General features: G+C 51.0%; 6 protein-coding genes across 7 annotated transcripts; 4 read left to right on the top strand and 2 right to left on the bottom strand.

Moving 5' to 3' along the window:
• The first annotated feature begins 11,413 nt into the window (after nt 1-11,413).
• Ube2s (ubiquitin conjugating enzyme E2 S) lies at nt 11,414-16,174 on the top strand. Its single transcript, XM_059252557.1, has 4 exons — nt 11,414-11,624; nt 12,243-12,390; nt 13,333-13,523; nt 15,707-16,174. Exons 1-4 carry the CDS (start codon nt 11,622-11,624, stop codon nt 16,022-16,024), a joined length of 660 nt encoding a protein of 219 aa, XP_059108540.1. The 5' UTR covers nt 11,414-11,621; the 3' UTR covers nt 16,025-16,174.
• Nucleotides 16,175-27,948: 11,774 nt separating this feature from the next.
• Rpl28 (ribosomal protein L28) lies at nt 27,949-29,474 on the bottom strand. 2 transcript variants are annotated; one of them, XM_059252537.1, is made up of 5 exons: nt 29,372-29,474; nt 28,966-29,054; nt 28,743-28,866; nt 28,302-28,420; nt 27,949-28,087 (listed from the first exon to the last, which is right to left on the bottom strand). In XM_059252537.1, exons 1-5 carry the CDS (start codon nt 29,445-29,447, stop codon nt 27,998-28,000), a joined length of 498 nt encoding a protein of 165 aa, XP_059108520.1. In that variant the 5' UTR covers nt 29,448-29,474; the 3' UTR covers nt 27,949-27,997. The 2 variants fall into 2 exon arrangements, with proteins under 2 accessions (XP_059108520.1, XP_059108521.1); XM_059252538.1 differs by lacking the exon at nt 29,372-29,474 and adding an exon at nt 29,315-29,339.
• A 2,403-nt stretch (nt 29,475-31,877) lies between these two features.
• Tmem238 (transmembrane protein 238) lies at nt 31,878-32,408 on the top strand. The gene has a single exon (XM_059252575.1). The coding sequence runs from the start codon at nt 31,878-31,880 to the stop codon at nt 32,406-32,408; it is 531 nt and encodes a 176-aa protein (XP_059108558.1).
• A 5,452-nt stretch (nt 32,409-37,860) lies between these two features.
• Tmem190 (transmembrane protein 190) lies at nt 37,861-39,601 on the bottom strand. Its single transcript, XM_059252562.1, has 5 exons — nt 39,463-39,601; nt 39,336-39,371; nt 38,420-38,545; nt 38,241-38,325; nt 37,861-38,129 (listed from the first exon to the last, which is right to left on the bottom strand). The coding sequence occupies exons 1-5, from the start codon at nt 39,518-39,520 to the stop codon at nt 37,904-37,906; spliced, it is 531 nt and encodes a 176-aa protein (XP_059108545.1). The 5' UTR covers nt 39,521-39,601; the 3' UTR covers nt 37,861-37,903.
• Nucleotides 39,602-39,635: 34 nt separating this feature from the next.
• On the top strand, nt 39,636-49,227 carry Il11 (interleukin 11). Its single transcript, XM_059252563.1, has 5 exons — nt 39,636-39,730; nt 46,400-46,572; nt 46,689-46,775; nt 46,866-47,027; nt 48,706-49,227. The coding sequence occupies exons 2-5, from the start codon at nt 46,570-46,572 to the stop codon at nt 48,874-48,876; spliced, it is 423 nt and encodes a 140-aa protein (XP_059108546.1). The 5' UTR covers nt 39,636-39,730; nt 46,400-46,569; the 3' UTR covers nt 48,877-49,227.
• Nucleotides 49,228-51,047: 1,820 nt separating this feature from the next.
• Garin5b (golgi associated RAB2 interactor family member 5B) lies at nt 51,048-57,495 on the top strand (the record flags this gene model as incomplete). Its single annotated transcript, XM_059252571.1, is given in 12 exon segments — nt 51,048-51,431; nt 51,642-51,796; nt 51,894-52,152; nt 54,465-54,489; nt 54,684-54,748; nt 55,821-55,924; nt 56,009-56,061; nt 56,155-56,231; nt 56,452-57,043; nt 57,046-57,243; nt 57,246-57,319; nt 57,322-57,495. Coding segments are annotated over 12 exon segments (1,926 nt in total), but the record flags the coding sequence as incomplete, so codon positions are not given.
• Nucleotides 57,496-57,500: the final 5 nt, after the last annotated feature.

The raw sequence follows: 57,500 nt of genomic DNA, 5'->3' as shown, positions 1-57,500 counted from the left end.
CATACACATAAAATAAAAATAAGTATTTCTTTTCTTATTTTAAGCCCATACACAAGTCAAACCAAATATCCAGAGACTAGAGTTCAGAGCAATCTTCTTTTTGTTTGTTTGTTTGTTTTTCCGAGACAGAGTTTTCTCTGTGTAGCTTTGCGCCTTTCCTGGAACTCACTCTGTAGTCCAGGCTGGCCTCGAACTAACAGAGATCCTCCTGTCTCTACCTCCCGAGCATTGGGATTAAAGACATGTGCCACCACCGCCCGGCCAGAGCAATCTTCTTTTCAGTGAGTTCCAGGCTAGACTTGTTTATTTCTGGTTATCAATAAATCAATCTGTGGTGTCGAATGCCTTTAATCCCAGCACTCGGGAGGCAGAGGCAGGTAGATCTCTGTGAGTTCCAGGACAGGCCCTGGGCCACATAGTGAAACCTTGTCTCGAAAAGCCAAAAAGAAAAAAAAATCTCTCTTCTCTTTTTTAGATAAGATGTCTTGCCTGGAGACACTTTAACATTATGTTGATATTTTGGTCTTCTGTAGACTTCCACCTGCTCCTTGAGCCTCAACTTCCTTGCCCAAATCACTGTTTTTGAAACGTGTGTGTGTGTGTGTGTGTGTGTGTGTGTGTGAGAGAGAGAGAGAGAGAGAGAGAGAGAGAGAGAGAGAGAGAGAAAGTTTCTCTGTGTAGCTCTGGCTGTCTTAGAACTCTCTGTGTAGACCAGGCTAGCCTTGAACTCAGAGATCCACCCACTTCTGCCTCCTGAGTGCTGGGACTAAAGGTGTACACCACCATGCCTGGCTAAGATTTTTATTTTTAATTATTATGTGCAGATGTACGTGTCTGAGTATGAGCTGTGCAACCTGAGTGCAGTACTTCCATAGGCCAGAAGAGGGCATAAGATCCCCAGGAGCTGGAGTTAACAGGTTGTGAGCAGCTCAGAGGGCTGGGTCCTCAAAGAGCCGTACGTGCTCTTAACTGCTGAGCCATCTCTAAATAATGCTTTTGAGGAACATTCTTTTGCCTTACCTTATCACTTGATGAATTCAATTCTTATTGCTTTAGTTTTGGGATTTGAGACAGGGTCTTTTTCTTTTAAGGTTCATTTCTTGATGAATTTTATGTATTCGAGTGTTTTGTCTGCATGTATGCCTGCACACCAGAAGAGGGCATCAGATTCCATTACAGATGGTTGTGAGCCACAGTTTGGTGGCTGGGAATTGAACTCAGTACCGAATTCCCCCCCAAGTGCTTGCCTTGAGGAGATTTCTATCAGGGTCCAGAATAGATGCTACAAACAGCTAAGGATACTAATCTGAGGGATAGTCAATGAATCTAAGCACACTGAGTTCTTTAGTCCATTCACTTTATTCTTCTAAGTCAATTCTATCTGCACAGCTTCTTTTCTGTTCTCATACTTAGCTCCTCTCAGTCCCTCCTGCTCTCAGTCCCTCCTGCTGTTCTCTCATCTCTATCTAGTTCTTTCCATCTCCGTCCTCATCTTTGTTCTTCTCCATCAATTCTCCCCAGTGCTCTCAGGGAACCAGTATATATACCCAAGCAGTAATTCTTTGGCAAAGCAGTTCAGAGGCTTGACGTTTTCAGGGTCAGAGAGAGAGGTGATAAGGACCCACACATAAAGCAATAAATGTCAGCTTCCAATTACAACCCCAAAGGGGAGTGACTAAAGGGGAGTTCTCTGGTAGGGGCAACTAAACACTAAGATCAATTAGGGAATCCAGGAATAGCACCTGGCTGAGGAGGAATGAAAACTTAATTTGCACAAGAAAGAATCTTGGCACCTGTCACCAGCCTGGCCTTGTAGGCAGTCTCCTTGGGTCAGTGGGAAGTAACTGCCTTAACTCAGTAACTAGCAAATGGCTAAAACATCATCCCAGGAATGTGAGCAGTAAATCTCTTAAATTAGGGTTTTGTGTAAATAACCTGGGGTGAAGGTAAAGGGTTGAGGATTTAATTGTTAGTGGTTCTTTTCTGTATCTGTGGGTGAGATGAGCTAATGTTTTATTTCTCTGCATTTGTCCTTGGAAAAAGGTATCTTAGCTGAAATACTTTTGTCTGGAGAATGGCCCTGGCCAGATGTATGTTAATGAAAAAATAAACACAGCTGGAGACAGTTATCCAATTACCCTAGATGTATAGGGAAAGTTGAGCCCAAGATTGAGATGCAATCTGAGATTACATGTACACTAACATGGAGATGCACGGTAAATGGGGAGACTCGTAGCTGTTATTGCACAAGAAGTTTACAACAAGAGACAGCCAGTTCATTCAAAAGGCAGTAATTCCATAACGCCTTGCGTGATGGTTTCCTCTAACAGAACCCTTAGTTCTGATAGGTTGACCTTCTGAACTCTAGTTGTCACTGCTGTACACCCTCATGGACTTTTGCTACCAGAGGCTCTCAATAACTCAGAACATCTGGAAGATGACTACTGGGTCATCTCTCCAGCCCATGCATGGTCTTTTTCTTTTAAAGATGTGTGCATGTGTGCACACTTGCACAGCTGACAGAGTGCTTGCTTACCGTGGACGAATCTCCTGCACCAGTAAATGCGGTGATACATGCTTGTAATTCCAGCATTGTGCACACCAGACAACCAGAAGAGGATGTTTGAGCCCCACAGGGCGGGAGTTAGAGGCATGACTTGCATGTTGGGATCTGAACTGTAGTCCTCACGATTGTACAAGTGCTTTTAACTGCTGAGCCGTCTCTCCAGTTCTAAGACAGGGTCTTGCAAGTAGCCCAGGATGTCCTCCTGCCTCAGGTGCTGGGATTATGGTAGTACATGTGAACAAGTCCAACACTGAAGTAATTTTTTTCCTTTTCCTTCTTTCTTTTCTTCTTCTTCTTCTTCTTCTTCTTCTTCTTCTTCTTCTTCTTCTCCTCCTCCTCCTCCTCCTCCTCCTCCTCCTCCTCCTCCTTCTTCTTCTTTATGACAAGGATTCTCTGTGTAACAGCCCTGACTGTCTTAGAACTTGCTCAATAGACCAGACTGTCCTCAAACTCAGGGATCCACCTGCCTCTGCCTCCCGAGTGATGAGATTAAAGGTGTGTGCCGCCTCACCCAACTTCACAAGCGGTTTTATGTGGTGATGAAGACTGAACCCAGAGCTTCACAGATGACTGGCAATGCTCCACCCACTGAGCTCCATGCCCAGCTTGGGTTGAAGAGCTTTTGTTGGACAGAGCCGACTTTAACCCAGAAGGCCTGTGTGAAGTCCATGTGTGAGAATGGACTTGCTCCTACCCTGTTGACACTAGGCATTCCATTGTAAACCCCATGTGTGTGTATGCGTGTGCACACCTTGTACATGTATGTGCATGCGTGTGCACACCTTGTACATGTATGTGCATGCGTGTGCACACCTTGTACATGTATGTGCATGCGTGTGCACACCTTGTACATGTATGTGCATGCGTGTGCACACCTTGTATATGTACATGCATGTGTGTGGAGGCCAGAGGTCAACCTAGGGTGCCTTTCTTCAGGCACTATCACCTTGTTTTTTGAAACAGATGCCTCATTGGACCTGGAGCTCACCAATTACACAAGGCTGTCTGGCCAGCATGCACAAGGGCTCTCTGCCCGTCTTTGCCTCCCCAGTACTGGTATCAAAAGTGAGTGCTCGCTGGTCGGTGGTGGTGTACGCCTTAGGCAGGCAGATCTCTGTGAGTTCAAGGTCAACCTAGTGTACAGAGTGAGTCCCAGGACAGTCAAGGCTACACAGAGAAACCCTGTCTCAAGGAGAAAAAAAAAAAAAAGTGAGTGCCTCCTTTTCCCTTTTCTGGCTTTTTACGTGCTGGGGAAGTGAACTCCGTTTCTCGTACTTACATGGTAAATTTTTTAGTGAGTGAGCCATATCCCCCGTCCCTGGGGTTAATTTTGATGTGTGCCAGCAACAGTGGTATACAGCCCTGAAATAGAGCCTCAATGTGTGGTAGTGGTTCTCGCCTTTAATCCCAGCAATCGGGAGGCAGAGGCAGAAGGATCTCTGAGTTCCAGGCCAGCCTGGTCTACAGAGTGAGTTCCAGGGCAGTCAGGGCTACACAGAAAAACCCTGTCTCAAAAAAAAAGTTACCAGTGCAAAGCGTCTGCCGTCTGCTCTGGGTCTGCCGCTAGAGGGAGCACCTGGTCCACTGACAGACATTTACGAATCAGTGGGGTCCTTCCCACCCAGGGGTGCAGGCACAGTTGAGGTGGAAAGACAGTAAGTGACTGCTTAGAAAGATTCAGGCTGCCAAGAATCCACACACAGCACAAAAGGATGCTCAGCCTCCCAGGGAGCTAGGAAACATAAGGGGACACAGTGTTACTTGTCCAGGATTGCTACATACTTTGAAGACTGATAATATCCAGGCATGCTCCTCCCATACCAGCTCTTTCCTATGCTATCAGAAGTCTTCCTCTAGCCGGGCGGTGGTGGCACAGGTCATCAATCCCAGCACTCGGGAGGCAGAGGCAGGTGGATCTCTGTGAGTTCGAGGCCAGCCTGGTCTACAGAGTGAGTTCCAGGACAGCCAGGGCTACACAGAGAAACCCTGTCTCGAAAACAACCCCCTCCTCAAAAGAAGGGGGGGGACTTCCTCTGTGTTCTTGTTTTGCTTTGTTTTGTTGTTTTTCATTTTGGTTTTTCAAGACGAGGTTTCTCTACGTACCACCCTGCCTGTCCTGGAAACTCGCTCTGTAGACCAGGCTGGCCTTGAACTCACAGAACTCTGCCTGCCTCTGCCTCCGGAGTGCTGAGACTAAGGGTGTGCGCCATAACAAACAGCTCCTCTGTGCTCTTACACAGTTTCCTCCCTTGTTTCTTTTAACTCTCAATTCAAGTGTTCTTTTTAAAATTCGTGTGTGCCTGAGCAAATGTATGAGTGCTAAGTGTGTGCTGGTACCTGAGGAGGCCAGAAGAGGGTATTGGATCCCCTGGAACCGGAGTTTCAGGCAGCTGTGGGCTGCCTGGTGCGCTGAGGGACTAAACCTGTGGCCTCTGCAAGAACAGTGCTTCTACTCCCTGAGCTGTCTCTAGCCCCAGCTGTCACCTTCTCGATGACATCTACCCTGTTTAAGTCTACAGCATCTTCCCAGCATTCCCAGATCTCCTGGGGGGCTCCGGTTTCGACAGCAATTGATACCTCTGCATTAATTACTTTTCTCGTTTTTTGTGACAAAAATACCAGACAGAAGCAAGGGGCGTGTGCTCGCGAGATGTATGTTCATATATTTGTGTTCCGGTGTTTGAGTGCAGGCGTATGTGTACCATGTCCGACTAGTGTATCAGTCCTCACTGACACGTTGTTTGAGGCAGGGTCTCCTGTTTGCTCCTGCATACGCCAGGCCAGCTGACCTCTCAGCTTCTGGGGAATCTCCTGTTTCTGCCTGGGATTACAGATGAGTGCTACTGTACCTGGTTTTTACATGGATCCTGGGAATTTAAGATCACCTCACTCTTGCATGGCAAACTTTTTCCTTCATGCTGTTTGGTTTCTTTGTATTGTTTTTTAAGACAGGGTTTCTCTGTGTAGCCCTGGCTGTCCTGGAACTCACCCTGTAGATCAGGCTGGTCTCAAACTCAGGGATCCTCCTGCCTCTGCCTCCTGAGTGCTGGGATTAAAGGCATGTGCCCCACTGCCCTGCTTGGTTTGGTTTTTTTTTTTTTTTTTTTTTTTTTTTTTTTTTTTTTGACACAGTCTCATGTAGCCCAGGCTGGTAGACTAGACTGTAGGCTGGCCATCTCCCACTCAGCCATCCCTCCAGCCCCTCAATGGCAGAGTCTAGGCAGGTGCTCTGCTACTGAGTCACACTCAAGCCCCTATCTGTTCACTTTGGATGATCCTTTGAACAGGACATATTTTTGGTTTTGATAAAACCCAATTTTTTGTTTTTCTTTTGCTGTGTTTTTGGTGTCATGTTTAAGAAACCGATGCCTAGCTGGGCGGTGGTGGCGCACGCCTTTAAACCCAGCACTCGGGAGGCAGAGGCAGGCAGATCTCTGTGAGTTCGAGGCCGGCCTGGGCTACCAAGTGAGTTCCAGGAAAGGCGCAAAGCTACACAGAGAAACCCTGTCTCGGAAAAAAAAAAAAAAAAAAAAAAGAAGAAGAAAAGAAACCGATGCCTAATCCAAAGTCATGTATTTGGGTGTTGTTTGCTTCTTGGTGATGCTGGAGGCAAACCCAGAGCCTCGTGCAGGTTAGATATGATGGTTAACCCTGTCCACTTGATGTCTGCAGCTCATCGTCAGACCAGCAGGAAACCTTAAGACAAGAATCTGTAAAATCAGGGGGCAGGACTGTGACCACCCCAGAGACAAGGGGACCTGGGAGAATGGAACTGATTAATGAGGCAGACTAAAATCTCACAGCCAACTTTATTCAGATCCTCAGACAATTTACGCTGGTCCTCAACCTTCCTGATGCTGCGACCCTTTAATACAGTTCACATTGTGGTCACCCCCAACCATAAAATTATTTTTGCTGCCATTTCATAACTATCATTTTGCTACTGTTAGAATCGTAATGTAAATATCTGTGTTTTCCAATGGTCTTAGTCGACCCCTGTGAAAGGGTCGTTCGGTACCTCACAGCCGCCAGGGAGTCTCGACCCATAGGTTGAGAACCACTGGTTCATACCCTGGGGGTTAAGAAAGGTCCCATGAGTAAAGTTCTCACGACTTCAGGCTGTATCCGATCACAAGACAAGCCACATGTGGCAAAAACGTGTTTTCCATGGACACATATAGAGGGTAGTCTAAATACTTAAACAACAGCTGCAAGCAATAAGGAGCAATCTGACGTAAACTCAGTTCCATCTGCTATACCTGGCTGGAGCACACACACACATTCCAAGAACAATTCCACGTTTTGAAGAAACTGAGGTCACAAGACTCCTGTCTTATTTTCTTGGAGTGGTCTCATGAACACTCAGAATTCTCCTCACACCAATCCATTCTTGGAGTGTATTCCAACACTGGACAAAGGGCTTGGTGGTTAAGAGTACTTGCTCTTACAGAGGACCTGAGTTCAGTTCCCAGCACCCACGTGGTGGTTCACAACCACCTATAATTCCAGTTCCAGGGGCTCTGACACTTCTAAATCCCACCGCACCCCCACACCCCTCACCCCCCATTCCCCACCCCCCATTCCCCACCCCCCACCGCTGCCCCCCAGGGGTACCAGTTATGCAAGCAGTGCACATACATTCAGGCAAAACACTCGTACCCATAATAAATGAATTAAACAAAAAGAATTGGTGAAAGGAAATAGAGTTCCCAACAACTGTGGCCAGAACTACTTGGGGAAGGGCCGGTCTGAGTTTCTGCTTTCCCTCTAGCAGAACTACAATTTTACAAGACTCAGGAAGCATGCTTATGCAGGGTTAGCTGTGAGCCAGGTTGTCAGCGCTGTGGAATCTGCCTAGGAGATGGTTCCTGCTCCTCTGGGGTCAAAGTTCAGCCTGTTCTCACCCAGCACCTGGTTCCTGGAGCTGTGCCATGTTGTCACAAGTAGACTGAGAAATACTTCGGAGATTAGTAAGAGCCACCTCTGGGTTAATTAAGGGTGAGGGAAGACATGACCTAATGTGGGCAGTACTATCCCACAGGCTAGAGGATGGATAAAAGGAATGAGGCCAGAGTGTGGTGGCACACACCTTTAATCTCAGCATTCAGGAAGTAGAGGTGGGAATCTGTGAGTTCAAGGCCGGCTATCGCTACACAGTGAAATCCTCTCTCTCTTTTTTGTTTTTTTGAGACAGGGTTTCTCTGTAGCTTTGCGCCCTTCCTGGAACTCGCTCTGTAGACCAGGCTGGTCTCAAACTCAGAGTTTCACCTGTCTCTGCCTCCCGAGTGCTGGGATTAAAGGCGTGCGCCACCACTGCCCGGCGAAATCCTCTCTCCTGACAGGTGTGGGGGTGAGGAAGGTGTACCTCTCTGTGTGATCCTGGTTCTCATGATTTCAGCTTCTTCACTCCACAACACCTCGTCATGACGGACTGAAACCTCAGAAACCATGGGCTAAAATAAGTACTTTTCTCCATCTTTTTTTTTTCCCCCTTCAGACATGGTTTCCCTGTGTAGCCCTGGCTGTCCTAGAACTTGTTCTGTAGACCAGGCTGGCCTCAAGTCACAGAGATCCACCTACTTCTGCCTTCCCGAGTGCTGGGATTAAAGGTGTGTACCACCAACGTCTGGATATTTTTCTCAAATATTTGTTTAAAAAAAAGGGGGGGGGTTTGGGAATTTAGCTCAGTTGGTAGAGCACTTGCTTAGCAAGCGCAAGGTCCTGGGTCCCGTCCTCAAAATGTTTAACACAGTAGGCTGGCACTCTACCACTAGACTATAATTAATTCCAATCCCCCATTGTTTTTCTCACAAGTTTTATAATTTTTGTTCTCACAGTCAAGTCTGATTCATTTCAATTTTTATGTATGCTATGAAAAATAGCTGAAGAATGGAATAAGAAAATGTGGCACATATACACAATGGAGTACTACTCAGCAGAGAAAAACAATGACAGCATGAACTTTGTAGGCAAATGGATGGAACTAGAAAATATCATCCTGAGTGAGGTAACCCAGACTCAGAAGGACAAACATGGTATGTACTCACTCATAAGTGGATACTAGATATAAAGCAAAGGACAGTCAGACTGCAATCCACAGAACCAGGGAGGTTACCTACCAGGGAGGACCCTAGGATGACTGTGGCTTATAAGTTTTGGTTTCGCTCAATCATTGGGCATGCTGTAGTGAAACATTTCACTGTTAGGATAAGAATTTGTACTGTATCAAGCTGATGATAAAAAAAAATAATAAAAAAAAAAAAATAGCACTTTTTCAAAGTTTATTTTTCACTGTACAAGATTTCATCTTATTTCGTATTGCTCATCTCCCCGCCCCATATTACCCTGACCTGTCTTTCCTTTTTAAATGTTTTTGACTGCAATCTACAGCAAGAATTGCTTTTGTTGAGCCAACCCAGTACACACCGACACTCACGAGTCTGGGCTCCAAAATGACATCCCAGGAAAAGCTACACTGTTATGCAAGCCCATCACCCTGATTATCCTTCCCTTATGGCCCTCCCTTCCCTCCTTGGGGTTTTCTTTTTATTGTTACTTTTAGATAGACGCTCACATAGTCTGGGCTAGTTTTGACCTTGTTATGTATGTAGCTGATCATGGCTTTGAACTTTTTTTTTTTTTTTTTTTCTTGAGACAGGGTTTCTCTGGGTGCTTTGTGCCTGTCCTGGATCTCGCTCTGTAGCCCAGGCTGGCCTTGAACTCACAGAGATCCGCCTGGCTCTGCCTCCCGAGTGCTGGGATTAAAGGCGTGCGCCACCACCACCCAGCTGGCTTTTAACTTCTGATCGTCCTGCTTCCACCTCCCCCAAAAGCCGGGATTGCAGACATGTACTTCCACACAGTTTTAATGTATTGTTGGGGCTCTGCAAGCACTCTACCCGCTGGGCTGTATCTCCAGCCCCGAAGATTTCTTCGGTTACCCTCTTCCTCTTTGTCGGTGTGTGTATGGCTGGTGGGGGTTGCCGTGATTTGAAACATTGTGATTCCTGTCCTTCCAAATCGCAAGGCTAAGAACACTAAGTGCTGTGGACCCCTCTGTCTTCCTGCCTGGCACCCCGATAGGAAAGACAGGAAAGAAGCCTCTAGGCTGGCACCAGCTAGGTTTCAGAGACCAGGGCTAGTCTCACTCAGTACCTGTGACTCCTCACCCTACCCCATACCCTCAACTTCTCAACCCAAGGGCTGGGCTTTACTTTCCTTCCCAAGCTTTGGTTCACGCACTGTCTCGGTCTGCTTGCCCCTTCTAAAGGGACTCTAGCGGGCCTGAGTGTGACAAACAAGGCTCTAGCAGGCCTTGCTCTTCTCCCCCATTCCCTCTGCCTTGCTAAAGACCTTTAGGTTACATTCCTGAAGCTAGTCCCAAAGGTCTATTCCCTTATTTGGTCTCTGCCTCCTCCTGAGGCTGACTACCAAGGTCCAGCAGTCAAAGGCCCCCTTTTGACTTCCCCAATCAACATGCCTAATTAAACACCTCTAACACGAGGTTTCCCCTTCTACCTTTATAAACCACCATTTGCCTATGGGCCATGTCTGTCTCCTCTCAGTCCAGAGGCAGTCCTTTGTCCCCGAGGGGATAAATACGCCTTAACCCTCTCCCTTGTTCCCTGTCCTTTATCTCTTATTTCCTGCTCTTCATCCCTCTGGGGCAAATAAATCTCCTTTGTGCTGAGAACTTGGTGTCTTGTACCAAATATCAGTCCCTTCACCTTCCCTTCTTTTCCTCTCTCGCCCACCCCCATCCCCCAAATGTTCAGTCTGGACCCTTCCAAATACCTCCGCTGTTCTCTCCACATATCACAATAAGGCCTTCCCCTCTGCCACACCTAGGCGCAATCGCGCCCTCATTTTCAGCACCCTGCTCCCCTGAACAGAGGGGCACGTGGAAGCCAGGTTCAGTTTCCGGTTCTCCTCCTTGCCAGGCATCCCCCAAGGCCTGCCCTGACGCGTCAGCAACGGTTTCGGGTAGTGCAATGGTCTGACCCACCCGGAGGGGAACAGCCACAAAGCCACACCCTAAGACCACGGGGCTTCCCTGACACCCCAAGGGGTCCCGGGCTTTACCAGCCACCAAAGAAACTACGAGTGGCGAAGGCCACTACCCACACACCGGAGGGCCAGGGAGTGCAAGCCTTCAGGGCCACCCCACCACATTCTGAGGGCTTCCTAACACACAACGTGGGCCACAGCACAAAATGGCGCCGCGTAGACAAACACAGGCGGACTTCCGGAGCCTGCCCCTCCACGGCATCGGGGCCTGGACGCCCGCCTACGCGCGTGCTCATTTGCGTACGCAAAGAAATTGAGGGATTTCATTGGCCAGGGGTGAGGTCCATCACGCTAAACTGGCTTCCCACTCCTCCCCACCCTACAAGCCCAGATCACGACCGCCACTCTCTATTGGTCACTGACCCTTCCGTCACTTGTTTAACTCCACCCCCCCAAGTCCCGCCTTCCTTCGCCCCGCCCCGTCCACGGGTCGACCGTTAGTCGCGGGCACGACTTCCTCGAGGCCGGAGCGTGCGCGCGCACGCCGGGCCTATCGGCGTCTCGTTCAAACGACCCAATCAGCGGCCGCGTCGCCTCCGGGGGCGCCCCTTGACGCTCTGCTCGGGGTTTGCAGCCTCTTGGGTCTCCCCGATCTCATCCTCAGCCGGCGTGAGCCATCACTGGATAGACTGACCCACAAACGCGGTTGGAACTTCTGCCCCCATTCGGGGAAGAGCGGGGAGGAGCGCGTCGACCGTCCATCAACGTGCGCGCTGACGTCCGCGGCCGGAGCGCGCCGCCGAGGGGCGGGGCCTGCGGGTGGCTATAAAAGCGCCGTGCTGCGCGCGCGGCCGGCTCAGTGCGGCCGGGCAGGCGTAACGTTGTGGGCGTTTTTGTAGCGGTTGTCGGAGTCGGTGGGGAGCGGAGCGGGGCCTCGAGGGGCCTCGCTAGGGCCACAGCGGCCGGCAGTTGGGCCCCCCGCCCCGGCCGGCGATCCGAGGAGTGCAGGAAGGGGGCCGGGGGGACCCGCCCCCGGTCGGCCGGAGTCATGGTGAGCGACGCGGGGCGGCCCGAGGGGCTGTTGGGGACTTTGGCAGAGAAGGCGGCTGCGTCCTGAGCGTTCCTAGCCAGCTCCCGAGTGCCTTGGTGGCACGGCTGCACGTCCGGAGCCAGGAGTCGGCCCAGAGGCCTTCCTACGGGCGCTGCAGGAGAGCAGGCGGGCCTTGGGGCCTTGGGGAGTGCAGTGGGCCCCTTTTCGGCCCGCCCATGGATGTTCTCAGGAGCGAGACATCCGCCGCCATTTCGCCTAGGGCTTTTTTTTTTTTTTTTTTGCGGGGGGAGGGTGTCTGTGTTCAAGGCTAAGCAGGGAAGAGGGAACAGGCTAGGCCTCAGGCCCACCTAGTACTACTAGTGGACCCCATGCGCGTCTTAATGAGCGGGTCTTCGGGAGGTTTTGAAAACGTGAAGCCGTTTCCGAGACTGTCTTTCGCGTATCTATGGTCCGACTAGCCTGGGGGCAGGCAACAGCCAGAAGCATCCTGGGTGAGGGTCTAGTTGATCGGCGATGATTGACAGCCCGGAACCAGCAAGGGCACGATTCTGGTGTCCACCGAATTTCTAATCCCAGATTATTTCGGGCTGCTCATTCTCCTTTTCCATCCTTGCCCAGAACTCCAACGTAGAGAATCTGCCTCCGCACATCATCCGCCTAGTGTACAAGGAGGTGACAACACTCACAGCGGACCCACCTGATGGCATTAAAGTCTTCCCCAATGAGGAGGATCTCACAGACCTGCAGGTCACCATCGAGGGCCCCGGTGAGTGTGGGCATGGGCACGAAAGGGAGGGGCCACTTTTGTCTCTGTCGTGTGACTGTGAAACAGACGGGATTCAAGCAATCTCAGGTGCTGGTGACAAAGTGTGGGTAGGTCAGCATCACTGTGCCTGTGAGTACTCTATCTAGGACATCACAAATATGTCAAGAAGTTCCTGGTCACTGAGCATGTAATAGAGCTCTTGCCTAGGCTTGGGCTAAGACTGTCGTGCGTGACTTTCCAGGGACCTGAGGATGCATAGAAATTAAATGGAAACAAAAAGTGCACCAGGTAATCCAGATGATCTGAAACACTTTTAAGCTGTCAAGTGTCTGGACTCTGGGCGCATTGCAGAGCAAACAAGACAGCATTATGAGGGAAATGGGTAGTAATAAACTGATTTAGATTTTCTTTTCAGACCTCATTTGTCATCTGAATTTCTACAAAGTCAGCTAGGGTGTTTGAAGATTCCATGAAGTGTCAGGTCTATAGTGCTGGGGGTGTGGAGTCTGCCTGGGCTACTCCACACCTACTTAGTAAGTGGGTAGAACATCTATGATTATGATTTTCAATCAAGGCAAGTAGGTAGTAGATGAAAACATGTCTCATGAGGATTGGAAAAGGCCTGGGAAATGGTGTGCAAGAAAAGTTGGTGGGTGGGTTCCTTTGTCTTGAAGAGTTGGCATGTGCCTAAGACAGTCCCTTGGAAAAGAAAATGGATATCCAGGAAACCAGGGGTGTGGGCTGTAGAGCAGGGCATATAATATAGTCAAAGTATAAAGACATGTTGGCTGTAGTACCTGGGAAACTTGTTTGTTGCCCTAAATTTCCCCAGTCTGGTGAAGGGATTGACAGGCTATCTCCCTCAGCCAGATCCAGAAAACTTTGATGTTGAGGTGTTGAAGGATGCTAGGATATCCTAACCTAGTTCCCTTCCTCTTCCAGAGGGGACCCCCTATGCTGGAGGTCTGTTCCGTATGAAGCTCCTACTGGGCAAGGACTTCCCTGCCTCCCCACCGAAGGGCTACTTCCTGACTAAGATCTTCCACCCAAATGTGGGTGCCAATGGTGAGATCTGTGTCAACGTACTCAAGAGGGACTGGACGGCTGAGCTGGGCATCCGACATGTGCTGCTGGTGAGTTTTTAAAAGTCAGCTGTGAAGTAGTAGGCACAGTCAAGTAAAAATCAAGTTCCCAGCCTTTCTGAAAACTAGTCCTGTGGCACCAAGTACTGTTCTGCGGTGTCAAGGGTGGGTACCTACCTCACCACGTTCAACAACTGTAGGTTGGTACAATTAGTGTTTGCTTACTAGCCCAAACTGCCCTTGGACTTGTCATCCTCCAGCCATAGTTTTTAATCTTTTGACCCAAACATGTGGGTAAATGAGACAAACTCCCCCCCAAAAGCTAGATTTACAAGATTGTGCCACGCTATTCAGCTAAGTAGAGTGGGTTTTGTTGTGTAGTTTTTTGGGGGGTGGGGGGGTTGGCTTTTCCAGGGTGTGTGTGTGTGTGTGTGTGTGTGTGTGTGTGTGTGTGTGTGTGTTTAACAGTGACTGCAACCATCACTACTGTCTATAATTCAAATTTGTTTTCCTGTACTAGTGTTTTTTTTTAGCTGGGGGTGATTACACTGCCTGGGACATTTTGTAATGTCAGGAGATATGCTTGGTTGTAAGTGCCACTGCTGGCATGTGAGTGGAGGCAGGGTACACTATTAAGCATCTGCTATGTATAGGACTGTACCACAGTTCTCCCAAGGCAGTTGAGGTGGAGATAATGGTCAGGTCTAGGCCAGTGCTCCAAGGTCTCTAAAGGCCACTTTAATAGTTAGGTCACCTGGTGCCTCCTTTGCCCCTCCCACAGACTTGATTTTTTTTTCTCTCTCTCTAATGAGCCTCTTGGGCTGATGGTAGTGAAGGTAGAGAATTGGGGTTTCCTTCAGGGCACCTGGAGAGGATTAAGTTCCAAGGTAAACAACCCCAAAACCTTTCCTGCTTTGCCTTCCTCTGGATGTCAGTTAAGCTTGGTTCTGTCCCACAGTTCTGGGACTACTGTCTGGCTATGGGGTCTGCTTTTTTAGGCCTCTATTGAGGATAGCCAGGCCTCCAATTTGGAGGTGCAGTGGTGAAATCTGACGGGGAGATCCTGCATCCCTTTTCAACATCTGCTAACTTAGATGTGTCACAGAAGCTCTTAGAAGTACCTGTTAACCATCAACTAGCTCAGGATTAACTTTTATTCATCATTCATCTGAACTAACATTTAGAATGAACTGGATTAAATACAATCCCCACCACCACCTGAGACAGGGTTTCTCTGTGTAGTTAGTTTTGGTACCTGTCCTGGATCTAGCTCTGTAGACCAGGCTGGCCTTGAACTCACAGAGATTTCCCTGGCTCTGCCTCCCAAGTGCTGGGATTAAAGGCGTGCACCACCACACCCTGCTAGACACAAAATTCTTTTTTTTTTTTTTTTTTTTTTTTTTTTTTTTTTTTTTTTTTTTTTTTTTTGGTTTTTCGAGACAGGGTTTCTCTGTGTAGCTTTGCGCCTTTCCTGGAACTCACTTGGTAGCCCAGGCTGGCCTCGAACTCACGGAGATCCACCTGGCTCTGCCTCCCGAGTGCTGGGATTAAAGGCGTGCGCCACCACCGCCCGGCGACACAAAATTCTTTTTTTTTTTTTTTTTTTTTTTTTTTTTAAAGATTTATTTTTATTTATTATGTATACAGTGTTCTGTCTGCATATACACCTGCAGGCCAGAAGAGGGCGCCAGATTTCATTACGGATGGTAGTGAGCCACCATGTGGTTGCTGGGAATTGAACTCAGGACCTCTGGAAGAACAGGCAGTGCTCTTAACCGCTGAGCCATCTCTCCAGCCCGACACAAAATTCTTAAGCCCTATGGTTAGTCTAGTGTTTTTCCCTCTTGGATGTGATCTGTTCTATGACTCTGAACTTGGCATTCCTGGTAAAGCCAGTGACCACTTTAGGTTTCTGTACCCCTACATAGTAGTGTGGAAGACAGCGAAAAAATGTGAGTTCTCCAATCCTGAGTGCCCTTAGTCCCCTGATTACTAACTCTGAACTCATGATCACCTGTGTAGGGCAAGATCAAAGCTACATTAGCTACAGAGAATGGCTGGGACTGATAAATGAGGCTGCGTAACAGGAAAACGGCCTTTAATGGTGACATAATTGAGAAGAATGCTAATAGGCTTGTTCAGATCTCGGGGATGATTTGGGATTGAAGGGAAGATACAGTGTGGAGGCCATGAATCTGGATAAGTCCCCCTGACCCTAGGCCCTTTCCCCACAGACCATCAAGTGCCTGCTGATCCACCCTAACCCAGAGTCTGCACTCAACGAGGAAGCAGGCCGCCTGCTTTTGGAGAACTATGAAGAGTATGCTGCCCGGGCCCGTCTGCTCACAGAGATCCATGGGGGTGCAGGTGGCACCAGCAGTGGGAGGGGTGAGGCTACCCGGGACCTGGCAAGTGGGGCTACAGCCTCCACTGACCCTATGGCCCCAGGAGGAGCTGAGGGTCCCATGGCCAAGAAACATGCAGGCGAGCGAGATAAGAAGCTGGCAGCCAAGAAAAAGTTGGACAAGAAACGGGCACTGAGGCGACTGTAGTGGGCTCTTCTTCCTTCCTTCCTTCTGTTCTGTCCCCTCCCACTCTGTCTCTAAGTTATTTAAATTATGGCTGGGGTGGGGGAGGGGTGGGGGGCACCAGAACCTGGATTTGGTTTTCTAAATAAAAGTTGGAAAAGCAATTTCTGTGCATGAAGGTGTCTAGAACCTCTTTCCTTCCATACTGTGGTTTGGAGCAGCTGCATTCTTATTCTGCCCCAATCCTTGCAGAGCCACCAAAGCTGGAGCCCTGGGTCCATCTCGCTCCAATTAGAGTTGGAGTCACCTTTACCCTGTGCAGTGGGATTTAGAGTCTAAACGAGCAGAAACCTGAGTCGAATAGTCCTCCTTAACCCTTGAATGGTTTTTTGTGTAGCAGTGCCCCTTAGGCAGGGTGACTGTCCTGAATAGGTTTATTTATTGTCTATTCCCTCTACAGCAGTGGTTGTCAACCTTCCTAACGCCACGACCCTTGCCCAGCCATAGAATTCTTTTCATTGCTGCTTTATAACATTTGTTAGGAATCACAATGAAGATAAAGGTGAGTTGTTACCCACAGGTTGAGAACCACTGCTGTAGACATCTGATCTAGTCCTGGATTGGGGCAAAGTTAACATTTCCTGTGTCACATTTCATCCCAGCTCTGGACTTAAATTTTTTTTCCCCCTTTCTGTGTATTAATCTGCACCCACCAGCTGATGACCGAACCCAGGGCCTTTACCACTGGGCTGAATCCCCAGCCCCATCCATGTGTATTTTAACTGTCAGAAACAACATGCCTTCAAAGACACGTTCGAGTTTCCTCAGGTTTTCACAGGCTGCTTTCCTTTTCAGCTTAGCCTGCTGCAGTATTGTTGGGCCTTACTTTGCAGCTCTGGCTGGCCTTGAACTCACAGACCCACCTGGATCTCTGCCTCTGGAGACTTAATTGCAATTCTTATAGTAGCATCTAGGACTCTTGTAGTAGCTACCCCTCCACATAGCCTATCAGGACTAATTACGGCTCTTAGCTCTGGTTAGGTGAGAATTCCAGATAGGCTGAGGAGATGGCTCAGAAGTTAGGCACCTGGGTTTGAGTCCCAGCACCCATATGACTGTTTACAACTGTAATTTCAGTTCCAGGGACTCCAGCCACCTCTTCTGATCTCCACCAGCACCAGGCATATACGTGGTACACAGAGCATAAAGTCAGGCAAAATATAAACATTAAATCTAAAAACAAAAAACCCAGATACTCCTGTTAGGAGTCTTGTGTTCTATTGTAACCTAAGAGGAAGTGATTCTGGGTTTGTGCACCAGAGGGCAGTATATGTTTTCTGGTTATGTACTTAGGTTATTTGAGCCAGTTTCATTAAAGGAAGGAAAAAGCCTAAAGTGATAGCTCAAATTTTTAGAAAAGCTCTTTCAGAAGAGTTGGATTCTTAGCACACACACAACTTCCCAAAACTTGAGCTCCAGAGGATTTGACACTTAAGAACTTAAATAGTGGGGGTGGGGCTGGAGAGATGGCTCAGAGTTTAAGAGCACTGGCATCCTGAGTTCAATTCCCAGCAACCACCGTGGCTCACAACCATCTCTAGTGGGATCTGATGCCCTCTTCTGGCATAAAGTTATACATGCAAATAGAACACTAGCATTCTTAACTAAATCTTAAAAATAAAAGGGGGATGGTGAGCTGGCTGGCTCATGGGTAAAGGCTGTGAACCCTGAAGACCTGCCTCTGAACCCACATACATGTTGAAGGAGGGATCAGTGTCCACATGTTGTGCTCCAACCACAAGCATGTCATAGTATATACACATGATATTTAAAATTGTTTTAAGGGAAGGAATATATTAAGTTTCAGAGAGGGTTGTAAATATCCAGGCCAAAACTAAGTGCTCGGCTTACTAGTCCAAGCTTGTATTCTGGAGAGTGTGAGGCCAGCCTGGGTTCCCGTGACCCTGTCTGCAAAGAAAAATCTGACCCTTGGTTAAGTGGGAGCTGGGCGGTGGTGGCGCACACCTTTAATCCCAGCACTCGGGAGACAGAGCCAGGTGGATCTCTGTGAGTTCGAGGCCAGCCCGGGCTACCAAGTGAGTTCTAGGGAAGGTGCAAAGCTACACAGAGAAACCCTGTCTCGAAAAACAAAAAAAAAAAAGAATTATTTAAGATACCAATTGATATGGAGTCAGAAAATTGGGTATTAAGTGAAGGAGAAATCAATATATTAAGTGTCAAAGCGTTAATTAAAATATATATATGAATGAATGTAGCACAGTGGGGATTGCTTACATAACATGCTGTTCAATCCTGAGTACCGGGGTGTTAGAAGAAAGTAGGAATACAGCTGCATGTTGTAAAATGACATGTATAAGAATGAACTGAAACTGACCAATGAAGTCAGTAGGACTAGAATAATCAGTAGCTACTTTATTTTTTTAAGACAAGATTCCCGTAATCCATAGTGGCTTTAAACTTTCGGTGTAGAAAGGGATGGCCTTGAACTTTTTTTTTTTTTTTGGTTTTTCAAGACAGGCCTTTCCTGGAACTCACTTGGTAGCCCAGGCTGGCCTCGAACTCACAGAGATCCGCCTGGCTCTGCCTCCCAAGTGCTGGGATCAAAGGTGTGCGTCACCACGCCCAGCTGGCCTTGAACTTTTGATAGTCTTCCATCTTAGTGCTAGAGTTAGAGGAGTGTGCCACTGCACCCAGTTCATGGTTATAGGGCTTCATGCATGCTAGGCAGCTGCTCTACCATCTTGGCTACACCTCCAGCCCCAACCTGCTCATCCTAAACTGTCTCTGGTGAAGGTCAAGGGCCAGGCTGCAGCTCGGCCTATAGGAGCACAGACTTGTGCTCCTAGCAACAGGGGAGGCTGAGTTTGAGTGCTTTTTGGGCTACAGAGTTCTAGGCCAGCTTGAGTGACTTGAGGAGACTGTCTTAAAAAAAAAAAAAAATGAGCTGGGCAGTGGTGGCCCACGCCTTTAATCCCAGCACTGGGAGGCAGTGGCAGGTGGATCTCAGTGAGTTCAAGGCCAGCCTGGTCTACGGCGTGAGTTTCAGGATAGCCAGGGCTACCTAAATAAAAAAAATGGATGGATGGACAGATGGGGAGAGAGAGAGAAAGAGGAAGGAGAGAAGAAGAAGAAGAAGAAGAAGAAGAAGAAGAAGAAGAAGAAGAAGAAGAAGAAGAAGAAGACGACGACGACGGCTGGGCCTGGTGGACCAGGCTTGTGATCCCAGCTACTTGAGAGGCTTAAGTTCAAGGCTATGCTGGCCTACAGAGAAAGTTCAAAAACAGCCTGGCAGTTTAACAAAATCCTGCCTCAAAACAAAAAGTAGAACCAAGCAAAAGAGCCAGACATGGTGGCACACACTTTCAATCCCAGTGCCAGGGAAGCATAAGCAGGCTAATCTCAGAGTTTGAGACCAACCTGGTCAACATACTGAATTCCAGGTCAGCAGGGGCTTAGCTGCATGGTGAGATCCTGTATCCAAAAAAAAAAAAAAAAAAAAAAAAGGCATTGACAAAGAGTTTAGTTAGGCATGTGCCTAACATAGTCAAGGCCCTGGGTTCAATCCTCAGCTAGCACCACAAGAAAAATGAATATTTTTAGATAGTACACATGAAAATAAAAGAAGTAAAAGAACTGGAGATGTAAAGGGGATAGAGTGCTTGCTTGGTATTCAAAAGGCCCTAGGTTCAGTCCCCAGTACTGCATAAAATCGGTGTGGTCCTATAGGCCTGTAATCCCAGCACTCAGGAAGGTGGAGGAGTAGGGTTGGAAGTCCAAGATACAAATAAACAAATTATACATACCAAGGGCCTCAAGCTGTTGGTTCAGCCTGTGAGGCACTTGTCACCAAGCCTGACCATATGGGTTGTATTCCTGGGACCCACATATGATGGAGAAAGCTGACTCCAGTAAGTTGTCCTCTAACTTCCACATACGTATCATGGCATTCACACAAACATACATATACAAATAAATAAATACAGTATTTTTTTTACTTTTCAAGACATGGTTTCTCTATGTAGCCCTGGCTGTCCTCGAATTTAAGACATCCGCTTGCCTCTGCCTCCTAAATGCTGGGATTAAAGGCATGCGCCATAACTGCCCAGCATATGCCATACATTTTCAAAGCATATATATATCTAAGGCATAAAAGTCACAACAGGGGATCTGAGAGAGAGCATTTAAGAGCACTGGTTGTTCTTCCAAAGGATCCAGGTTCCTTTCCCAGCACTCACAAGGCATCTCAACCATCTCTAGCTCCAGTTTCAGGGTATCCAGTGCCATTTCCTCTCTGCAGGCACTAGGCATGCACATAGTGCACACACACACATGCACACATATATAATAAGATTATAGGGTTGGGGATTTAGCTCAGTGGTAGAGCGCTTGCCTAGCAAGCACAAGGCCCTGGGTTCGGTCCTCAGCTCTTGCGGGGGAGGGGGAAGGATTATAAATAAAAACAGTGCACAAAAGGACACAAGGAAACTGTTCCCACTTAACTCATGGTACTGTTATAGACAGAGCTCATTGTGGCTATTGGAGCAGTCCTAGCTTTCTTTCCTTTGGTTGGTTTGGTTTGTTGGTTTTTTAAGACAAAATCTTGACACATAGCCTACTAGCCTTGAACTCACAACATTCATCCTATCGCTGTCTCTTCAGCCCTGGAACCACTATGCTCAAATCAGTCTTCGATTCCTTTATCTTGGTATTTATTACATGGGTGTTACGTTTTGCAAGGTTTTCTTTTTTGTTTGTTTTAAGGCAGAGGCTCACTTGGTAGTCCAGGCTGGCTTCAAACTAAAGGCAAAATGACAGCCATTTAAAAAGCCTTGGCCTCCCAAGTGCTGGGGTTATAGTCATAGGCCACTACACCCAACTTTACTGTCCTCTTAAAAGGTATAAATAGCCAAGCAGTAGTGGCTCACACCTTTTTTTTTTTTTTTTTTTTTTTAAATTTATTTATTATGTATACATTGTTCTGCCTGCACGCATCCCTGCAGACCAGAAGAGGGCACCAGATCTCATTACAGATGGCTGTGAGCCACCATGTGGTTGCTGGGAATTGAACTCAGGACCTTTGGAAGAACAGCCAGTGCTCTTAACCTCTGAGCCATCTCTCCAGCCCGTGGCTCACACCTTTAATTCCAGCATTCGGGAGGCATAGACAGACAGGATCTCTGTGAGTTCGAGACCAGCCTGGTCTACAAATCAAATTCCAGGGCAGCCAGGACTGCTACACAGAGAAACCCTGTCTCAAAAAAAAAAAAAGCATAAATTTCGCCATAATGGTACACTCACAGAATTCATCAGATTGATGACAGGAGGATCCTCAAATTGAAGGCCAACCTGGATGACAAAGCCACAGATTGTTTCAAGGAGAGAGGAAGGGAGAGCAGGAGAGAAGAAAATAAAACTTTTATGTACTGTTTAAAAATGGTATTGGTGCCTTAAGGCGGTGACGAACACCTTTAATTAACTAGCACTCTGGAGGCAGAGGCAGGAGGATCTCTGTGAGTTTGAGGCCAGCCTGGACTATAGAAAGAGTTCCAGGACTGCCAAGGCTACACAAGAAACCCTGTCTTGAAGGGGGAAAAAACAGTTACTGCTATTTTACCTGCATGTATGTCTGTACACTACTTCTTTTCCTGATGCCTTCAGGAGCCAGAAGAAAGTCAGATCTCTTGGCCTGGATTTACAGAGGGCTGTGAGATGCGATGTGGCTGCTAGGAATCAAACCTGGGTCGTCTGGAAGAACACCCTCCAGACTGCTCATGCCTCTTATGTTTCTACATCTTATGTTCAGAGTTTTCCCCAATATCCAGACTCTGTTAAATCAAAACAAACCAAAAAGAAAAAGAAAAGCAGCATGCATTGTACATGACATGCCAGCTGTTTCTGCCAGCTTCAGATGTTCCAAAGGGAAGGTGGAAACACCACATGAATATGACCCATTCAAAACTGCAAAACTGCTGGGCAGTGGTGGTACACACCTTTAATCCCCACTCTCAGGGCGGCTCTCTTTCCAGCCGCACCCCGCTTCCAAGATGAATAGCCCCCTACACTAGACCCCGGTCCTGATGCAGGAGGCAGAGGCAAGCGGATCTCTGTGAGTTGGAGACCAGCCTGGTCTAGAGTGGGTTCCAGGACAGGCTCCAAGGCTACCCAGAGAAACCCTATCTTGGGGGAAAAAAAAAATGGCAAAAACTACAATTGGCAAGATGGTTCAGTTGGTAAAGCACTTACTGCCAAGACCTAAGGACTTGAATTTGATGCCCAGGACCTACCCTCTTTGCCTGGAAGGAAAGAACTGACTCCACAGAGTTGTCATACACTTACTGTACCCACACATCATATCACACACACTCAATTTTTTTTTAAGTTTTGTTTGTTTGTTTGGTTTGGTTTTTTGGGTTGTTTGTTTGTTTGAGACAGGGTTTCTCTGTGTAGTTTTGGTGTCTGTCCTGGATCTTGCTCTGTAGACCAGGCTGGCCTCGAACTCACAGAGATCTACCTGGCTCTGACTCCCAAGTGCTGGGATTAAGGGCGTGTACCACCACCTCCGGCCGGTTTGGTTTTTTTTATAGACAGGGTTTCTTTGGTAGCCTTGGCTGCCCTAGAACTAGCTCTGTAGACCAGGCTGGCCTTTAACTCATAGAGATCTGCCTGCCTCTGCCTCCCAAGTGCTAGGGGTTAAAGATGGTGCACCTTACCACTCAGCCTTTAAAAGTAATTTTGAAAGACAGGTGATACATTTGTTATTATGTGTGTGTGTAGGTCAGAGGACAACTTGAGAAAGTCAGCTCGCTCTCTCTCTCTCTTTTTTTTTTAAAGATTATTTATTAAGTATACAGTGTTCTGTCTGCATGTATGACTGCAGGCCAGAAGAGGGCACCATATCTCACTACAGATGGTTGTGAGCCACCATGTGGTTGCTGGGAATTGAACTCAGGTCCTCTGGAAGAGCAGTCAGTGCTCTTAACCTCTGAGCCATCTCTCCAGCCCCCAGCTCTCTCCTTTAATCAGGTGCAGTCCATGGTTTGAACTCAGGTTGTCATGGACAGCAAGTGCCCTTACTACCAGACAGCTATCTAACCATGCCCCCTCCCCCATTTTAAGACAGCCCTGGCTGGCCTGAAATGCATCATATAGACCAGGCCTCAAACTCACAGAGATCAGCCTGCTTCTTCATCTCAAGTGATTAAATGCACATATCACCAAACCATGTTTGGCAATCTTTTTTTTTTTTTAATGCAAAATTTAGTCTTGGGAGAGGAGGAGAGTGGTTAAGAGGACTTGGGTTCAATTTCCAGCACTACACGGTAGCGTATAAAAGTCTGTTAACTCTGGTTCTAAGGCATATGAAGCCACCTTCTGATTTCCATGTACCAGGCACATACATGGTACACATGCATGCAGGCAAAATACTCCTACATATAAAAATAAATCTTTTAGCCAGGCAGTGGTGGTGCGTGCCTTTAAACCCAGCACTTGGGAGGCAGAGGCAGGCGGATCTCTGAGTTTGAGGCCAGCCTGGTCTATAGGGTGAGTTCCCGGACAGCCAGAGCTACACAGAGAAACTGTCTCAAAAAACAAAAACAAACAAAAAAACTTAAAAAAATTTTTAGTCTAGGGAGATTGCTGACTTGCTACACAAGGGTGAGGATCAGAGTTCAGATCCCCAGAATCCTTATAAATTCTCACAAATATTCACACAGAACACACACATATGTATGCACACAATTGTTAGGTCTCAGAGAAACCCAGGACTTAGCTCACTCAGTACCTGTGGCTCCTCCAAGCACTTCTCACCCAGACCCCTACCCTAAACCTGTCCCTCCAGGGGGCTGGCTCGGCTTCCCTTCCCACTATATAATCAGCCATTCTTGCCTCAAGCCCACCACTCTCAGCCTTTAGATCCAAGGTTCCTCTCTTTTCTTCCCCTCTCACCCCCTCCCCTTCTCACGGCCTAGTTCAGTCTGGTCCCTTCCAGATGCCTCTGGCTGTTCTCTTCCTCAACCATACACACGTAAAATGCAAAAAGTTTTACAGGTATGGTGTTGTGTCTGTGTGTGGACATGTGACATTGTACATGTAAAGGCCAGAAAACAAGCTGCAGGAGTTCTCTCCTGTGTATGCTTTCCAGGGATGGAGCTCAGGTCCTCAGACTTAGAGGCGCGCTCTCCCTTACCTCCTAAGCCATCTTGCCAGCCCAGATTTTTAAAAATTACTTTCGTTCTACATTGTAATAATTCATTCTCGCCCTCTCTTTTACACCTAGGTTCCTTAATCAGAGACTACCAGTGTTACCAGGAATCTTGTGCATTTTGTAAAGTCTACATGAATGCAACAAGCTTAAATATGTAGGGTTGGTGAGGTGGCCCACTGGATCAACGTAAATGCTCAAGTACAGCCAGACTGACTGGTCAGTCTGAGGTGAACGTTTGTGCGAACATATTTACATGTATGTGTGTTTGGTTAAGTTGTTTTGTGTTTGGTTTTTGGTTTTTTTTTTTTCAAGACAGGGTTTCTCCATGTAGTTTTGGTGCCTGTCCTGGATCTCGCTCTGTAGACTAGGCTGTCCTCAAACTCACAGAAATCCGATTTCCTCTGTCTCCTGAGTGCTGGCATTAAAGGCGTGTACCACCACCAGTTTTGGGTACACAGAAAAACTGTGAAAGTTGCTAAGTATGGTGGTTCATGCCTGAGCCCAAACTAGTCTGATGGCCAACTGAAAAAAAAAAAAGAACAGTGTCTATAGACAGCATCCCCATAGTTGGATCTCTGTATTTAACACCTGTTTGGTGTAGTTAAGACAAGGGTAGGGTGCACAGTACACGTTAGCTCAGCCGACCTGGTCACTCAGATGCTGCTCATGCCAAAGAAAGACTTGTCTTTCTCTCTGGCCCTTGACCTACTGAAGATAACTGAGGCCTTGGAACGCCTCTCTTGTAAATGTATCTGTCTGCCTGATTAATGAGCACAATCACTGTATCAATTTGACTTCTGTGGAAGGAAGGAGACTCCCTTGTGCCGGTGCCCTCTGCCTATTGATTGGCTCCCGACCTAAAACTCCAAGGCCTGGTATGTTGATGTGTTATACAAAGATGCTGGGAATTGTTTCCTGTGTGATTCCATGGAGAGTAGTTAACAAAAGCTGGTGAAATGGATCTGGCCTCTTTGCTCATTCAGTGACAGGTATTTACTGAGCACCTGCTACACAGCAGGAACTGTAATAGACCCCAGGTGCCGTGCGGAAGTTCCAAGGTTGGCTCTTATGTGCTTTATTATTTGTTTTTCTTTTTTTTTTCTTTTTCAAGACAGGGTTTCTCTGTGTAGCTTTGTGCCTTTCCTGGAACTCGCTCTGTAGACCAGGCTGGTCTCAAACTCAGGAGATTCGCCTGCCTCTGCCTCCCGAGTGCTGGGATTAAAGGCATGTGCCACCACCACCCGGCTATTTATTGGTTTTTCTGAGACAGGGTTTCTCTGTGTAGTTTTTTTTTTTTTTTTTCTGCCATAAGCATGTATTTCAACAGTATTTATTTTGAGATAACCAGAATATATGAAAAAAATACTTATACCCATCCAATCTGTTTCACTAAAGGTTTTTAGTATTATAATTAAAGTTAAAAAACACATTTAAATGGTCATGTAAAATCATGAGGGTCACACTGTTCATAGCATCTAGAATGATGTTGCCTCTACTAAAGATGAGATCTTGCTGTATATCAGGGATGAGGCTAGATTCCACACCTGTCGATAGAATTCTCTTTCCTTCATATTCTCGGAACTTTTTTTTTCTTAAGATTTTATTTTTAAAATTTCTTTATATATTTTTGGTTTTTTTGAGACAGGGTTTCTCTGTGTAGCTTTGCCCCTTTCTTGGATCTCACTCTGTAGACCAGGCTGGCCTCGAACTCACTCGCCTGCCTTTGCCTCCCAAAGGCATGCACCACCATCGCCCGGCTTTTCTATTTTTAATATTTTTTTTTAAGTAAGAAATTTTCTACTTACCCTACATAGCACCCACAGATCCCACCTCCTCTCACCCCCTAGCCCTCCCTCCCAAGCCACCCTGCCCACATCCTCCAAATCAAGGTTTGCCATGGGGAGTCGGCAGAGTGGTGCCCTCTCAGGCAGGTCCAAGGTGCCACACCACAGGCACCGAGCTTCCAAAAGCCTGCCCATGCACCAGGCGTGCGCCACCAGCGCCCAGCTAATGTTTTATATGTTTGTATTATGCACAGGGGCAAGACTGAACTTTTTGTGATGGTGCATAAACTGTATTCCCAACACTGAGGCAGAGACCGCATGAGGACCCACATTAAAAAGACACTCATAGCTGGATGTGATGGCACACGCCTCTAATCCCAGGAGACAGGAGGATCTGAGTTTAAGGCCAGCCTGGTCTACAGACAGCCAGAACTACAGAGAAACCCTATCTCATGAAAACAAATAATAAAAATTAAGCCCAGTGGTGGCGGCTTATGCCTTTAATCCCAGCACTTGGAAGGCAGAGGCAGGGGGAATCTGAGTTCAAGGCCAGTCTGGTCTACAGATCAAGTTCCAGGACAGCCAGGGAAGGCTACACAAAGAAACCCTGTCTCAAAAAGAAAAAAAGAAATTAAAGGTAGTCATAGGCCAACAAGATGGCTTAGCAAGTAACAGCTTGCCTTTCAAGCTTAGCAATCCAAGTTTGATCCCCAAAGTCCACCTCAAGGTGCAAGGATAAAAGCACTAAGTTGTCTTCTGACGTGTGGTGCCCTGTGCATCATTCGTGGACACAACTGTAACCCCCAGCACTGAGGTGTGCAGAGACAAGAATTTGGGGCTTGCTGCCTTCCAATGTAACTCCAGGTTTAATGAGACCCGGTCTTAAATATAAAGCAGGACACCAGACATCCTCATCCCCGCCCCTCCCCGCCCCCGGAGCTGAGGACCGAACCCAGGGCCTTGTGCTTGGCAGGCAAGAGCTCTACCACTGAGCTAAATCCCTATTTTTTTTTAAAAAGAGGGCAAATATCATTTATACCCCAATTAAAAAAATCTCAAGGAAAAGCTGGGCACACCTTTAATCCCAGCACTAGTGAGGCAGAAGCAGGTGCATCTCAGTGAGTGCTGGGATTAAAGGCCCGGCTTGGTAAAAACTTTTTATTTTGTTTTTTGGGTTTTTTTTGGTTTTTCGAGACAGGGTTTCTCTGTGTAGCTTTGCGCCTTTCCTGGAACTCACTTGGTAGCCCAGGCTGGCCTCGAACTCACAGAGATCCGCCTGGCTCTGCCTCCTGAGTGCTGGGATTAAAGGCGTGCGCCACCACCGCCCAGCCGGTAAAAAAAACTTTTAATACCACAGCAGCAGGAAGCCCCAGTTGACAGCTAGAATACTGGGAGACTGTCACTGTTTCACAGGTCAGATGAACATACTTTCTACCTACTGAGTGCTCACTGCACACAGGACCCACTCGCAGCCTCTAACTCACTTCATTCTGACGAGGATGGTAACTGAAGAGTGGGGAATGAGTCCGAGGACTGGGACCTGGTAAGACAGCCCCCATCTCAGGCAGAGGCTCCGCACATCTCACACTGTCAACTGGTCAGAATGACACAGCAGTCATTCATCCTCACCCTAAGGGAATTAACTGGGGGTCCTCTACAGTCCCCAGCCCTGTCTTTCCTGCTTCACTCTTCGTGGTACCCAGACGGTCCTGTGAACAGCTTTAAAGCCTGAATTCCTCCAGGCAGAAGACAAATTTTTTAGATGCAAAGGGAAATTTAGACCTGAAGTCAGCAAGCTAGAAAGAGTGATGACCCAACGCTCCATTCCCCATGTGTCTAGCCTGACAAGCACCCCCTTCAGATGAACAAGCCCAACATTAATAAGAATTTGATGGAACAGCTCAGTGAGCCACAAAATAGGAGGGAGGCCCAGTGGAGATGGTTGAAAAAGTCAGTGGACTCTTTATTGCTTCTGGGGTGTAGGGCTCAGGAGCTCTTGGTGGGACGGGTCCGTTTCCTCTTCACCACCACGGGCTTCTGGCTTCGCAGGATGGCACTGGCCCTGCGGATGGCCGCCTGAGGACAGGAGAGGGAACTTAGCTCACCAACTCAAAGACACTTACTGCTGCCTGCTTCCTAAGGCCTACAGGGAGGCTGACCAAGGGCTGGGGAAACCAGAGGACTCTCCAGTCTAGTTCCAGCTAAGCAGAGTCAAGTATCCAGGCCTGCATCAGTCCCTCTGGTGCAGTGCCAGCTGCCCTCCAGCCTTAAAGATTCATCCATCACTCACCATGCGCAGATCGGGGCGGTACTTGTTCTTTCGGATCATGTGCCTGATGCTGCTGAGGGTGGCCCGTGCATTCTTGTTGATGGTGGTCCTTACGTAAGAAGTGGCTGGTTTTCGCTGACCTGGTACGGGGAGCCTAGGAATCAGTCCACCTGTGTGGGCCCTTCAGAGTATCTCCCAGATGGGAACACAGAACCTCACCCAAACCCAACTGTCTTTCCACCTTTCCATTCAGCACACCCACTAGGTGTCAGTCTCCACCGAAGCCCGTGGAAAACCCATTCCTTTCTTTTAAAAAGTCTCCTCAGTGAAGCACTGAGTTTATCCAGTCCTGACTTACACTGCGGGCAAGACAGGGTAAGGGCGGGGGCTTCCCTGGCCAACACTCAACGCCAGGGATACAGTGAGCCCTGGCAAGGAGGCCTCTTGTCTGCAAAGGCTCACCCGATCTGCGTTTCATGATCACCACGACCCCTTTGCCGTCGGCCGCGGGCTCCACTCCCACAGTTTTGCGGTGAATCAGCCCGTTGTAGCGGAAGGAGTTGCGGGCCTTCAGATTGTTGGGTTCCTGGAGAGGTGCAGGGGATGCTGCATTGAGTCCGGGAGACACGCGAAGGTGCCACGACCACGGGTCCCGAGGCGCCCCTCCCACGCGGGCCCCACTTACAGTGCTGTACGTCTGCTTATTCCTCTTGATGAGGAAACTGGAGCAGTTCCGAACGACCATCCATTGCAGATGCGCAGACATGGCGGCGGCTGCGGAGGAACGCGCACGTGAAAGACGTTAATTAAGCAGAGAAGCAAGCGAGGCTCTGACGCCTAGGTAAAGGGGAACGCCGTCGGGAAACAGCGAGCAAGGGCTCCGTCGGGCCCGAATGCCTGACCAAAGGAGGCAGGCCGAACTAAGGCGGCCGCGACGGAAAGGTGCGGGGGAAGGGAAAAGATGGCTCTACTTCCGGTGGCGATGAGGGCTGCCAATGGCACTTGGGCACAAGGAGAGAAAAAAAGGCTGAGACCGAGGCGGCGGGCGCGAGATGGCGGCCACGAGGGACGACGAGACGACTCGCACTCACCTCCTCTCCCTACGGCGGCCGGAGACGGAAAGAGGAGCGCTAGGGGCGGGCCGACGCCTTTAAAATGGCAACGCATTTCCGCTTCCTCCCTGGGCGCTCCCGAAGTCGGCCACCCAGCTTCCTCCCGTCCCTGGGTTCCGCCTCCGAGGCGTCTCGACGGTCTCTTCGCGTTCCGCTCGGGAACCTTCGGAAGTCTTCGGCTGGAGATCCGGAGGCGAGTTCTCGCGGTGGAACATTGCGGTGGGCGCTCGGGAAGTTTTCGGAACTCAGTGCCCGGCTTTCCGAGAGGATCCGAAAGCAGAGCCACCGAGACCGTCGCTCTGGTGTGTTCAAGGAGCCATTGTCACATGGCGGGCACTAAGTAAACATTTCAAAAAAGTCTATTGCTCTCTTGTCTGACTGATTTTGAACTCACACCCTCCCTTAGGATTCCAGGAGTGCGTCATTACTCCAGGCTTTAGAATTGATTTTAAGATTTTTAAAATTTTATTTTTATGTGCATTACTTTTTTTTTTTTTTGTTTGTTTGTTTTTTTGTTTTTTTTCCGAGACAATGTTTCTCTGTGTAGCTTGGAGCTTGTCCTGGATCTTGCTCTGTAAACCAGGCTGGCCTCGAACTCACAGAAATCCTCCTGGCTCTCCCTCCTGAGTGCTGGGATTAAAGGCGTGCACCACCACCGCCCGGCCTGCATTGGTGTTTTACGTGTGTGTGTGTGTGTGTGTGTGTGTGTGTGTGTGTGTGTGTGTGTGTGTGTCAGATTCCCTGAAACTGGAGTTAGAGACAGTTGTGAGCTGCCATGTGGATGCTGGAAATTGAACCTGGGTCCCCTGCAAGAACAGCAAGTTCTCTTAACCGTCACGACTTAATCTTTCAAAGGACGCATGGACTGTTTTAAGCATTGATGTGGCATGGAGTCTTCATAATCACTGAACTCTCTCCCACGAGAGCACCAGGGCCCAGTGGACCATGTTCAAACCTCTCCAGAAATACGCTGGTGGGGCTGCCACCTTCACTTTATTCTCTCATGCCTGACTCAGTCTGTGCAGAAATACTCCGTGTCTGTCCTCAGCACATCTGGCCAATTCCGGCAGCCCACTGGCAATTTGCTCCAGTCTTTCTTAATGTTTTGTTAGCATTTATTAATTGTGCATAATATGGGCTTAAATGACATTTTCATATGTGTATATGTGTGTATATACTGCATTTTGATCATATCCACACACTGCAGTTAATCTGTATATGTGTGTGTCCCAGTGAGTTTCCTTGGTGTTGATTACAGGCTCGTGGATGAGAGTTTGTTTACAGGAGCAAGTGCATTTTATCAGTGGCTACATCACTAAAGAAAATGTAACTTCCTCCTCCATCATCCTGAGCCTTCTTCAACTGGGAGAACCCAGACAGAACTGTCTCGAAGTTTCCCACTCCAGGGAGCAGATGTGTGGAAGATGTTGGTTCTGCTTAGTGTTCCACATAGGTCGGCCCAGACGTTTGCCCGGGCTGTGCTGCCTTCCACCTCCAGAGTGCCCTGGCCATATCTGTTAAAGTCCTCTTGAAGTCAAAGCCATCTTCATAGACCAGCTTCCACAGCAGGGAAGGATTTTTTCTAGAAGAATCTATCAATAAGAAAGCCACAGTTTCGCCGGGTGGTGAAGGCAGAGGCAGGCAGATCTCTGAGTTCGAGGCCAGCATGGTCTACAGAGCGAGTTCCAGGACAGCCAGGGCTACACATAGAAACACTGTCTTGAAAAACAAAACAAAACAGCCAGTTTCTATGCCACCTCCTCTGGACACCTTTCCTGGGAATTTCGGGAATTGTGACTAGGAACTACTTGAGGGCAGGGATTTTGTCAGGGTCACATCTGACTAGCACAGCCCTGACCTGGGTGTGCTGTGGGTCAGATGGTGTCAGCCAGCACCTGAGAGATGGGTTCATTTTCCCACCCTGGGTTCACAAGGCCTTGCTGCGCACACAGGAGATCCCAAAAGAGCAAGAGAGTTTCAGGGCTTTGGCCGCTGCTCTTTTCCCCGAGAGAATGTTTTTGTGCTGTGCAGAGCATGGAACCATGCTAGGCAAGTATATGCCTAGCAAGCACAAGGGTGTCCCGCGTGCACTCTCCCAAGTGAGCTACATCCCCAGCTTGCCCAGCGATTGTTTCTGATCCCCATTTGGGTTCATCATGGGCCCGATGGCACAGGAGGCCCTCAGGAGGCGGGCACTTAAATAGATACAACATCTAGCTAACTTACACCACCATCAAGTTCGACCCTAATCACCTGGCGCTCCTGAACCGGCAGGGTCGTGCGCCGCTGCCCCCTCCCAGACCTCTGAGCCACACAGGGCTTCACCCGGGCCACCAAGTCCAGGCTGTGAGCTCCAGTCGGGCTCAGGTGACCATACAGGCGCTGGGCACACCTGGCGCAGGGCCCTGACCCCGCCCCGGGCAGCCGCACCCCGGGACGCTCTCGGGGAGCAGGCGGCGGCGGCGGCGGCGGGCCACCGAGGGCCATGGCGGCGGTGTCACCGGTGTGCGGCTCCCAGACGTCCCCGGCCGGCGCCTCGTCCCCACCCGCGCCCGCCCCGGCTCCGGCGGCCGGCCTGGGCCGCTGCCGCATGGCGCTGCTGCTGGCGGTGGCCTTGGACGTGGCGGGCATGGCGGCGCTGCTGACCGGCGTGTTCGCGCAGCTGCAGGTGCGCGGCCGCGACTTCGGGGACCTGCTCATCTACTCCGGGGCGCTGCTGGTCTTCCTGAGCCTGCTGGGCTGGATCCTCTGGTACACCGGCAACATCGAGATCTCCCGCCAGGAGCTGGAGCGCGACTACGGCCTGCGGCCCTCGGCGATCGCCCGCCTCGCCCGCAAGCTGTCCCGCCGCTGGTCGGCGCCCGCCACCGCCAATCCCCGCGCGGCCCCGGGTGCCCGCGCCGCGCGCCGAGCGCCCCGCGCGCCCCAGGCGTCCGCCTCCGGCTCCCGCCGCGTGCGTCTGCAGCTCACCACGCTCGAGGCGGGGCCTGGAGCGGCGGGCGCGGGCAGCGAGTGAGCCCCAGGTGAGGACTCGGAGAAAGAGTGAGAGGTGGTGGGGAGACCCGAGGCGGGGGGTGAGTCAGAGATAGCAGAGACGCTGAAGGATGGGTGGGACGAGGTTCGGCCTCCAGGCGCACCCTCTCTCTGCCCCACGTGCACTAACTAGGCCTCATCCCATCCCCTCTCTGTACCCAGTTCTCCGAGTTCATTACTGTTACTGTACAGTAAGCCCCGGAGGTAGGTGCCATGCTTGTCTGGACCACATAATGTGCAGGCGGAAGCGTGCCATGTGTCCAGACAGGGTGTCCTAATGAGAAGGCAGGGGCGAAGGAACAGTGGGCACATGGCGAGGGGAATCACCCTCAATGCCTTCTCTTTCTCTGTTGTTGTTCGAGACAAGATCTCACTATGTAGCTCTGGCTGTCCTGGAACTTGATATGTGGACCAGGCTGGGCTCGAACTCAGAGAGTTCGGCCTGCCTCTGCCTCCTGAGTGCTGGGATTAAAGACCTGTGCCACCACTCCCGGAGTGGAGTTATAGGCAGTTTTGAACCCCTGCCATGGGTGTTGGCAACTGAACTTGGGTTCTCTCTCTTTCCCTCCCTCCCTCTCCTCTCTCTCTCAGAAAAAACTCTTAACCACGCGCCCAAATTTTATTTTTTAATTATCAAACTCAGGTCATCATAAGCACCTTTACCCAATGAGCTACCTTGCCTGGCCCCTGTGTTCCCCCTCCCTTTTTAAAGCTTTACTTATTTTTAATGTGCATTGGTGTTCTGCCTGCACTATGTCTGTGTGAGGATGCCAGATCCCCTGGAACTGGAGTGATAGACCGCTGTGAGCCATGTGAGGGCTGGGAATTGAACTCAGGTCCTTTGGAAGAACAGCCAGTGCTCTCAACCGCTAAGCCATCACTTCAGCCCTGATATTCCCTTTCTTAAACACACACACTTCTTCAGCTTTCCGGCTTCTGCTCAAAGACTGGCTAGGGCTCTCTCTTGCCCTCTTATTAAACCCACTTGCCACTTGCCAATGTGTGGAACCTTTGTAGTTCAGCTTCTTTCACATTGTTTGTTTGTTTGTTTCTTTTTTTTTGAGATGGGTTTCTCTGTGCAATCCTGGCTGTCCTAGAACTCACTCTGTAGACCCGGCTGGCCTCGAACTCAGAACTCACAGATCTGCCTGCCTCTGCCTCCCAAGTGCTGGGGTTAAAAGTGTGCACCACCACCACCACCACCGGTGATCTACACTTGTATCTCTCAGACCACAGACAGACAGATGTCCTTTATAACCAGGAGGGCCCTTGCTGTCTGCCATCCAGCCAGGAAACTTGCATGTTCTTTAGGCATCAGCTCATGCCTCTGAGTATTCATATTGTCTGAGCCGCTCCTGTGCCCACTTGGATAGCCATAAAGTATGTCTCTGCGAGCTGGTTCTCACACCTGACTGGAAGCCCTGTACAGGGAAAGCCCGAGTCTTTGGTGTCTTTTGTTCCTAACACTACCCAGCAAAAACTGTGAACTCAGGAAAGGTTGAGAATGGGTAGGCGAGTGGAAGGATGGATCAATAAGTAGATGGTGGATGGAGGATGGATAAAGTGTGTTACAAGATGAATGGAAGATGGGTAGGTGGATGGATGCATGCGTTTTAGTTGATAGATGGGTAGATGGAGCATGGATGAGTTGGCTGATGGATGGGGTGGTTTGGAATGGTTTATAGAAGAGTTGGTTGATGAATTGGGTGCATGGGAGCAGAAGAATTAATGAATGGATTCACTGATGGACAAGTAGAATGGTACGTAGCTGGTTTCATAGGACCGATGGATGGATAGGTAAATGAGATGGTTTTATTTTGTGTTTGAGATGGAGTCTTGCTGTGTACCCCAGGTTCACAATGTGTGGTCTTCCTGCTTCAACCTCAGATTAGTTAATAGGTAGATGTAATGGGTGAATGGGGGCGTGAACAGGTAGGGTTGGATGAAGAGAAGTGGTTGGATGGATAGTTTGGGCAGGTAGATACGTGAAAAAATGGATGGGTTTGTGGGCGGATGGGAGTGACTGAATCCATTTCCTAAGCGGGATTTCTGTACAAGAATTAAACCCTAAAACCTTCTGTGTATGCCTGTGAGCCTGTGTGCCTGTGTGCCTCTGTGTGCGTGTGCGTGTGTGTGTGTGTGAACTCTAGTGAGCGTACCGTAGTGCATCTGTGAGAGTCAGAGGACAACTTTCACACATGGGCTCTCTCCTTCCACCACAGAGTTTAGGTTGTCAGGATTATATGGCAAGTGCTTTTACCCACTAAGACATTCTTATTTTTCTCTTGAGCATCCAGAGTATTATTAATTCTATTCTGTGCTTTGTGAGAGCTAAGAATTGGATTCTGTGTTCTAGGGTTCAAATGAGGAAAGTGGTTCAAGAATGAACAGCTAGGGCTGGAGGTGTGGCTCAATTGTAGAGAATTTACCTAGCATGCGTGACCCTGGGTGCAGTTCCCAGCACCACATAAAACCAGACGTGGTCGGTAATCCCCATAATCCTAGCACTCAGGCAATCACGGGACGCTCAAGACCAGCCTAATGTTCATAGTGGGTTCTAGGCTAGCCAGGCTTCAAAACACCAAAACAGAGGCTGGAGAGATGGCTCAGAGGTTAAGAGCACTGGCTGCTCTTGCAGAGGACCTGAGTTCCATTCCCAGCACCCACATGGCGGCTCCCAAGTGTCTGCAACTCCAATTCCAGATCTCATGCCTTCTTCTGGCCTCTTCTTGAGGCATCAGGCCAGGCACACATGTGCACAGACATACAAGCAGGCAAAACATTCATACACATAAAATAAAAAATAAATCTTAAAACATACTCACACATCGCCAGGTGGTGGTGGCGCACGCCTTTAATCCCAGCACTCTTGGGAGGCAGAGCCAGGCGGATCTCTGTGAGATCGAGGCCAGCCTGGTCTACAGAGCGAGTTCCAGGAAAGGCTCCAAAGCTGCACAGAGAAACCCTGAACCCTGTCTCAAAAACCAAAAAAACAAAAACAAAAAAGCCCACACAATATTTAAAGACTGATCAACTATGCATGTGTGAAGCATGAACCAATGTTGGATTACAACATTTGACATATGCCAGAACAGCCATCTGTGGTTAAAATGGCTCTTGACGATCTTCACGTTACTCGGAAGTGTGCATTTGGGTAGACCTCAAAGAACTTGAATTTGGACACAAGGGCATGCTCTAGTAATGCTGACTTCCCCGGGACCAAAATTCACACATGGGCAAATCTTCTCCTCCTCCCCCTCCTCCCCCTCCCCTTCCTCCTCCCTGCCTCCTCCCCCTCCCCTTCCTCCTCTTCCCTCTCCTCCTCTCCCTCCCCTTCCTCCCCCTTCTCTTCCTCTTCCTCCTCCCTTTTCCTCTCCCCCTCTTCCCCTCCTTGTTTCCCTCCTCCTCCCCTTCCTCTTTCTCCTCCCCTTTCTCCTCCTCCCTCCTGTTCCTCCTCCCCCTCCTCCTCCCCCTCCTTTTTCTCCTCCCCCTCTCCTCTTCCCTTCTCCTCTCCCTCCTCCCCCCCTCCCCCTCCTCTCCCTCCTCCTCCTGACTCCCCTTTCCTAACATGGTCTCATTATATAACATAGGCTGGCCTTTAATATGTGGTAGTCTCCTGTCTCTTACATGCTGGGGTTACGGTTTGAGCCACCTCGTCTGGCTTGGTTCTTTTCAGCTTGGTTTCCATTTTGTTTTTAATTATTTATTTATGTTGGATCTGTGTGCATCTGTCTGTGCTGTGGGGTGCATGTAGAGAGCAGAGGATAACCAGCAGGAGCGGGTTCTCCCTTCCACCACAGGGGTCCAGGGGAGCAAACAGGTGTTCAGGCTTGGTAGCAAGCAACCGTACCTAGCTCTCCAGCCCCCTTGGCTTGACTTTTTTGCGACAGGATCTCACAGTCTGTAGCCCAGGCTGGCCTCAAACTCTGCATTGCAGAGTGGCCTTGAAGATCCTCTTTCCCAGCCTTGCAGGTGTTGGGATTCCCTCAGCTGTTTCTCTGTCTTTGCCTGTTTTCTCCAGCTCTGTTCCTCCCCCCGTCTCTGTGCCTCTCCGCTGTTTCCTGCCACAGACTCACCTGTGTCAGTGGATTCTGGTGAGGGAAAGGCACACACACTTGTGCACACACACGCACTCCTGGGGCTCTGCAGCAGATGGAGGGAGGGGGCTAGGTGAGCTTGAGTGCCCATCAGTGAGTCAGGGGCTCCCTGGCCTTTCCTGGACGGGGACCTCAGAAGAGGACAAAGAGGAGCAATCCTAACTGCTCACTAACCCCACCTTCCCTTCCCACAGACAACCTCATCCCCCTGGACCTGACGGAGATGCGCAGCTGCCCTGTACATCACCAGGATACCCACCTGTCCCCTCACTTGGATAAATGTCTCGGTTTTGGAGCACTGTCTGCCTGTCTGGTTAAGGGCCTGAATTGGTGAAGGAGATTGATACAAACTTCCTGCCAGACCAAGGCACCTTTGGTCTTGGAGGCCCTTGAGCCACTGGGGATATAGGATCCCAACTTCTCACTGGCCCTTCACCAGGGGCACCAGGGACGTGAGAGGCTCTTGAGTGCAGACCCACCCACCCAGCCCAGACTTCCATTAGGGTAGTTTGATCTTCCAAGAAGAGCAGACACCAGGGGAGGGGGGGTCTACTGAACTTGCAAGATATTTACTGTGGGGGTGGTCCTTATAGAGGGTAGCACTGATGCAGGATGCTTGCAAGACTAGGAGAGAAAGGGCAGATTGGCAGGCTGAGTCTGAGTGCAGACGACACACTTCCAAGGAAAGGCGTGGTCAGTGGGGACTCCGGGACAGTGCAAGTCCTTGCTGGACGATGCCCGTACTCCCTTTATTTATTTTTAATGTGCATTAGTGTTTCACCATGGGTGTCAGGGCCCCTAGAACTGGAGTTACAGAGAGCTGTGAGCGTCTGTGTGGGTTGCTGGGAGTTGAACCCAGGTCCTCTGGAAGTGCAGTTAGTGCTCTGAACCTGTCTCCAGCCCCAAGCCCATACTTTTCTGTACCCACTCAGGCACTGGGGCTGGGGTGGGGGTGGGGGGTGGGCAAGAGAAGTGTGAGAGCAGAGGCGTAGTCAGTCAGAGGTGCTCCCTGAAATAGGACGGCTCAGGACACATTCCCATGGATATGTGTGTCCCTGGTCCCCCAACCCCCCCTATTGCAAGCTCACTTCCTTATAGTTCCCACAAGCTCCCTCATCACCCAGAACTACCTCCAGTCCACTTCCACAATTCAGACCCACGCCAAGTGTCCCCAGAACTCATTCAGACCAGAGCTTCCCTACACTTAGTTCACAGCCCCCAGTCATAACAACCTAGTGCTCCCACTCAGTGCTTACCCCGTGTGCTTTCTCAAACACACGTGCTGCAGGGTTCCCATAAAGCCCCCGGCTCCCCACGGATCTCAAAAGAAGACACACATTTATATGCCATGTCTGTATTGAGGGGTCCTACAGAGTTGCCCCTAATCCTCATCTCCTCCCTCGGTGTCATCTCCGCCTTCTGTAGCTTCCGCTTCAGTGGTCCCTGAGGGCTCTGTCCCCTCCATGGGCACTGAGACAGTCGTGGTAACCGTGGGTGACTTCTTGCTTGATGGTCGGTCCTTAGACAGTAGGGAGACTGTTCGTGACAGGTCGCATTTCCCCTGTAGAAAGTGTGGCAGGTGCAGCATGTCTCGGCGCTTGGCCCACCTGGCGAGGAGAGCGTACGTGCAGCCTGAACCCCCTGAACCCCCTGAACCCCCTGCGCCTTCTGTGGAGAGCCACGCCTGCCGGCCGGCCGGCCTCCCCCACCGCACTCACCAGAAGAGGCAGATACTGGCGATCAGCAAGAGCAGGCTGCCGCACGTCCAGCCCAGTGCCCACATGTGCTTCCTGCGCATGTTTTCTAGAAAAAGGGGAGGGGGAAGGTCCAGGGATCCAGCAGCTGTGCCCCTCGCCCTCTGGAACATCCAGTTCCGGGCCAGGGCCAGGCCACTCACCGTCTGGCCGTTGATGGTAGCACACACCGTCCCGATAGCAGCATCGCAGACGCAAGCAGAGGTTGGGGTTCTCAATCGCTGCCTGACCTCCACAGCTCTCTCGGTCCCACACATCTCCCTCACAACCTGAGGGTCACCACAGTAGGCGTTAAGTAGCAGAACTGGCCCTGAAGGCTACAGACCCAAGGGTGCCAAGGCCGGGCTGTGGGGCTGGGGTGCTGTGTTTGGGGCACTATTCTATATGGGACCCATCTCTCCTCCCTCAGACCCAGGAGCCCATACTCCGTCGCTCCTTCCTCAGACCTACAAGTTCAGGCTCCATTCCTCCTCCCTCAGACCTGGGCCTCCAGACCCCAGCCCTCTTCCTTCAGAGGGTCCATACCACAGCCCTCCTCCCTCAAACCCAGGAGTCAAGGCCCCAGCTCTCCTTACTCAGACCTCAGACCTAGGGTTCTAGGCCCCAACCCTCCTTCAGAAGCAGGGATCAAAGCTCTAGCCCTCCTCCTTTATAATCAGAGTTTTCAGGCTCTTCATCTCCTCCCTCAGACCTAGAGGTTGAGTGTCCTGATCTTCTGCCTCAGATCTAGGGGTCCAGGCCTTAGCACACACACCCCCATACCCAGGGTTGAGTTCCCTGACCTCTTTCTTCATATCTGAAGAGGTCTAATCCTTAGCCCTTCCTCCAGACCCAGGGATCAGGCTCCAGCTCTCCTCCCTCAGACCCAAGAGTCCTGGCTTCAGTCCTCCTTGAGACCCAGAGGTTAAGGCCCTAGCATTGCCCTCCTAAGACCCAGAGGTTATGTTCCTAGCCCTCCCCCCCTCAGACCCAGGGGCCCACATCCCAGCCCTTCTCAGACCCTGCAGTCTTAATTTGGGATACCCTCCCTGGAGCCCCAGGATTTTGTCCCCTGCTTACTCCATGGATAGAAAAATCCCTGGATTCCATTCGCATCTGTGGGAGAAAAGGGGTGATGTTGGGAGACTGTATGGCAGCCAGGGTGGCCCTGTCCACAGCCCCCTAATGTCCTTATCAGTACCCTCACCTACTGAGCCCTGCATCAGCAGGAGAAGGCCCAAAGCTGCGATCCCAGACCCCACCATGTTACCTCCCCAGACCTCTGGGGCCTCTATGGAGAGAAACCTTGAAGGACATCACCCTAGCAACAACTGGGCCCCGCCCCAAAGCCTCAGCCCCAGAATTCTTAGTTCTGTTGCCAGGGAGTCCCCTCAGCAAGGGGTTCATAAGGAGGGGTGCCCTGGCCCCATCATTTCTGTCTAGGGAGTAGCTCCCTTAGCATCTATGGAGAAGAGGTGGGTGGGCATTGGGAGATTTCAGATTCAGGGTCTTCTCAGCAAGGGAAGAGGGAAGGAGAAGCCAGGACCAAGCCTGGGGCTAGAGATGTCTCTCCTTTTCCATGGGGTACTTGACAGGGTACAGATCTGGGACAGGGGAGATCTCCGAGCTGCAGAATCCCTCTCTTTCCTAACCCGAAGTCCAAAGAGGCAGCCTCACGAGGCCCAAGTTCAGAAATCCTCATTGCTGGGATGTCTTTTCTTTTAGCAACCAGGAAAACTGGCCCTAGGACATGGGGTTTCATTGAACCCCATTGTTAGAAAAGGTTTCCCCAGCAACCAGACTAGGAGGAGGAAGGGGCAGTGGGGGCTTGTGGGGTGGCCCTGGGAGTCTCATCTCAGGCTGTACCAGGCCTCTGCAGGACTGACTGACCATGCCTGGCCCCGCGGAGCTTGAGGTGTGGACACTGTTAGAGGCTGTGATGGTGACTCCTGACAAAGAGACTCAGTTTCCCCATCTGTGAATGAGGGAACACAAACTAGGGCGTCTCAAGTTGTTTTCTTTGTGGTTGGTCTACCCAAGTCTGCTGAGGGACCAGGCTTCCAGGAAGCCAGATTGGGGTGTGTGTATGCTACGTCTCTATTTCCTAGTTCACCTGAGCTCAGTATCCACTGGCAGAGTGAGAAGGGGACTTCAGTTCCTGAGAGAGGTCTGGACTCAGCCCTGGACTTGTGGAATGGCTGGGGCATGAACCTCTGGATCTGGGGGCAAGGGGGTGGGGGAGGAGGACTGAAAGATGGGACTCCTGGGTCTGAGGGAATGACGAGGTCTGGGGAAGGGAACCCTGGGTCTAAAGGAAGAAGCAAGGCTGGAGTCTGGGCCCCTGGGCCTAAGTGGGACCAGGAGTCTAAGGAGGACTAGGTCCTGATCTTTATCTGAGGGAGGAGAAATGGGGATAGGACCCTGGGTCTGAGCAGGGAGAGCTAGATCCTGGACTCCTGAAGCTTGGGGATGAACCCCTGAGTCTAAGTAGGGAGAAGGCTAGATCCTAGACTCCAGGATTTCAAGAAGGGGGGCTCCCAAAGTCTGAGAGAGAAGTGTTAGGGTCTGGACCCCTGATTCTAAGTAAGTCTGGGCCTCCTGGACTCCAGATCTGAGGGAACAGGGCTGGGACCTGGGTTGTCCATTCTGTGGGAGGGAGGGGTCTGAGTTCAGACCCTATTTCCCAAGAAGCCTACAAGGCTGAATCCCTATCCCTTTCATCCCCGGGTCCTCCAGTAAACATCCTAGAGGGTGCTGAGTGGGCCCTGGGCTGACTCCGTCAGAGATGACACAGGTCCGAGGGGGCTCGGCAGGGGGTATGGGGGTGGGGGTCAGAGGGGTTGTGGGGCTGAGGCCGGGCAGCTGCTGACCGTTTCCTGTGTCAACACCATCTGGACCCACTTCCCAATTCCCTGGATTCCTCAGGGATCAAGGAGGGGGTGGGGGGTGGGGCTGCCTGGCGCTGGACCGCGGATTGGGATTGGGGGGGTGCACCGTCAAGGCCCTCACCACTAATGACAGGTTTGGGCTGCCTCTGTGGCTGACCTGCCCCGTCACCCCCCCAGAGGCCAGACAGGACCCCCCAGGGACAGACAGACGGACACACACAGCCTGGGATGTGCTGACATCACACCCAGCCAGCACCAGCTCACCCAGGGGCCAGCACACCATCGAGGCCCCCCTGGCTAGACCCTCACATCCTAGGGACATGTCAAATGCCTCTAAAGCCTCCGAGGTCCTCTGCTCTCTGCCTCCTCTTGGTTTCTGAGTACTCAAGCTCAACTTTTCTTGCATCTGTCTTCTTGTCACGGGACTTTGAGATCCTGTTTGTGTGTGTGTTGTTTGTCTCGGTCTTCCATCATTTGGGGGATTCCCAGAGTCTCCCACCCTGTCTCTCTCTGTCTTTGTCTCATTTCCATAGGACTGGTACTCCTACCCTCACCAAAGGAAGGCCCAGGAGTCCCAAGTCCACTCCTCAGTCCTTTTGTGGTCACCCTGGGGAAGATGAGTCTTTCCCCACAACCCCCGGGGTGAAGAGTGAGGCAGGACTAAAAACTAGCAACGGCCCATGACCCAGACCCACAGACTTCCTCAAGCACAAGGTCCCCCAATTGTTGGACATCAGAATTTTCTTCCTCTTATATAAAAATGAGGGTTTAGTACCCTGGGTCTCAGGGAGGAGGGCTGACTGGGGTCTGTTCTCTAGGTCTGATGGAGGAGGGCTAGGGTCTGTACACTGGGTCTGATGGAGGAGGGTTGGGTACCTGTAACCTTGGCTCTGATGGAGGGGGGCTGAGGTCTGGAGCCCAGGGTCTGAGAGAAGAGAGATAGGGTCTGTACACTGGGTCTGATGGAGGAGGGTTGGGTACCTGTGACCTTGGGTCTGATGGAGGGGGGCTGAGGTCTGGAGCCCAGGGTCTGAGAGAAGAGAGATAGGGCTTGTACTCTGGGTCTGACGGAGGAGGGATGGGTACCTGTGACCTTGGGTCTGATGGAGGAGGGGTGGGGTCTGGAGCCCTGGATCTAAGGGAGGAGGGCTAGGGTCTGTACCTGTGTCTGAGTTTAACTCTCTCAGGAGGGTTAAGTACCTGAGACCCTCCCTGGGCCTGCGGGGGACAGGCTGGGGTCTGCACCCTGGGTTTGAGGAACAGGGAGGATGGGAAGGTGAGGAGATGGTAGAGTTCTTGAATCTCAGTTGGGGGAAGGGGCTGGCATCTGCAGTCCCTGGTATTGGTCCAGGTCTGGCTGCAAGCCCAGTCCCCTATCCCCTCAGGCCAGTCCATTCCCCAGGCTGGTGGCCTGAGTCACCTTGGCTAGCCCCCATGGTCTGGGGGGGGGGGGCGCTACGTCAGCTCTCCCCTCACTGACGCAGCCTTGGGCCCCCCACACTGACTCAGCCGGAAACAGGCCCCCTGAGGGGCGGAGAGCCAGTGGTCAGAAGCCTGGGTCCCTGCAGGAGCAGGGGCTGAGGAGGGCCCCTGGGGGGCCCCTCAAAGGGGTGGTGTGACAGACCATGAAAGAGAGAAAGAGCTCTTACCTGAGGCGATGAGGTCATGTCCCACCATGGGGGGGCTGTGACCTCACCTCCTGGGGGATCTGAGCAGTTCTTCCCCCCCCCCCTTTGTGGTGGAAGGTGGGGAGGGGAAGCCTTTGGCTGCCAGTCAGTCCCAGAGCCAGCACCCCCACCCCCCAATCTCCAGCCAATGCATTAGTCGCAGAGGATGGGCATGGGTGGTCTGCAGAGAGATTTTTTTTTTTTTTAAGTCCATGTCACTGTCCTATGCTCTGAGCTATCTCATTCTCCTCCTGAGGAGGAGGCTTCTGGAGATGTGTGAGTTCATTTCTTTGTCCCCATCCCTCCCTCGAGGGACTGTGAATTCTGAGCCAAAGGTAGTCGTCCATTGAGCACGGTGTGTGGGCATTGCTTCGGTCTGGTGTATTCTGCCCTTACCTGGATAGACAAATATTATGTCTATCCGCTTCTCTGGATGTGGCTTTGTCTTTGTTTCGCCACCTTTCCCAGTGACTACCGGTATGTCTGGAAAACTGGTAAACTAGGAATAGTTTGCCAGTTACTCTCACTGTGGCGTTTAGGGATGGGAAGGTATGTATGTGTATGTGTGGGTGGGTAGTCGTACCTGTGTGCGCATGCACAGAGGCCACTCTCGACCTTCCTTGTGCCCTTGAGAAAGGGTCTCACACTGAACGGGGAGCTCGGCTGGAAGTCAGCCAGCCGGAGCGATCCTGCCGTCCCCACCGACCCAGCCACAGTGCTGCATATACATGTGTCAGTGTCAGCTTTTTATAGAGGTGCTGGGGATCCGACCCGGTCCGCATGTTCGTGCAGCAAGCACTTTTACCCACCGGGCGATCCCCTCAGCCCTAGAAGATGATGGTCTTATTAGCCCCATTTACAGATAAGGGAATCGAGGCAGCGTGGGGGTGGAGGTGGTGTGGCAACACAGCCAGAGACCTCCGTGGAGAGCCTCCATGCCTCTCTTTTGGTCCTTCCCATCCTGTCTCCTCCGCATCCCATCTAACTTCTGTCTCTCAGGTGACCCCATCTTTGGTCACCCTGCTTTGCCGTCTCCATAGGCTTGGTATATTCTTCTGCAGCCTGCTTCTTCTCTCCAGGTCCATGTCCCTCTTCTCCTCAGGGTCTCTGGTTCTTTTAAAAAAAATAGGGTCTCAAGTAGCCAAGGCTGGCTTCAGTCTCACTATGTAGCTAAGGATGACCTTGAACTCGCGAACCTCCTGCCTCCACCTCCCAAGTGCAGACACTTGCAGGTGTATACTATCACACCCAGTGCTGGGGATAAAAACCAGGGCCTTTGTGCATGCTAGGCATCGCTCCACCAAATGAGCCACACCTCTCAGCTCCTCAGTTTCCCTGATTCTGCATGTCAGAGACTGGGCATCTATCTGTCCTTCTGTCCCCATCTCGGGGCATCTGTGGTCCTCTGTTTTGGAGTCTCCACCTCTGTCCCAATGTTCTCATCCTTCTTGGTCATTTAGATCCCCCCTCTCACCTCTGTCTGCCCAGACCCCCCACTGGCCTCTTTGCCTGCCTCCCCATCTCTCCAGAAGTGGTAGTGCTGGTCCATCCAGACCCCCACCCACAGCCCAGGCTCCATGGAGCTCTTGAGCCTTGTGTGTGTGTCCCAGCCCATGGAGGTGGAGGGAGGGGACGCCAATGACCTCACCAGCCCCTCTCAGACCACCCCCCCCCCTTCACTTTTCAACTTTTCCAACTTTTCCTTCCGTGCCCTCCTCCGAGCAAGGCGGTGTGAGCCCTGCTAGGCAGCCGGCTCGTCTGAATGGAAAAGGCAGGAGGGAGGGTGAGTCAGGATGTGTCAGGCCGCCCTCCCCTGCTGCCTGCCCCCCGCCCGCCCGCCCCGGCCCCCTATATAACCCCCCAGGCGTACACACTCCCTCACTGCCTGGCCCTTGCTGCTCACACTCACATACCTCCCCTCCCCAGGCCGAGGCCCAGCTGACCCCCTGGGATCCCCCGGCAGCGGACAGGGAAGGGTTAAAGGCCCCCCCGGCTCCCTGCCCCCTGCCCTGGGGAACCCCTGGCCTGTGGGGACATGAACTGTAAGTTGGTTCCAGTTCATGGGGTGAGGGGACAGGGTGGAGGGGAAGGAGGAAAGGATTGGGGGGTGGGGAGGGTGGGAAGCATAGTAGGGAGAGAGGGCAGAAGAGAGGAGTCATGGGGAGTCCGGCGGAGAGAGAAAGAATAGTCAGAAAAGTAGGAGATTGAGAGGAGAGATGGACAGAGAGACATCGATAAAACGCGAGTAAAAGAAGCAAGGGACAGCCAGACACTGACAGAGCGGCAGATGCTGGGGGATGACCCTGAAGGGTCCGGGTATCCCAGGGAGTCAGCGGGAAGCGAGGGACAGAGACAACCACCAACTCCCAACAGCGAGGCTCAGGGAGGGAAACTGAGGCAGAGAGTCCCAGATGATGACAGCAAGCCCCAGAGGACGGGGACCAGGCAGGCGAGGCAGACGAAAGAGGGGTGTGGACAGAGAGCTTAAAGAGCCAGACAGATGCGCACCGGCAAGGGGACGGACGGATGCACCAACAGACGGGCCGAGGAGGGGCTGCGAAGGACTGGCCGCAGCCAGAGGGGACCAGGGGGCGGGCTGGGGGTGTGATACAGGAGCTTGGAGGCCCGGGGGGCTCTGATTGGCTGGTTGTCTCGGAGGTGGGCGGAGCAGCTGGGGGATGGGCAGCCGGCAAAGGAGCTGTCCCAAGCCCCTGAGCCCCACACGCTGCCAGCCGGGTCTCCCGCTGCGTGCGTCCCGGAGCGCCTCTCAGGCCAGGTGCGCCCAGGTCCTTCCCGACCCAGCGGTCCAGCTTTCCGCAGCCACCTTCGTGGGCATCCGGGAAGGGGTCCGGGGCGCCTCCCTGGAGAGGAATCGGTGTGTTCGGGTGTCCGCTCCAGTCTCTGGCTCCTTCCCCCCCCCCTGTTCCCAGGCCGGCTCAGGCTCCCTGGGCAGGGGAGGGGGCAGGTTCTGGCCTGTGCCTCCCCCCTCATGCCCCGCCCCGGGGCCCAGATTCCGGCGTCCGGGGGCGGACGGGAGACGCCCGGCCCGTCTACCCGCCCCGGGCCGCGTCTGCTCCGACGGGCGGGGCAGCCAGAGCCAGGGAGGGAGAGGGAAGCCCGCCCGGGCTCGGGCTTTGCGACCTGCCCCGGGGCGCCCCACCCTGAGACTCAAGACCTCCAGGTCCTCCTCCCTCAGATCCAGGCGTTCAGGCTCCAGCCCTCCTCCCTCAGACCCGGGAGTCCAAACCTCAGCTCTCCTCCCTCAGAACCTGGAGTCCAGGCTCCAGCCCTCCTCCTTCAGACCTTAGAGTCCAGACCCCATACCTCCTCATTTAGACTCAGGGTTCTGGGCCCCAGCCTTTCTCCCTCAGACCCAGAATCCAGGCTCCATCCCTCCTTCTACAGACTGTAAAGTCCAGACCTCGGTCTTACTCTTTCAAAACCCAAATTCTGGACCCCAGCCTACTTCACTCAGACCCAGGCAGGTCCTGTACTCTGGCTCTTCTTCCTCAGAGACAGGAATCTAGAGCCCAGCCCCACTCCCTCAGACCCAGAGTTTGGCCTGATTTCTCCCACCTTCTGTTTCCAGGTGTTTGTCACCTGGTCCTGGTGGTGCTGAGCCTCTGGCCAGATAGAGCCGTTGCCCCTGGGCCGCCATCTGGCTCCCCACGAGTCTCTCCAGATCCTCGTGCAGATCTGGACAGCGCTGTCCTCCTGACCCGATCCCTCCTGGGAGACACTCGGCAACTAGCAGCGCAGATGGTAGGTGACTGAAGGGACAGGGCCGGGGCCGCATAGGATGACAGTCACTTCCTTCTCTTGGGCACCCGAAGACCAGGAGGGCTTGGGGTCCCCCTCAACAGCTTCTTTTTCACCAGAGAGACAAATTCCCAGCAGACGGAGACCACAATCTGGACTCCCTACCTACCTTGGCCATGAGCGCTGGGACGCTGGGATCTTTGCAGGTGAGAGCTGGCTGGTCGGGAGGACTGAAAGATTGGTGGCTGAGGGGTACGTGTGCTAACTGTCCCCTGATTTCCATCCCTGGTCCTCAGCTTCCAGGGGTGCTGACAAGGCTTCGAGTAGATTTGATGTCCTACCTCCGGCATGTACAGTGGCTGCGCCGGGCAGGTGGTCCTTCCCTAAAGACTCTGGAGCCAGAGCTGGGTGCCCTGCAAGCCAGGCTGGAGCGACTACTCCGTCGTCTACAGCTCTTGGTATGCTGACTCCAAGACCCTTTACCTCCGTTCTGAAACTTTTGACCCCCAAGAAACAGTGGTCTGAGATTTTGATTCTCAGGATCCCAGACAGACTTTGAGCACCCAGTGCCCCCGCACCCCCAGATCTGATCCCTGCAAATGAGACAGCCATGATCCCATAACCATGAGACCTTGAGGTCCCAAGACCCCAGAATTCTTCAGAGCAACTCTTAACTAACCTCCAAGACTCCAAGCCATCAGTTCATGATCTGTGTCCTCTAAACCCCAGTCCATAATACTATGAGACACCCACCCCCACACACACTCACCCCACCAATACTGACAACCTGTCTGAAAGTCTAGACCCTGAATCCCAAGACTTGAGACCCAAGAAACCTACCCTGAGTCCTCCGGATCCAAATCTTCCCATGAGAATTAGAGGCCTAGGTCCTAAGATGCCTAACCCGCCCCAGATCCCAGCCCTGAGATCCTCATATCTCAAGGACCCAGCCCCGGCCCCTAAGATTCAAGATCCTGACTCATCTGGCCTTGAAACTCACTCTATAAAGCCAGACCTCAAGTACAGACCCTAGCTGAGCTTGGTGGCAGTTGCCTGTAGTCTCGGCCCTCAAGAGGTAGAGGTAGACTACAAGTTTCATGCCAGCCTGGTCTCCTTAGTGAATTCCAGGCTAACAATGACTACATAGCAAATCTAGGTATGGTAGATCCTGACTGTAGTCCCAGTATTTGGGAGGTGGTAACGGAAGGGTGAAGTTCAAGGTCATCCTCAACTGTATAGTAAGGCTGGGGCCAGTCTGGGCTATATGAGATCTTGTCTCAAAATAAGTAAATACCTCAGTCCCGTGTCTCATTTCCAATCTCATGAGGTTGAAAAATATCAAGACTCCAAATTTTACAACCTCAGGCCCAATACTCCAAAAGACTTCAAACTTTGGTCCCTGACTACAAAGACCTTCAAATCTCAAATTCAAATCTCAAATTCTTGCTCCTAGCCCCAGGCTCTAGATGTGGTCCCTAGACTCCAAGCTCTAAAAATCTAGCCCTGACCACCCTTGAGAAGACCTGGCAAGCACCAGGATCACAAACGTCATTCTCTAGCCCCTAACTTGGCCTTTAGGACAGTAACCTTGGTGTGTGTGTGTGTGTGTGTGTGTGTGTGTGTGTGTGTGTGTGTGTGTGCAAGCCTCAAGGCCAGAAGTCAACAGTGGTCTTCTTCCCCAATTGATTATGTTCTGCCTTTCTTTCTTTCTTTCTTTCTTTCTTTCTTTCTTTCTTTCTTCCTTTCTTTCTTTTTCTTTTCAGTTTTTTTTTTTTTTTTTGGTTTTTCGAGACAGGGTTTCTCTGTGTAGCTTTGGAGCCTGTCCTGGAACTCGCTCTATAGACCAGGCTGGCCTCCAAGTCACAGAGATCTGTCTGCTTCTGCCTCCAAGTGCTAGGATTAAAAGCATGCACCACCACCACCCCCTAGCTATGAGCAAGGTTTCTTGTAGCCCAAATTGCCTTTCCTATGAAGCCTTGAACTCCTGATCCTTCTACCTCCACCTCTGGAGTGCTGGGATTACAGATGTGAACCACTGTGTCCAACCCAGCTTCAGTTTTCGGAAACCCAAGACCCTGAGGAGATCCTAGACGGAACCCCCTTGCCTTTTGCTAATTTTGTTTCCCTCTTTAACAGACGTCTCGCCTGGCTTTGCCCCAGGGAACCCCAGACCAACCCACAGTCCCCTTGGGCCCTCCTGCCTCTGCCTGGGGAAGCATCCGGGCTGCTCACGCCATCTTAGGCGGGCTGCACCTGACCTTGGACTGGGCTGTGCGGGGTCTGCTGCTGTTAAAGACTCGGCTGTGACGCAGGACTGAAAGCCACCACTGACATCATCTTTCAAAGCCACATCTTATTTATTTATTTATTTTGGTACTGGGGGGCGGGGCGCATGATGATCAGGGGCATGCCACACCCCACACAACCTGACACCCAGCTAGATACACTTCCTCCAGGAGACCTGGGTGGGGTGGGGTCACCTGTGTGGCTTATTTATACTTATTTATTTAAGGAATTGGGGGTGGGTGGGGACAGGTGGATCTGAGACCTCGAAGAACAGGGAACTGAGATCCTGGATTCTGGGGTCTCTATGAAATCTATCCACAGTGTCTTCCTCGCTTCCTCCATTATTTATTAAACAATTACTTTTTATGTTAAGGGATTTTATACCAAAATGTGAGAAGTTTTTGTGAGACAGAAAAAGGGGTGATTTAAATACATATCCACTTAAAGGTGAATAGCAGAGGGATGCCTAAATGATCTGAGTCTGACCTGGTGCCTAACACTTCAGAGCTCCTCAACAGATATTTAACAGAAGGTTCCAGAACATCGCCTTAGAACTAAAGGCACCTGCGTGGTACAGAGCGGCAAAGCTCTCAGAGTTGTTCCTTCCGGCGACATTCTTGCTAGGTTCACCGGTGGGAGCTGGATGAATAAAAAGGGAGACATCCGTGTGATGGAATACTAACCAGCCAGTCTAAAAAATCCAGGCAAAGGCTGCTCATGACGTTGAGCGGCCCTGCCACGTGAGAGCGGCAGATGGCAGAACCACTCTTTCTATACCTAAGTATGGATTTTTTTTTTTTTCAAAATGGAAACACCAAAATGTTGATAATGACTGTCTCAGGGTTGAAAACGTAAGATGGGGCTGTGGGGTGACTTGTGTGTATGTGTGTGTGTGCGCGTGTGCTTGTATTTTCCAGAGTTTTTACCATGACTGTATTTTGCATGACACATTTAAAGACAACAATAAACACTATTTTTAGAATGACAGAATATCAGTGTCTGTCTCACCCCACCGTACACACGCCACAAGAAAAAAAGGCCTCAGAAGGAAGCAAGAAATGTGGTGACTGGAGCCCATGTTCTGGGCTATGCTCAGCCTGAATTTTGTTTTTGTTTTTTTTTTAACTTTAACAATTGTCTCAGCCAGGCAGTGGTGGCACAAGCCTTTAATCCCAGCACCCGGGAAGCAGAGGCAGGTGAATCTCTGTGAGTTCGAGGCCAGCCTGGTCTACAGAACGAGATCCAGGACAGCCACCAAAGCTACACAGACAAACGCTGTCTCAAAAACAATTGTCCCAGATCTTCAAAACATGACTTGTTTTTATAAAAGAGGTAAACTGAGGCTTAAATGAGAGGAGTTGATTTCTGTAGGGGTCTTTTTGTTTGTTTTGAATTTTACCCTGAGGCTCTGGCTGGCCTGGACCTCACAGAGATCTGCCTGCCTCTGCCTCCTGAGTGCTGGGACGGAAGATGTATGTCACCATGCCCAGCTTATTGCTGTTGTGGTCACACAGGGAGTTAGCCTTCTGTCATTGTGGTGCTGGGATTGAACTCAGGGCCTTATGCATGCCAGGCAATCTCTTTACCACTTAACTACATCCCCAAGCCCTGGATTTACTTTCATTATTCATCATGTATTTATTATCTATTTTTTATTTCTTTCTTTATTTATTTTGAGCCGGGGTTTTGTTATGTAGTCTAGGCTGGCCTCAAACTTAGTCTTCCTGCCTCTGTATCCCCAGTGCTGGGAATACAGTTTGTAGTCACCCTACTCAGCTATGATGGCCCTTTACAATCCAGTGTTCAGTGAAGTCACACGCACGCGCGCACGCGCACGCACGCGCGCGCGCGCGCACACACACACACACACACACACACACACACACACACACCATTGAGAAACGGAGGCTTAGCATGGCATTAGATCTTGCTGAGTGTCAGGAGGAGGGCCACTAGCAGATCTTGGCTTGTGACTCAAGTCTTTGGGTTAATGGGCCCCGTATAGGTACTAACACAGACCCCTATGGTGGTGGGGTCTGTGTCACCACAATTTTGGGCCCAGGAGAGGGGGTGTTCTGACAGAGTTCTGAGTCACCTAATCCCAGCTCTCAAGACTCCAGGCCATATTCCAGAAGGATGAGGCCTCTGGACAGTTCCCAGGAAGCAGGCCCTTGGTGTCTAGTGAGGTCACAAAGCCCCTATCAAAGGCTCCTCCCACGGCCTAGAGCTGACTACCTCTCTGCAGGGCCATGGCCATACCAGAGTCTCTCAGCCCTGGGGACACTCCACTTTCTGTCACTGCTGAGCTCCTGACATCTTTGAAGCCCAAGGGTCCAAGGCTGGTGGGCTGGGGTGGGGGTCAGGGCTCCACCTGGGTCCTGGACCCCTGAATCTGTACACCCCCACCCGCTGTTCTGACAACCACTATGAAACGACTGTTTAAAATTCGGCGTACTCAGGCTCCCCAGGAACCCCAGAAGTGGGTCCCCATCCTTGGGGACCTGCAGAAGACCCTCCAGAAGGGCGAGTACCTGCCCCTCCGCCCGCTGCCCATGTTCGAGAGTAACTTTGTCCAGGTCCCCAGCTCCCTGCGCCCCGGGGAAATGGGGGAGGAGGGCTGAGACACAGGAAGAGAGGGACTCCCCCTGCCCTCCAGGACTGAGTGGGTTGAATGGGATTTGGAATTTGAACTTCTGTAGGTAGGAAGTGGGTTTGAAAAGGAGGTGCTGAGGTGAGGGGATGCTGGAGAAAGGACTGATCCCAGCCCTGCTCCCTGGCTGCCCCAGGTGACCAATCACGGGGCTCCTGCGTTAGTGCACCACAAAACCAACAAGCTGACTATGGGTGTAGCGGCGTCCTTGCCCGGTCTAGTGCTGCCCGACATTCTGTTGCTTGCTCGACCCCCGGAGGACAGGGATTGCTCCAATCTCAACCTGACCAGGTACGTTCCTCCTCGTTTCTCGAGCTCTGACCCCAGCTCGCTCTGCTCCATCTTACCTGGGGCATTAGCTACCCGGGAGGTCTCCCACCTCCCGCAGGATGATCCCTCTAGACCTTGCCCACCTCTATGTCCACGATCTGCCCACCTGGCGCCTGAAGCTGCGGCTGATCACCGGCCGCTACTACTACCTGGAATTGGATGCCCCTGACCATGAGCTGGGCTTCTTGTTTGACCGCTGGCTTCGCCTCATCAACCTGCTTCATGAGCCTACCATATCTTGGGCACCCAAGACCATGAGCATGCCCCCCCTGCACACGACCCAAGACGGAGCGCCAGCCTCCACCTGGCGCCTTCAGGTGGGGATTCAATAAGGCGGGCTTGGAGACTACTGTCCTGATTCCACAGAGAACGGAGGACCCACAGCCCAAAGCCTAGGGGGCCCAGGAAAAAGAGCTGGGTTCCTAGAATGCTGGGTCTGAAAGGAGGGTCTGACCTCATGAGACCAAGGAAGGAAAGCTAGGGATGAAGTTGCTGGCTGGGTAGGTAACAGACAGAAGGCACGGGGCAGGAGAAATAGCTCAGTTGATAAAGAGATTGCCTTGGGAGTATGAGGACCTGAGTTCAACGCCCTCAGAACCCACATAAAAAGGCTGGGTGTAGCGGCACATGCTTGTAATCCCAGTGCTGGAGAGGCAAAGACAGATGGATCCCTGGCCTTGCTTGACCTACTTGGTAGATTCCAGCCAGTGAGAATGACACATGAGGATGTCCTCCGGCCTCCACATGCACACACCTGCACACACACACACACATACACACATACACATACACACACACACACACACACACACACACACACACACACACGCATGCACCAAAAAAAGTGTCCAAGCACCCAGGCAGGCACAGTGACACAGACCTGTAATCTCCACAGTTGGGAGATGAAGGTAGGAGGCTCATTACAGATTTGAAGCTATGGCCAGGCAGTGGTGGCACACGCCTTTAAGCCCAGCACTCGGGAGGCAGAGGCAGGTGGATCTCTGTGAGTTCGAGGCCAGCCTGGTCTACAGAGTGAGTTCCAGGACAGCCAAGGCTGCACAGAGAAACCCTGTCTCGAAAAACCAAGACCAAAACAAAGCAACCACAACAAAGCACATCTGAGGCTCTTCTGGTTTACACCCTCAGCTCACTAGCCTTATTCCCACTCTTTTTTGTGTATGTGTGTGAGCATGAGCACACACTTGGGTGTTGGCTCTTGCCTACCATGTGAATCCTGGGGATCAAACTCAGGTCATGAGGCTCAGCAGCAAGTGTCTTTACTTGGTGAGTCTCTTGGCCTGCTCTTGCCTCTACTTTCCATTCTCGGGAGTGATTTCTTTCTTTCTTCTTCTTCTTCCTTTTGGTTTTTTGAGACAGGGTTTTCTCTGTGTAGCCCTGGATGTCCTGGATCTCGCTCTGTAGACCAGACTGGCCTCAAACTCACAGAGATCCACCTGCCTCTGCCTCTGGAGTGCTGGAATTAAAGGCGTGCGCCACCGCTGCCCCTGTAATGTAAAAGAATTTCCAATTCTTTAAAAAAAAAAAAAGTTTTGGCGGCTCATGCTTGTAATTCCCAAGACTTGGGAGGCCAAAGCCGGGGGTGGGGGAGGATTGCAATGAATTTGAGACCAGCCTGGGCTATACAGAGAGTTTCAGGCCACCATAGGCTATAAAGTGAGACCCTGGGTCAACACAAAAGTAGAAACAAGCCGGGCGGTGGTGGTGCACGACTTTAATCCCAGCACTCGGGAGGCAGAACCAGGCGGATCTCTGTGAGTTCGAGGCCAGCCTGGGCTACAGAGTGAGATCCAGGAAAGGCACCAAAACTACACAGAGAAACCCTGTCTCGAAGGGAAAAAAAAAAAAAAGTAGAAACAAAAGGAGGAGCTGGAGAGGTAGTTTGAGTCCACAAAGGGCTTACCTTGCAAGTTCGAGAACGTAAAGTGTATCCCGCCTCCAGAATTCACGTGAGAGGAGGGCTCAGTGGGTAAGAGCACTTGCCTCCAAGTCTGTCCACCTGAGTTGGAGCCCCTGTCCCACACAGTGGAAGGAGAGAGCCAGCACCTAAAAGCTGTCCCTTGACCTCCAGGGAGGTGCCATGGCATGTGCACCTCCCCAAAATAAATAAGTGCATGCAATACCAATCTTTTTTTTTTTTTTTTTTTTTAAGAATTATTTATTTATTATGTATACAGCGTTCTGCCTGCAGGCCAGAAGAGGGCGCCAGATCTCATTACAGATGGTTGTGAGCCACCATGTGGTTGCTGGGAATTGAACTCAGGACCTCTGGAAGAGCAGTCAGTGCCCTTAACCTCTGAGCCATCTCTCCAGCCCCCACAATACCAATCTTAAGGGCCTGGAAAGGTGGTTCAGTGGTTAAGAGGCAGAGGACTTTTGGGTGCTGAAAACTCATAAAGAGTGGGTTGCAGCCACTTATAACTCCAGCTTAAGGTGAGCCAAAGGAGGGCGGAGCCCACATTAACATGACGTGGTATACATACATACATGCAGGCATTCATATATACACATACACAGAATAAATAAGCAAATCTGAAACTAAAAGAGAATGAAAATAAGAAGGGGGGGGGACCAGTAAAAGACCTCTGCAAACTGTCCCCTCTGTCCACAGGACCAGTCTGGAAGCAGACTTACAGGTGAGCCATCCCTGTGCAAGGCTGGGCCGTCTTCCTCTGCAGGTCAGGTACCCTCCCTCAAAGCACGGGTGGAGCTCAAACACTTTGGAAGGTTCTTGTGCACCCCCTGGCTGAGCTCACCTTGTCCTTAGAGTCTGCTCCATGTCAGTGCCCCCTGAGGTCCTTGACCCTCCTCTCTCCGCCTCTCTCCATAGCTGAAGCTGCTGAGCGCACCTTTCCTTGCAAAATGTTCTCTTCTCAAAAACAAAGGAAGAACAAGGTGAGGCGGCCAGGGCTTCTCTCTCTCTCTCTCTCTCTCTCTCTCTCTCTCTCTCTGTGTGTGTGTGTGTGTGTGTGTTATTCAAATATTAGATAGTCTTTTAATAAAAAAAAAAAAAAACTCGGTACCAGATATTGGGGTAAAAGCTGAAAGATCAGAGAAGCAGAACAAGCCACAGCCACCACCTCTTACCTCACCAATTCCGTGAATCCTCTGACAGAAAGCCTCTGAGTCCTCACCCAAATGGGTCTCTGCTGAACCACCTTAGTTCCTGTTTCCTCACACCTCATATACCTTTCTCTGCCCTGCCGTCACTTCCTGGATTAAAGGTGTGTGCCACCCACTGCTTGGCTCTGTTTCCAGTGTGGCCTTGAACTCATGGAGATCCAGAGGGACCACTGCCTCCCAAGTGATAGGATTAAGGGTGTGTGCACCACTGTCTGACCTCTATGCCTAATCTAGAGGCTGGCTCTGTCCTCTGATCCTCTGACAAGCTTTATTGGGGTACACAATATATCACCGTGTGTGTGTGTGTGTGTGTGTGTGTGTGTGTGTGTGTGTGTATGTGTGTGTGTATGTGTGTGTGTATGTGTGTGTATGTGTGTATGTGTGTGTGTTGTATGTGTGTGTATGTGTGTGTATGTGTGTATGTGTGTGTGTATGTGTGTGTGTATGTGTGTATGTGTGTGTGTATGTGTGTATGTGTGTGTGTGTATGTGTGTGTATGTGTGTATGTGTGTGTGTATGTGTGTGTGTGTATGTGTGTGTGTGTATGTGTGTGTGTGTATGTGTATGTGTATGTGTGTATGTGTGTGTATGTGTGTATGTGTGTGTGTGTATGTGTGTGTGTATGTGTGTATGTGTGTATGTGTGTGTGTGTATGTGTGTGTGTATGTGTGTATGTGTGTGTGTGTGTGTGTGTGTATGTGTGTGTGTATGTGTGTGTGTGTGTGTATGTGTGTGTGTGTGTGTGTGTGTGTGTGTGTGTGTGTGTGTGTGTGTTTATGCATGCATGACTGTGCGGCCCAGGGGCTGCCCCTCCTCTCACTGTCTCCTCTCTGCCCATGAACAGATGGCCAAGCACAGGTTCAGGTCTCAGGCTGTGGGTGACTCTCTGCCTCTCCTCTGGTCACAACTACAACCTCCTAAGGATCAGATGAAAGTCACAGAAAAGAAGTAGGCAATGAGCATTGTTTTGGCTGGTTGTGTTTAGGACCCTGGCTCCGATATCACTAATGTTCTACCACGTTACTTCTGTAGGGCCTACCCAGGTGCCTGCCCTGCTGGATCCAAAACTCTAATCCATGTTTCTGGTATGACCAATAGCCATGCTCTGTCCCCTGCATGAACCTGCTTGTGAATTTGACCCCTTGCCCAGAGGGCTTAGACTTCTTTCTGCCCTACAGAGAAGGCCAGCATCACCATCCGGACCATCTTCAGCATCATCTCCGGCACGATGAACCAGGACCACTCCACTTCAAAGGCCAGCTATTCACCAGGGGCTAGACTCCAGGGTCCAAGGGAGGAGGGCTGGGGCCTGACCCCAGGCTCCAAGGGAGGAGGGCTGGGGCCTGGACTCCAGGGTCCAAGGGAAGAGGGTTGGAATGTGGACTCCTGATTGGAAGAAGGAAGGCTGGAAAACGAGATTCCCAAGCTTTGTGTCTCCCCTGCTCCTGAACACCCCCCACCCCATCCATCTACAGACCTACGGATCTGATTCTGAGGGAACCATAGGCCGGGGCCATCTGATTGAGACTCCTACACAGCGTGTCTCTCACAACGCCTGTGATTTAGCCTTCGGGGACTCCCGTGGTCACATGGACACCTTCCTGTGGACTCAAGACCTCGACAAGTTTATAGACACTGAGTCCACCTCTCTGTCTTCCCCCTTGCGCATGTCTTCTTACCCTCCTGCCTTCTACATCTTCCCACCGGGCTCTTCCTTAACGAAGTCCAGTGACAAAGCCAAGCCCAAGCCCATAGGCTCAATGAAATATATGTCCTCCCCTATCACATCAGGGAAAACACCGTTCATTTGGGACAAGTCTAATAAGGTACCAGCCGAGCCGGCTCCAGCTCAGAAGGCCCCGGCTGCACCACGGTCAACCCGGAAGTCTTCAGCCAAATCTAGTCCCTTCCATAAGACTCCACCTTCTGGTTCCCAGAAGACCTCATCCGTCCCTGGGCCCCCCCGGAAGACCCCGGTTCTAGTTACCCAACCCCAGAAAACTTTAACCCCAGTTTTGAAGCGTCCACAAGCAACTGCGGGTTCCCAGAAGGCTGTGCCCCCAAAGAAGGACACTCTATTCTAAATACTCAGTCTCAGGCTCCAACGGCCCGGTCTCAGAAAGCTCCCGACTCAAAGGCAAAGGCCCCTATGGATCCTAGCATGTTACAGGCAGGAGATATGCTTGAGAGAAAGTCTGAAGGGAAACAGGAACCTGGGGTGTTGGTGGGAGAGCAGAAAAGGAAAGCGGTAGAGATGAAGACCACGTCCCACAGCTGCCCAGTACCACCACCAAGAAGCAATCCAAGGAGGTCTTGATTAGCAAAACCCAGGGAGATCACCTCTGGAGGCCTTGAAGGGCAGGGGCAAGTCAGAGGAAAGGGTCCAAAAGATGGAGAAGACAACTGTGAACTTGCCTGATCTGAAGTCCTTGGAGATAGAAAGTCAGAAGAAATGGGTCTTGACCAAGGAGGTAGCTGCTGGGGGCCCCTGCCTAGAGGACAGCAGACCGTTCTCTGTGAGGGG

This window comes from Peromyscus eremicus, unplaced genomic scaffold (genome assembly GCF_949786415.1).
Source record: "Peromyscus eremicus unplaced genomic scaffold, PerEre_H2_v1 PerEre#2#unplaced_72, whole genome shotgun sequence".
NCBI lineage: Eukaryota > Metazoa > Chordata > Mammalia > Rodentia > Cricetidae > Peromyscus > Peromyscus eremicus.
Note: the sequence above shows the minus strand (reverse complement) of the source record. Positions and strands in the feature narration are given on the sequence as shown.

Coding starts and splice junctions, on each gene's coding strand:
- Ube2s (XM_059252557.1), top strand. Junction 12,391..13,332: donor GGTCACCATCGAGGGCCCCG/GTGAGTGTGGGC, acceptor TTCCTCTTCCAG/AGGGGACCCCCTATGCTGGA. Junction 13,524..15,706: donor GCATCCGACATGTGCTGCTG/GTGAGTTTTTAA, acceptor CTTTCCCCACAG/ACCATCAAGTGCCTGCTGAT.
- Rpl28 (XM_059252537.1), bottom strand. CDS start 29,447: ATGCGTTGCCATTTTAAAGGCGTCGGCCCGCCCCTAGCGCTCCTCTTT. Junction 29,055..29,371: donor GGCCGCCGTAGGGAGAGGAG/GTGAGTGCGAGT, acceptor GTTCCTCCGCAG/CCGCCGCCATGTCTGCGCAT. Junction 28,867..28,965: donor ATAAGCAGACGTACAGCACT/GTAAGTGGGGCC, acceptor GCACCTCTCCAG/GAACCCAACAATCTGAAGGC.
- Tmem238 (XM_059252575.1), top strand. CDS start 31,878: ATGGCGGCGGTGTCACCGGTGTGCGGCTCCCAGACGTCCCCGGCCGGC.
- Tmem190 (XM_059252562.1), bottom strand. CDS start 39,520: ATGGTGGGGTCTGGGATCGCAGCTTTGGGCCTTCTCCTGCTGATGCAG. Junction 39,372..39,462: donor GCTGATGCAGGGCTCAGTAG/GTGAGGGTACTG, acceptor TTTCTCCCACAG/ATGCGAATGGAATCCAGGGA. Junction 38,546..39,335: donor GGGATTTTTCTATCCATGGA/GTAAGCAGGGGA, acceptor GGTGACCCTCAG/GTTGTGAGGGAGATGTGTGG.
- Il11 (XM_059252563.1), top strand. Junction 46,776..46,865: donor GGACGCTGGGATCTTTGCAG/GTGAGAGCTGGC, acceptor CCTGGTCCTCAG/CTTCCAGGGGTGCTGACAAG. Junction 47,028..48,705: donor TCCGTCGTCTACAGCTCTTG/GTATGCTGACTC, acceptor CCTCTTTAACAG/ACGTCTCGCCTGGCTTTGCC.